General features: G+C 66.1%; 7 protein-coding genes across 14 annotated transcripts in view; 1 reads left to right on the top strand and 6 right to left on the bottom strand.

The window, feature by feature from the left end:
* The window catches only part of EFNA2 (ephrin A2), a 21,651-nt gene extending 16,889 nt beyond the window's left edge, over positions 1–4,762 (bottom strand). The window contains exon 1 of the mRNA XM_055127257.1: positions 4,570–4,762. Coding sequence (XP_054983232.1) covers positions 4,570–4,703 — 134 coding nt within the window. The 5' untranslated portion in view covers positions 4,704–4,762. The remainder of the gene's footprint in view (positions 1–4,569) is intronic.
* Positions 4,763–11,547: 6,785 nt separating this feature from the next.
* On the bottom strand, positions 11,548–13,463 carry FAM174C (family with sequence similarity 174 member C). Its single transcript, XM_004614926.2, has 3 exons — positions 13,174–13,463; positions 12,335–12,442; positions 11,548–11,786 (listed from the first exon to the last, which is right to left on the bottom strand). Coding segments are annotated over exons 1-3 (357 nt in total). The 5' UTR covers positions 13,422–13,463; the 3' UTR covers positions 11,548–11,785.
* A 295-nt stretch (positions 13,464–13,758) lies between these two features.
* Positions 13,759–18,202, bottom strand: CIRBP (cold inducible RNA binding protein). 3 transcript variants are annotated; one of them, XM_004614798.3, is made up of 9 exons: positions 18,085–18,202; positions 17,052–17,160; positions 16,856–16,962; positions 16,634–16,772; positions 16,477–16,558; positions 16,312–16,382; positions 14,752–16,007; positions 14,002–14,131; positions 13,759–13,909 (listed from the first exon to the last, which is right to left on the bottom strand). In XM_004614798.3, the coding sequence occupies exons 2-7, from the start codon at positions 17,152–17,154 to the stop codon at positions 15,991–15,993; spliced, it is 519 nt and encodes a 172-aa protein (XP_004614855.1). In that variant the 5' UTR covers positions 17,155–17,160; positions 18,085–18,202; the 3' UTR covers positions 13,759–13,909; positions 14,002–14,131; positions 14,752–15,990. The 3 variants fall into 3 exon arrangements, with proteins under 3 accessions (XP_004614855.1, XP_054982280.1, XP_054982279.1); XM_055126305.1 differs by lacking the exon at positions 14,752–16,007; XM_055126304.1 differs by lacking the exons at positions 13,759–13,909; positions 14,002–14,131; positions 14,752–16,007 and having other exon boundaries at positions 16,014–16,382.
* A 10,532-nt stretch (positions 18,203–28,734) lies between these two features.
* On the bottom strand, positions 28,735–38,305 carry MIDN (midnolin). Of its 4 annotated transcripts, none has more exons than XM_055128650.1 (9): positions 38,093–38,305; positions 36,149–36,865; positions 34,983–35,070; positions 34,837–34,899; positions 32,652–32,780; positions 32,253–32,561; positions 32,024–32,168; positions 31,641–31,907; positions 28,735–30,560 (listed from the first exon to the last, which is right to left on the bottom strand). In XM_055128650.1, exons 2-9 carry the CDS (start codon positions 36,379–36,381, stop codon positions 30,283–30,285), a joined length of 1,512 nt encoding a protein of 503 aa, XP_054984625.1. In that variant the 5' UTR covers positions 36,382–36,865; positions 38,093–38,305; the 3' UTR covers positions 28,735–30,282. The 4 variants fall into 4 exon arrangements, with proteins under 4 accessions (XP_054984625.1, XP_054984624.1, XP_054984627.1 ...); XM_055128649.1 differs by having other exon boundaries at positions 32,024–32,171; positions 38,093–38,298; XM_055128652.1 differs by lacking the exon at positions 32,652–32,780 and having other exon boundaries at positions 38,093–38,289.
* A 2,018-nt stretch (positions 38,306–40,323) lies between these two features.
* ATP5F1D (ATP synthase F1 subunit delta) lies at positions 40,324–43,284 on the bottom strand. Its single transcript, XM_004614797.2, has 5 exons — positions 43,062–43,284; positions 42,046–42,199; positions 40,929–41,017; positions 40,667–40,792; positions 40,324–40,400 (listed from the first exon to the last, which is right to left on the bottom strand). The coding sequence occupies exons 1-4, from the start codon at positions 43,197–43,199 to the stop codon at positions 40,670–40,672; spliced, it is 504 nt and encodes a 167-aa protein (XP_004614854.1). The 5' UTR covers positions 43,200–43,284; the 3' UTR covers positions 40,324–40,400; positions 40,667–40,669.
* Positions 43,285–45,845: 2,561 nt separating this feature from the next.
* On the top strand, positions 45,846–54,006 carry CBARP (CACN subunit beta associated regulatory protein). The gene is made up of 10 exons (XM_055125466.1): positions 45,846–46,188; positions 47,867–47,988; positions 48,069–48,208; positions 48,505–48,569; positions 48,896–49,040; positions 49,121–49,286; positions 49,460–49,597; positions 49,856–50,066; positions 51,271–51,454; positions 52,077–54,006. The coding sequence occupies exons 2-10, from the start codon at positions 47,890–47,892 to the stop codon at positions 53,179–53,181; spliced, it is 2,253 nt and encodes a 750-aa protein (XP_054981441.1). The 5' UTR covers positions 45,846–46,188; positions 47,867–47,889; the 3' UTR covers positions 53,182–54,006.
* A 199-nt stretch (positions 54,007–54,205) lies between these two features.
* STK11 (serine/threonine kinase 11) lies at positions 54,206–64,138 on the bottom strand. 3 transcript variants are annotated; one of them, XR_008628463.1, is made up of 10 exons: positions 63,303–64,134; positions 57,866–57,949; positions 57,666–57,755; positions 57,449–57,581; positions 57,232–57,368; positions 56,871–56,998; positions 56,725–56,782; positions 56,348–56,541; positions 54,684–54,896; positions 54,206–54,607 (listed from the first exon to the last, which is right to left on the bottom strand). XR_008628463.1 is itself a non-coding variant. In XM_004614796.2 (10 exons), exons 1-9 carry the CDS (start codon positions 63,590–63,592, stop codon positions 54,699–54,701), a joined length of 1,317 nt encoding a protein of 438 aa, XP_004614853.1. In that variant the 5' UTR covers positions 63,593–64,127; the 3' UTR covers positions 54,206–54,607; positions 54,684–54,698. The 3 variants fall into 3 exon arrangements, 2 of the variants coding, with proteins under 2 accessions (XP_004614853.1, XP_054981442.1); XM_004614796.2 differs by having other exon boundaries at positions 54,684–54,901; positions 63,303–64,127; XM_055125467.1 differs by lacking the exons at positions 54,206–54,607; positions 54,684–54,896 and adding an exon at positions 56,024–56,190 and having other exon boundaries at positions 63,303–64,138.
* Between the last annotated feature and the right edge of the window lie 411 nt (positions 64,139–64,549).

The raw sequence follows: 64,549 nt of genomic DNA, 5'->3' as shown, positions 1-64,549 counted from the left end.
CAGGGGCACTGCCTTTCACCCCCCCACTCTTTCACAGACCCCTGGGGGGAGGGCCTGCAGCATGGCCTACATCCACCTCCCAAAGAGAAACCCCTGAGCAGCACGGTGGGGCTGGGCCCCCCCGCTGGGTGCCTGAGTGAAGGGATACCCCGAAAAAATAAAGCAGCATTTTCCAAACCCCCATTCGCTCTGGCAGGAAAACAGAAGCCCTCCGGGGCCAGAGCTGCAGTCCAGCGAGGAGGGCGTCTGCCTTGCTCGTAGCCGACCAGGTTTTGATCCCTGGCACCCCACAGGGTTCCCTGAACACCGCCAGGAGTGATTTCTGAGTGCAGAGCCTGGATCAGCCCTGAGCATCGCCGGGTGTGGCCAAAAAAAAAAAAAAATTCCTTTGGGCCCAAGAGAGAGACAGTACAGCAAGAGGGCAAGAGGGCACTTGCCTTGTTCCTGACCAACCAGGGTTCAATCCCCGGCACCCCATAGGGTCCCCACGCCTGAGCACAGAACCAGGAGTCAGCCCTGAGTGTCCAGTGGTGTGGCCCCAAAAGTAAAAAAAAAAAAAAAAAAGAAAAAAAAGAAACGCTCCCTCTACCCATGACCCAGAGAGACGTCGTCTGGGGGGGGGGGGGGCGTGCGGGGTCCAACCTGGCCCCCTGCCCAGACTGCGCCTCCGCCCGCCCCCCAGACTCAGTTTCTCTGTCTGCGGATCACAATCACAGTTGCCCAGGTGGTCCGGGGTGGGGTGACCGGGGCTGCGGGCAGGAAGGGCTTCCCTGCGGGGGCACCCCAGCACACTGGATGACCCCCAGCACCGGGTCGGGAGGGAGGGCAGGAAGTGCGGGGGGGCCCCCCGCCGGAGAAGGCGGCGGGGTCTCAGCTCTGCACCCCCACTGGCCGCCATCTTGTAGAGGACCATCCCTGCCGGCAACCCGGATCCCCTCACCATCACCCACAGGCGTCACCTCTATCTTCCTCTCTGCCCCGGAGCCCCCCGCGGGCCCCACCAGCCCAGCCCCATCCACTCCGTGCACCCCCACATCTCTCAGAGGTGACCTGGGGGCTCCGGAGAGCCAAACCGCCCATTTTCACATACCCCGCACCCAAATCTCACCCTGCACCCCAGCAGCTCCCAGGTCTGCTAGTAAGCCCCCGCCAAGCCAGGTGGGGGGGTCTCTCTCCACACGAAGCTCTCCCTCGCCACAAGGTATGGCTGCTTCAAACCCTCCCCCCACCCTGGAGAAGCCGCACAGAGAGGGGAGGCTCGGGGACAGGGGTGACCTGGCACCTTCCACCCCCGCCCTGGACAGTCTCCTTGAGTCCCCGTTTCCAGCTGGTGGCTTGGGAGGGGGACGCAGCAGGGTCCGGCATCCCTGAGCCGCTGCGGGCCCAGGGGCTGCCGAGCCCAGAGCCCCCCACTCACACGGGCCCCACCGGATAAGGCTTCATTGTGGGGTGCGGGGGGCTTTGTCGAGAGCAAGATGGGGACTCATCCCCCCTTCTCGGGGACCCACCTGGTGGAGGGGACAGAGAAGGATGCGGGGGGTGGGGGGGGAACGTTCCAGTCTGTCCCCACACTGGGAAGCCGAACACAGATGCAGACACACATGCGCCCCGCCTGCCTGCACCCCCGGGCTCCACACACAGACACACACCGGCCCTGCCACACACACACACACATACACACACACACACACACACACACGCACACACACACGCACACACACACGCACACGCGTGCAAGCCTGCCGCGGTCGCCATGCGCCTCGGGCGGGTACGCCAGCGCCCCCCACCCTGCGTCCCTGCATACGGTGGGCAGGAACCCACAGCCACCCGCCAAAGGAGACCCCCAGACACGGGGATGGGGTACCAGGGGCCGTGCACCTGCAGTGCCTCCCCGCCCCCCTGGCCTGCTCGGGACCCCCCCACCCACTCACACACACACACACACACACACACACACACACACACACACACACACCCCACCCACTCACACACACACCACACACACACACACACACACCACACACACACACACCCCAGCAGGCTAGGGGCAGGCTCAGAGAGGTCGAGCGGCCAGTTGGGCTATTTCAGCAGGGGTCACCTGGACAGCTGCCCGTGGGCAGGGCAGGGGTCTGTGCGAGGGGACCCCACCCTGCTGCGGCAGAGGGGTGCAGGGCTCCCTGGCCAAGACCGGAGAGGCAGAGCCTAAGCCAGCGGGGGTCAGGATGGGGGGAGCCCGCTGCACACTTAGGGCCTGGTGTGGGGACTGGGCAGGGGAGAGGGGGTGGCCGGGCCCTCTCCAGCCCTCTGGTCATGTCCATGTCCACCCTCGGCTCCTCCACCGCCGACCCCCTTTGTGAGCACCACTCCCCGCCATGGACCCCATCCCCATCCCTCCCCCCCATCTCTGCGGCAGTCACCATGCGCCCCAGGCCTCCCTCTCCCCGCTGCCCGCTGCCCGCTGCCCGGGGACGCCCTCCGCCCCCGCCCGCCCCTCCGCCCCCCGGCCCCACGCCGTCGCCCCGGACTCAACACGAGCACAGTTTAGCCCGGTTCACCCCACAACACCCCCAGAGTGCTCTGGCCACGGAGACCCCTTGGGCACATCCGCACGGTCCCCTCCCCACTCCAAACCCCAGCTATGACGAATGTCGCCTCAATTCTGGGTGAGCTGCTGGGGCTACACGGCTCCCCAACACCCCCCCACCAGGTCCTGGGGCTGGGGGCCAGGGCACAGGGTGGTCGGTCACCCCTCAGCTGGGACAGCCCAGAAGGGGGAGGAGAAGGGGGAGGAGGAAGCGGGGAGGACAGAGAGAGGTGCTTGAGGTCAGGTCACAGCAACTGGTGGCGGCCCCAGCTAGGCTGGGGGGCAGGGTGGGGGGGCCCTCCTTCCCGGGGAGGGCCGGGCTCTTGTCCCAGCCCAGGGATGCGGGGGCAGCAGACGGCACCCCCACCATGGCCCTCGTCTGTCCCCCATCCAGGTTCCTCATGCGCTTGATGTTCTGCTAGAACAAAGGGACAGGCCATGCTGGGGACGGAGATCCAGGAGCCGAAACCAAAAAACTTGGGTTGGGAAGCGCTGTCCGCCCCAGCGCCCGGCTTGGCCGCAGGGAAGCGCCTTAATCAAAGCCACATGTGACCAGCGAGGCGGACGACGACGACGACGACGACGCGGGAACCAGCTTCTTCACGGTGGCCTGACCGTGTCCCTCAGCGGTGCAAGGTCCCTGCCCTCAGCCCCCAACCCCACAGTCAAACCCCTGAAAGGGACGTTGGGGGGGTGTCTGGGCACCGTCCCTGCCCCCCACGGCAGGACACTGGCTGCCCTTGTCCCCGAGCCTGTCTCAAAGACAGGTCTTTATGCAACTTTCCGGCCACGCGAGGCCCGAGGACAGCAGGGACAACGGGGGGACGGCGGGCTCTGGGGACGGGCTCGGCCGTTGCTGGCAAACGGTGACCCGGGGTGGAGAGAGCAGGAGCAGGGGGGTGCAGGGGGGGAGTGAGGGGGCTCGGTGCAGCCCAGAGAGTTTGGGGAAGCTATGTGACACCCCCTCCCAGAGTCTGGGCTGGCCCCGGAGTTCCGGGACTGACCCATCTCCCGTGGGGTCCCCCCACCCCCGCCGGCCCACTTTGGCCTTGGAGACCGGGGAACAGTCCAAACGCTTCTCCTGGGGTCTCCAGCGGTCAGTCTGCAGCAAACTTTTCGCACTGGACAAACGGGGGCTTCTGAGACCGCCCCCCCCCCCCCGATTGTGTCCCACGGCCGACATGGACGAAGCTGGGCTGGCCGCTGGGCGGCACCTCAGGTCACCGCAAGCCGGGGCGTGGGAACACCTGGGTCCCTGCCCCAGCTCTATACTCCCTGGTGTGACCTTGAGCCGCGGCTCAGGAGCCCCCCACACCCCCCCAGCACCACCACCTCAGTTTCCCCAGCAGCACCAAGAGGCCAGGAGAGTGCCACGGATTCCAACTGATGGGGCTTCCCCACACTAGTACCTCCTCTCCCTACATCCTTACAAAGCGGAGACCAGGGTCCCCCCAGAATGAAGGTGGACGTGGTCCACAGGGAGAAGCGGGGAACTTCCCCAAGTTCACGGGGGACCCCCCTGGCAGCCCGCAGACACCCCGTCCCCAGGGGGCCTCTGTCCCGCACCTCCGGGAGCCGCTCCGCGACGTAGTCCCGGGGGGATCCCCAGCAACTCGGAAGCGTGCACGGCTTCCCCGGAGAGGCCCGTGGACCGGGGGTGGAGGGGAAAATGAAGGGTCCCCCAAGTCCTGGGAGGGAACTCGGAGCCGCGCTGCTTCGAGGGCGCCGGCGGGGCTCTCCCCAGCTGCTAGACATCTGCCGGTGCCGGGGGGCCCGCCGGGGGCGAGCCCCGTGAGTCGGCCCGGCCCCGGGGGGCGCCCCGCGGGGCTGGCAGGGCGCGGGGGACCTCCCCGCCGGGCAGCGGGGGCGCCCCCGAACTCCGGGCGCCCGCGCGTGCCCGGGGGGGCGCTCCCCGCCCGGCGCGGGGCGCGCGGAGGCCGGGGCGCGGCGGCGCGGGGCGCGCGGGGGTCCCCGGGCGCGCTCACCTGGGGTTGCTGCGGTTCCAGTAGACGGCGTGGCGGTCGGCGTTGGCGCGGGCCCCGTCGTCGGCGCGCGCGCAGGGCGGCGGCGGCAGCAGCAGCAGCAGCAGCGGGAGCAGCGGGCGCTGCGCGGGCGCCATGGCCCCGGTCCGGCCGCCGCGCTCGCCTGGCCGCCGCCTGCCAGGCGTCTCCGCCTCCTCCGCCGCCGCCGAGCGGGCGCGGGGCGGGCGCGGGGCGGGCGCGGGGCGGGCGCGGCGGCGCTTGGAGATCCCGGGCCGCCCCCGCCTGGGCGCGCGCGACCTCGGGCGCCGAGAACTCGGGCGGCGGCGGCGGCGGCGGCGGCGGCGGCGGGGCGGGGCGCGCCCCCCAGCCCTCACCCGCGCACCCCCCGCCCCGTCCGGCGGCTCGCGGCCACTCTCAGCGCCGGGGAGGGGCCGGGGCTCCGGCCTTTGTCCCGCACGAGCTCCGGGCGGGCCGCGGGCGCCCCCTCCTGCCTTGCCCGGGCCGTGCGGGGGCCGCGCGGGGGGTCTCCTGCCTCCCTGGGTCCCCGCATCCCGGATTTAGCCCCCCGCCCCCGCCCTAAGTGGGGCCACCTGGATCCCCCGGGGTGCGGTCCCCAGCCACCGCCAGTTCTGCAGGGCGGTCCGCATCTAAGACAGCCTGGCCGAGGGTCCCCAGGACCTGTCCAGCCCGGTCACCTGCAGGCCGACTTCGGCCACCGCATCCCCCTCCTTCAAGCCTAGCTGCCCCGCAATTTTACACTCTGTGTAGCTCAGTGTTCCCCCCCACCACCGCTGCTCCTCCCTGGGGCACGACAGGGTAGATTCTCACCTGGGAACTGGGAGGTTCCCCCATCACCTGGGAACTGGGAGGTCCCCCACATGTATGGGGCAAACAGTAGGCGCCTAATTGATGCGGAGTGTGCGCAGGTCAGGACGGGGGCTCTGAGACGCTTGTGGGCAACTTCCCAGAGTGGGCCGGAGTGGGGAGCGATAGTACAACACCTCAGACTGTGCAAGGCACTTAGGGTGTCCCCACCTTTCTGTCCCCCCACCCCAAGTCACCACCCGGCTCCACCTCCCAGGGCTGACTCAGTGACCCACACCCAGTGCCCCCTGAGGGGAGGCTGGAGATGGACAAAGTGGACAAAGCAACCTCCTTTGGGGTGGAGGTTGTTGGGGACTGCCTTAAGTGGTGCTCAGGGGCTATTCCTGGCCGGGTGCGAGGGAGGGACCCCTAAGGGCACTGAACAGGGAGTCAGGGTCGGCCCCGTGAGGCCAGCGAGTGCCTTCATTGCCTGTATCCTCTCTCCGGCCCTAACCAGAGCAACCTCCATTGCAGCGGGGAGGGCTTGGTGGATGGAGGCATCTGGGGTCACATACCTCTGATCTGTGTGTGTCCCCCACCTTGATTCTGCCTGCCCCCCGCCCCCTGCCACTTTCTCTTCCTGAAATCCATCTGGGCCTGACTAATGGGAGCCTGGAGACGCTTCCCCACCTCACCTCACAGGGCGGCCGTATGACAATGGGCAGGGTGCTTGCCTCAAACACATCTGACCTGGGTTCAATCCCGGCACCCCAGAGTCCCCGGTAAGCGCCACCGGAAGTGATCCCCGAGCACAGAGCTAGGAGCACAACCTGAGCATCGCTGGGGTATGGATGCCACCCAAACAAACAAACAAAAATTCCCATCAGCTCTCCGGGGAGCTCCACCCATTCCTGGGTGCAGTGACTTCCAAGACTGGGGACCCCCCCCAAGTCTGTGGTGGTTCTAGGGGGCAGGAATCTGCAAGCCAGCAGCCCGGGAGTGGACAGGGCCTGGGATTAGGGGTTCCGGTCACACCCAGCCGGGTGTCCTGCCTTCCGAGGGGCCCTCTCCCAGGGGAGGGGGCCGTGGTGTCTGTCCTGCCCCGCCAGCAGGCCCGCTGGGGCGGGAGTATGAGCCTGGCAAGGGGCGCGGGGCGGCGGGGACGGGCAGGCGACACAGGCCCGGAGATGGGTCGGCTCATTTGCATGCAGGGGCCACCAAGGCACACTGCCACTGCCAAAGAGGATTTCGGCGGCCTCCTCTTCCTTCTGTTCTTGTCTCTCTCTCAAGGTCAGAGCCGGAGCAGGGACGGGAACAAAGGAGGCACGTCCCCCATTCAACCTCCCCGTGCCCGCCGGCCAGAGGAGCCCCCCCCAGAAAGGGGAGGGCTGGAAGCTGAGGCCTGGCTGGGAACCAGGCCGGGTGGGGTGCAGGTCTAGAGGCGGTGCAGGGGGCTGAGGGACCCCTGCGGGCCTCCCCAGGCCCTGGAGGCCAAGCCTACAGCCTACAGACCAGCAGAGGGGGGCGAGTCCCCTGGGGTCAGGGGTCATTCCCCAGTTAGTTTCCTTAGGAGCTGGTGCCAGAGATCAGGGCGTGCTGGGCACCAGGGGTGACCAGGCTCGACTGTCCATCCCCAGGCTAGCCCCAGGCTAGGAGTTTGGGCCCAGACTTGGAATGATCTGGGCTAGCCTGCGCCCAGCGAGGCTGGCACAGAACGGCTTAGCCCCTGCATCCTGGTGACCTAGCCACCCCCCTCCTCTGCCCCCCAAGAGCCTGGCAGCTTCTACCTCACCAACACACACACCTGCAGGGCGAGTGCCCAGGGCTCTTGGGACCAGCATCTAGCACCCCCCCATCTTCAAAAGCTGCGCCAAGGCCACGGAGGAAGGGAGGAAGCTAAATGTATGCGGGCAGAAATTTCTCATTACAGATGAAAGGGGACCCAGAGCTCCAGCTCCGGCGGATTTTTAGAAGCCCCGAGTCGGCCTGCAGGCATTGGAGGGCACCAGCCTGCCCGCCCCCAGTGGTCAGGGGGGGTGTCTCCTTGAGGGCAGGGATCCAGGGGCGGGGGGCAGGCGAATGTAGGGCCGTCTCCTCCATCTCCCACCCCTGGTGGCACAGGCTGGGGGGCACGTCAAGAAGAGGAAAAATGAGCTTGTGTCTCTGGTGGATGAAGCAGAATTTTCTTCCTGGGGCCCAGGGGCACTGGGACCAGGAACCTCAGCATTTTGGCTCAGGCCTGAGCCCCACCAAGGTAGAACCCAGTGGGGATTGTGTGTCTCACCACCTTCCTCCTTCCGGACCTGCCTCCTCCTCCTCCCTTCCCCCTTTCCCCCTGATCTCCCTTCCTTCTTTTCTTTTCTTTTAATTTTTGCTTTTTGGGTCACACCCAGTGATGCACAGGGGTCACTCCTGGCTCATGCACTCGGGAATTACTCCTGGCGGTGCTCAAGGGACCATATGGGATGCTGGGAATCGAACCCGGGTCAGCCACATGCAAGGCAAATGCCCTACCCGCTGTGCTATCGCTCCAGCCCCTTTTCTTCCTTCCTTCCTTCCTTCCTTCCTTCCTTCCTTCCTTTCTTTCTTTCTTTCTTTCTTTCTTTCTTTCTTTCTTTCTTTCTTTCTTTCTTTCTTTCTTTTTCTTTTTTCTTTTTGGGTCACACCCGGTGTTGCACAGGGGTTCCTCCTGGCTCATGCACTCAGGAATTACTCTTGGAGGTGCTCAGGGGACCATATGGGATGCTGAGAATCGAACCCGGGTTGGCTAAATGCCCTACCCGCTATGCTATCCCTCCAGCCCCGCCTTCCTTCTTTTCTTTACACCCCAATCTCTTCCTTTGCTCCCCTCCTTCACTAGCCCAACTCCCCTCCTTTCTCCCACCCTCCTCCCTTTTTTCTGTCCCCTCCCCCTCTCTGTTCTCCCTCCCCTCTTCCTCAGTCCTCCCCTTTCTCCTGCTTCTCCATCCTCTCCTTTCTTCTGCTCACCCTCCTCCCCGCTCTCCTCTTCCCCTCTCCCCCCCCTCCTTCCCTCTCCCACTCCCCCTTGCCAGAAGGGAAAGCCCCCATCCTTTTCCACTGTCTGGTACAGCCTGTCCAACCCCCCGCTCGCTGTTCAGGCCATTTCCCTGGGACTGGGGGTATAGACATGATGCGGTCCAGGAGCCGTCCCGGGGATGCTGAGTGCTATGGTCCATGCGGGGCAGGATTCTTTTCCCTCCTGATGCACTCAGGCAGCTGAGCAAGCGAGGGGCTGTTTCCCAGGCCACACCGAGAGCGGGGATCAGGAGCAAGCGGTCCACATTTGGTCAAGGGGTGGGGGGGCGTTGTTTCTAGGCCACACCCAAAGGTGCTCAGGGTTTACACCTGGTTCTGCGCTCAGGGATGACTCCGGGCAGGGTAGGGGGACTACGGGATGCTGGGGATCCAACCTGGGTGGTTGCATGCAAGGCCAGCACCTTCCACACGGTACTATCTCTCAGCCCCCCCACACTGATAGGGCATGGGGATGGGATGTTGGGGATGAGCCTTAAGGTGGAGGTGGGTTCAGGAGAGGGAAAGCCACACTACTGGGGGCTGGGGCCCGTCCCCCAGCAGACTCCGCCCTATCCCCAATACCTCACCTCCGCCACCACTCAGCTTCTTTAATGAGCCCCAAGGTCCCTGCTTTACAGCCCTGTAGCACTGTCATTCCGATTTGCTCGAGCGGGCACCAGTAACGTCTCCATTGTGAGACTTGTTACTGTTTTGGGCATATCGAATACGCCACGGGGAGCTTGCCAGACTGCCGTGTGGGCGGGATATTCTCGGTAACTTGCCAGGCTCTCCGAGAGGGATGGAGGAATCGAACCCGGGTCGGCCGCGTGCAAGGCAAACGCCCTACCCTCTGTGCTATCGCTCCGGCTCCCGCTTTACAGCAGGAACACTAATTTTTTTGGCCACACTTGGCAATGCTCAGGGGTAACTCCTGGTTTTGCATTCAGGAATCACTTCTGGAGGTGCTCAGGGAACCCTATGGATGGAACCTGGGTCAGCCGCATGCAAGACAAGTGCCCTGTACTATAGCTTTGGCCCCGGGAACACTCTTACAGGGGTGCACTAACTACTGGAGATTCCAACCAGCCACCAGGACCCTAGACTGGAGAAGGGGTGGGCGGGGACTGTGGGTGGGCGGGGCTTGAAGCTAGGCGGGGCATCGTGTGGGCGTGGCTGTATATAGTCTTAGATGGGCGGGCTGTTAGGTGGAGGGACGTGGCCTACAGGTGGGCGGGACCTTTGTGGGCGTGGACTGAAGGTAGGCGGTGCTTGTAGGGGCGGTGTCTTGAGTGGGCGGAGCTCCGCGGAAACCTGCTGGGACTGCCGCGGTGACACGGTGCCCCGCACACACGTTTGTCCCGTGGGCATCCCGTTTGGCGCGGCGGCCCCGGCGGGTGCTTTCGTGTGCGGGGCCGTGCGCGTGGAGGGGGGGCTGGAAGGTGCAGGAAGCGCCCTCCTCCCGAGCGGCTCGGGCGGCCCCCACACCTTCCTTTCATCTGGCGCGGACAGACCCCTCTTCGGGCTCTCAGCCCTGAGGACTTCCTGCTAATCGTGCATTAACCTTGGCGGGGCCGCCCATTACTCGGCTCTAATGCAGGGGGGCCGCTTCGCGGGGGCGGCCGGGCTGGGGGGCAGCCGCGCGTCCCTGGCTCCGGATGGCGAGAGCCGGTCTCTCCTGACCTCATTAGAGTAATTAATGTGCCTTTTGAAGCCGGAGAAAGCGCTCAGAGCTGTGGGAAAGGGGCGCGGATCACAGGCGGGGGGGGGGGGGGGCAGGAACGGTGCCTGCGCGCCTGTTAAAAGCGGGTCCCAGTGGGTCAGCGCGGGAGAGACAGACAGAAACGAGGGTGGGGGGGTGAGACCGAGCAAGAGGGGAGGCGGCTGGGAGGCAGTGCAAACAGGGAGCCTCAGAAAGATGCAGAGACCTGGTGTGTGCGGTGGGGGTGAACAGGAGAGTCAGAGGAAGCGATCAGGGGTGTGGGGGGAGAGGGATCCTCTGGGAAGAGAGCGTCCCATGGGAAGAATTGGGTGTGTCATGAGACACAGAGGGCTCTCTGGGGGAGGCAGCTGGGCACTGGAGAGGGAAGGGCAGTGAAAGTATGGGGTATGTGGGTGTACAACAGGGTGCACATTTGCCTTTCACGTGTCTGACCCAGATTGGATCCGGGACCCCATATGATCGCCTGAGCCTGCCAAGAGTGATCCCTGAACAAGGAGCCAGGAGTAAGTACTGAGCACCGCAGGGTGTCACCCCAAGACCAGCTTTTGGGAGACACCCAAAGAAGTAGTCAGGGAAGGAGCCCAGGGCGTACCAGTTAGAGCAGGGGTGACCAGCTGTAAGACCTCTGATCTGCAGGTGGATGGGCCCTTGGATCTCAGGGGCAGAAGGGTGTTAATGGGCATAATGCAGCTCCCATTTAGACAGGTGGGGCTCCCAGTGGCATCTGCTTACCCTAGGTACCCTAGGGTGGCTGGTGGGGAGGCAAGCCACACCCACCCGCAGGGCAGAGGGCGGTGGCGCGCGGCTGCCACCTGGTGGCGGTCCCCCCTCATGACAGGCTGAGGCGTCTGTGACCAGGAGGCAGTGGGGCAGTCTGTCTTCATCACCCCCAGTGTGGGGTGTGCACGTATGATCTGGGCCCTGCCTGGTGACTATGTCTAATAAGGGAAGTCAAGTCGGTACCTGCAAACTCTTGGGTCGGGGAGGCAGTGCCCACGATGTGGGGGGGGGGGGAGTTCATCCATTATTCCAGTTCCGGCCTCCCTATAGTCTTGGGCGCTTCTGGAAACAACCCCCAACTCACGGGTGGGGTGAGCTGGGGACCCACAGGCTAATGCCCTGGGGGCTTCCAGGCTGAAAGCGGCATAGGATTTGTGGACAGACATTTCCAGGAGCCGGTAAGAGTTCATTTTCCCTTGCTCTGAGGCCACAAGTGGCAGGTAGGGGCGAGCTTCCCGCTCTTCTCCATCTACTGTGTAAGACCCCTCCCCTGACCCCCTCAGCTTTGCAGAGGCCAACGCAGTCCTGCTCTGCTCAGTGTACAGGTGCACAAGGACACGTCCACACAGCAGCACTCACACACACAAATCCACCGCATCACGCCCTGCGCAAGATTCAGAGTCCAGCAGGAGGTGGGGCCAGGTCAGAGCCCTGGCTGTCTTTATTGCCCCAAGCCCCAGAGAGTAAGTCCTAGACACGCCGCTCAGTTCCAACAAGGTGACCAGGGGGTCCCTCTGGCTCCCCCTGCAATATCAGGGGGACAGTGCTCTCCTATGAGGGCCGCTCCTCCCCCAGGGCCCCCAGGGAGTTCTATGGCTGGCCAGGGCATGTCTCCTCCTCCTCCGTACTGCTGCAAAAGCTGCTTCCCGGATCTCAGCTTCTGGAAGGTGAAGGCGGCAGTTTGAGTGTGGTGGACCTTCCACCCCGACCCCTCCATTGGGCAGAGGGGGAGAGCTCCCAGCCAGAGATGAGGAAGACGCCACCACCATCACCAGATCACAGCAATGATGCCTTCCATGCTTGGGCTATGGGACCTGTGCCCTGGGCATCAGCCTCCTTCCCTCACCCCACGCCCATGAACCAGCTTCAGGGTTCCGTGTGGGGTGGGTCTTGTGACCCTGGAACTTCAGTCCTTTATTTTTCCTTTTTTTTTTTTTTAGCTTTTTGGGTCACACCGGACAATGCACAGGGGTCAGTCCTGGCTCTACACTCAGGAATTACTCCTGGCGGTGCTCGGGGGACTATATGGGATGCTGGGAATCGAACCTGGGTCGGCTGCGTGCAAGGCAAACGCCCTCCCCGCTGTGCTATGGCTCCAGCCCCCGGAGCTGCAGTCTTTACCCAGCTCAAGGAATGGGGAGATTCAGACGGGGGCTGGGGTGTCCTGCCACGCCCACGTTGCCACCCCCTTCTCCCCACCCCTGCTACCATCTCAAATTGTGGGTCTCAAAGAGTGTCTCCTCGTCGCTGTCCAGCGAGGCCCCGTCCGTGGTCTCCTCAAGGAGGCCGTACCGCCGCCGCTGCGGCTTCTTCAGCCTGGAAGCAATCAGACCAGTTGGGGGGCTCCGCGCTGCCCTCTCTCCCGCCGAGGGGCTCCCTGGGGCCTCTGTGGACATCTGAGTCCTACATGAACCCCCTTGTCCTCCTGCCTTACTGCGGCCACTGGGGTGGTTAGCTACCCTAGGACCTGTACCAGAGGTGGGGTGGGCCAGGAACCCATGCTGTTGATAAAAGAGGGGTGTCAGGGCCATGGCACCCCGACGCAAGTCTCCCCCAAAGGCGCCCTTCCTAACCAGACACTGCACCCTGGTACCAACAAGCCAACCTGGCACCATCAGGGCCCTGGGTGGGTCACTGGGGATGAGGTACGTCTGGCGGTGAGTTCCCCACACCAAAGGCAGCTCCTCCGAGACCTGGGGAGCCAGACCAGGGCGGCGGCTGGGCCGTCCAGGGGAGCGGGCCAGGTCCAGCGAGTGCCGCAGCAGCGTGCAGGCAGAACCGGGCTGGAGCAGACCGGAGTTCGGTGGCCTTCGGGGTGAATGACCGTCGGGCCTCAGGGCCGGCGAGCGGGCGACTGGGACAGAGACCCGCTGGGGGAGCGCAGGGTGATGCTGGTCCCGACACAGCAGTACCCGGCGCGGAATCCGCGCTTCACATTCGGCCCCCCGCCAAGCCCCGCCCAGAAATCCCGCCCGCACCCAATCACCGGGACCGAGCGCGCAGCGATCCAGAGCCGCGCGCTGATTGGCCGGCGCGCGCCGACGCACCTGAAGGCCCGGATAAGGAAGTAGAGAGCGGCCAGGACGGTGAAGCCCGTGAGCACGTACAAGGAGCGGCGCAGTGCCGGCCCGTACGAGTCCGGCGCCCGCAGCGATGTGCTGTTGTGCGGCGTGCCCGGCGCGCTCCCGTTTGTCGCGGCGGGCGGCGGCGACGTGGGCGCGTGCTCCTCGGCCTCGCTTAGCAGCGCGCACAAAAGCAGTAGCGGGAGCGGCGTCGGTAGCGCGCGCAGCCCCATAGCGCGGCGGAAGAGGTGGCGGGTCCCGCCCCCGCGCCTGCCACTCACTGCCGGGGCGGGGCCGCCGGGCCAGGGGCGGGGCCGGTGCACCCAGAGGCTGCTCTGCGCACGCGCGCGCACCCAGCCTCGCCCCAGCGAGCACGGTTCCCAGGGAGGCCACGCCCACCTGCCCCAGGCCCACTGGAGTTCCCCAGGAGGCAAATAAAGTCACTGCTAGGGGCTTGGCCAGGGCCCCCGAGGTGCTCTCCGACAGCTGAGAGGGCTCTGGACAACTCCGAAGCTCTTTCCTGTGCCCCGTGCCCCCAATCTCTGCAACCCCTTGAAAACCAGACTCAGATTTCTGGGTAGACACACCAGTCCTTTATTCAAATCCCACTTGCACATCTGATCATGGATGTGGGCGAGGACCAGCCAGCCACCAGCTGCCATCCAGCGCCCGGTTCGGTTCCTGGCAACGCCTCGTTAGGTCAGGCCTCAGGATGAAGCACCTGCCGGAGACATGAGGAGGGTTAAGGTGGCACTGAGAGAGGGGATCCCTCCGATGAGTCAGGGGGCTGTTGGGTCCCCAGTTAGCACTCACAGGTCCTGCTGCAAGGAAGCGGCCACGCCTCAGGCTCTAGCCCAGAGCTGTCCGCCCTCTGGGGACGGTGACCCCAGGTCAGTGCCATGCTCTGTGAACACCTTCCCAGTAGGGACTCCTTCCTTTCAACCTGCCAAAGCAAATAAGTATTACCAGGACGACCCGGGTGTGCCTTGGAACTGCCCCGCCCGGCCTCCCCCAAACCATCCACAGCTCCTAGGAGGGCTTCAAGCTAGTGATCGGGCCTTCCTGGCAGAGAGGCCTGCCAGAGTGGTTAGTCCGCCGGGCCAGGCCCCATCCGGCTGTGAGCAGAGCCATCGGCCAACACGGGCTGGAGCTGCTTAAAGCCGGGTGGGAGGCGCTGGGAAAAACCATGGCAGCAACAGACATCAGAGCAAGCTACAGGTCAGAGTTAAGACTTGAGGTCTGTGAGACTGTCAGCGGGTGAACAAAAATCTCCCCAAGGCTGGGCGACCGGGTTTCCAGTCCTGCTGATGGATCGAACCTTACTTGAGAAGAGCAACCAGGCACCTGGCCACAGGTGGGGAGGCACGGCCGGCCAGGGCTGGACACTTTTGAGTTCTAGCTTGACAGATTAAAAAAAGGGAAGGAAAAAAAACAAAAAAACAAAACAGGAAAAAATGGAAAAGCAGACACCAGTCACAGGGCCATTCCACTCCCCGGGCACATTACTTTACTTTCAAATGATCTCTCGAGAGAAGGGATGCGGACACGAGCAAAGGTTGTTACCTCAATTACAGGGCTAGCTCCGCATACGAGCTAGCCAGGGGGCAGCTTGCGTCTCAGAGGGCTGTTGGGCGTACAACACTTCTGTCCTCCAAGGGCTGCGGCTTCCAAAGGCTAGCAGAGAACCTCAGAACTCATCAAGCAACAAGCAGAGCTAGCTACCGAGCCGGCGCGTGCACATGGGCCAGCCCCTATGCTACAGTTGGTTGGGTCCACGGCAGGGGCCTGCTTGCCTGCTGTCCCTGAGAAGCTGCCCGCCCCATAGAGTCCTACGGTTGCTGCCACCAGAGGCTTCTGGGGGCTGCCCTATACTCAATGGCCCGCTCCCATCACCCACCGCCTCACGAGCCACCCAGGGCCGGGGCTGTCCAAGGGCCCGCCCAAGGCATCTGACTCCGCCTTCCTGGCCAGCCAGGCAGGGGTCTGGGCGGGCTGGACCTACTCCTCACTGCCCTTCGCTGCCCGCTGCCAGCCTGCAAGCAGGTGTGTTGAGCAATGAAAGGGAACTGTCAGAGCGAGTTCATTTCAGATGGTCTTTTAATCGGCTTCGTGAAGCCAAAGAAAACTGCATACAAGAATTCCTTAACCACTTCAAATACAACATCAATGGGACGGCGGATGTCTTCCAGTAAAAAAGAACGATATAAATAAACATGTTCCGGAACCTCGTGGGGATGCCTGCATGGGCGCAGTGGGCCCTGTGCAGCCCCCACGGCCCTACCACGCGCCACTCACACGGCCCTCGGGCCGGCGGGCCAAAGCACAGTGGGCTGGCCTCCGACACGGCGGCCCCAGAGTCCTGCTCCTTTCACAAGCGGGGCGGGCCCCTGGTTTTACGGGCCACCCCCTCAAAGAACAAAAAACAAGCAACACAACCCAAACCAAAAACTAAAACCCTCAACAACCCCCAGTGATGGTTCACAAAAGGGAAAAAAAAAATAAAAATAAAATGAACCAAAAAACCAAAGGCTCACGGCCAAAACAAAAAAGCCAGAAGTGCTCTCCAAGCATTTTTTCCCAAGCCCTAGAACAGATGGCACTTCTGGCAAACGGGAAGGTCTGGCCTAGCAGCCCCCGTGGGGTCAGCAGCAGTCAGGCTGTGTTGGACAAGATCGGAACTGAGGCGGACTACAAAAGTGGGGTACAAGGAGGTGTGTTCACTACACAGTAACGATTCAGCGGAGCTCCCAAACTCTGTAAACACACAGCCATTGGAAGGACGATCTTGAGCAGGAAGGATTTTTACTCGTTGTGTGTAGCTGGGAACAAGAAGCAGGTACAGTGTAAAGGCACTGAAGCACGCGCACGCCCAGCATTCCACTCCCGGCTGCAGACCTGGAGGGGCCCTGCGGCGTGGGGAACCAACCCCCCGGGGCCGCAGGCCGGCGCACATGCACCTATGCTGCCCTCACTCCCTGCCTTTAAGTTCCTAGTGGAAACACACGGCTGTAGGTGAGACCCCAGGACCATCCCGTGCCTCGGAGCAGGCACGGTGACAAAGGTGTGAGCGCTCGGCCACGGTGACCGCTCCCACAGCAGCGCAGCGCGCGGAGCGGGTCTTACCGTAACTGTCGTAGCTGTCTCTGTACGAGCCGCCCGAGCTCCGGTCCCCGTAGCCACCACCCTGACTCCGGCTGCCAGGAAAACACGAGAGGCGCTGGAGGGCAGAGCGGGGCCAAGGCGGTGGCCGCCCCCCCCTCCAGCCCGTGGCCCCCGCCCCACCCTCACCTGCTGTAATAGTCTCTGGAGCCACCGTAGCCTCCACTCCTGGACTCGAACCGGCTGCCTCCGTAGCCTCTGTCCCCTCCTCCTGCACACAGGAGAGCTGGGATCAGCAGGGCTCCCACCAGCAGCGACCCCACCGCGTCACTCCATGGTCACTCACCTCTAGTGAAGCCACGGCCGCGGCCCCGACCCCCCCGGAAGAAGCCACGACCCCCAGCAGAGCCGCCCCGGTATCCGCGGGATCGGTTGTCGGAGGATTTCCCAGCCTGGTCCACTCGGATCTGCCGGCCGTCCACAGACTGCAGGGGATAGTCGGAGTGAGGGGCGGCCCGGCGTCCCCCACCCCGTCCCCCGCCTCCAGCAGCAGCCCCCACCTGCTCACCTTCCCGTTCATGGCCATCATGGCGTCCTTGGCATCATCAATGTTCTCGAAGGTGACGAACCCAAAGCCCCGTGAGCGCTGGGTCTCCCTGTCCTTCACGACCACCACTGCAGGGGGAGCGCGGTACCCGTCAGCGCCCCCACCTCCCGCCTGGCAGGCAGCGCCCGCGCCCCCGCCCGCCCAGCACCCGCCTCACCTTCCGAGATCTGTCCATACTTGGAGAACACCTGCTCAAGGGACTGCTCGTTGGTGTCGAAGCTCAGCCCCCCGACGAACAGCTTGCCTTCATCTGATGCCATGGCAGCCTGCAGGCCCCAGAGTCTCCGTCACGGGGCTGGCCCGCCGCGCCCCACCCCGCGGGCACCGGCGGGCACGACCCCGAAACCAAATTCGGGGTGGGAGGGGCGGGGGCTACAGCCAAAAAACGCCAGCAAGCCCTCAAATTCCTCTCGCTGGGCGGGCGGGCCCCAGGCTCTTGGCATAGTGCAGACACGCCCACCATCTGCTACCCAAGCGGACCACGCCCTGGCCGGCTGCGGAGCTCCAGCAGAGGGACGCCCTCGGGAGGGGGCATCCGAGGGGGCGGGGTGGGAGGCACCCGGCGTCAGGGCCGCGGGCCCTCACTTGCAATCAGGGAGGTTGAGACTCAACTGAACCGGGAAGGCGCGGGGTAGTGCTTGGTGGACGGGGGAGGAGGAGCAGCGGGGCTTTTGCACGGGCAAGGCCTCCGCGAGGACGATGGGAAGCCCGGAGGGTCGCAAACTAAGTGGGACCGCACACCCCGCACACTCTGGGGCGCACGGCGGGGCTGGAGGGGGGCGGTGTTCCCTCACCCCCGCCCCCACGGCGTGCAACTGAACCGGGCGGCCCCGCCCCCGCGCGCATGCGCCCCGCGCGCGCCCTGCGCCACCGCATCCGGGCATCAGGCGCTCCCGCCATTTCGCGGGGCGCAGCCGGGCGCTCGCGGCCGCCATTTTGCAGTGGAGACACCCGCGCGCGGCGGGGTCTGGCCTGCGAGGGGTCGTCGGGAAGAACGCCCTCCGGCCGCTGCTCGGTCCGGTCTCCAGCGGGCCCGCGCCGCCGACGGGGCGGAACTCCACCCCGAGCCCGCCCCGGCGCCGCCCCCGCCCAAGGGGCGTGCCGCCGCCGCCCCGCTACGGCCCCGACCGGCCGACCACAGGCCGCCCGCCGCCCCGGGCTCGTGGAGCCGGTGCCGCCGGGGCCCTCACCACTGAGTCGGGCAGGTCCCTGACGCAGGCGGGTGGACAGCGAAGCACAACGACCCGAGCCTCCTAACGCGCGAGTGAGAGGGGGTGGGGCCGGCGTCCGCCCTTATGTAGGCCGCCGCTCGGCTCCTCCCCCTGTGCCCGCCTACCGTGCGGCGCGGACCAATCCAAAGCTCTGGAGGCTGCAGCCGCGCCTCATATTCATGAGATGGGGGCTGGACCTGCCTTGGTCACGCCCCCCGCCGCGCCCCGCCAGCACCGGGTGTGTTGATTGGTCGCAACCAGCACCGACCGCAGTTCCCCTCGCTCCTGTAGGCGGGGCCGGCCCAAGGGGCGGGATTGACCCACATCCGCGTGCCCGCCTCCCGGCCTGCGGCGGAGAACAAAGGGGTTTCCACTGTTTCCTGGGGCGGGAGCATCGTGGTGCCTAGGCGTTTGCTGTACTCTAATAATCGCCCAAATAGCTCCCATTAGGTTCCGCATATCCACCCCAGCCTTAAATTTCAGACACCCCAACTTCAGCTGAATTCCCGTATGACATTTCTTTTTTTTACCCCCACCCCAAACACCCCAATGCCAGCAGCTACAAAAGCAATCAAGTTTCAACATTGGGGACAACCTGATGTATGCGCGCTCCAGTATTCTGCATATCCTATTTCTTTGTCCCTATTGAGAGTACCCCAACTTCGTCCAATCAAATGCTCCTACAAAACCCAAGGCACATTTACGCCTGCATCCCACCCACTCAAACACTCCAGTTCTCTCAGTTCCAAGCTTTTGAGCCATAGATTGCAGTGGATATTCATCTGGGCTCCCCCATTCCACCAGTGGGGTCAGTTCACATGTTTCCAGTATGCCCCAGCCACAACACGTAGCTTCATCTTCAGCTGTCAGCCCTCTCCAAAGCATCTGATTAGAAGGAGCCCAGTCAAGGCCCATGGGGGACCTTGTAGCTAAGCCACTTGCACCCCCTCTCTCCTGTTTATTTTCAGTGATCACCTTGGGGGGCTGGAAGATAACTCAAAGGGAACCTGAGCTCCATTCCCCAGCAATGCCTGGGGAGAAGCCCCCTTGGGCATGGCCCCAAAATAAAAAAAACAAAATAATCACTGCACTTGTGGCTCTCAAGAGTTGAGCACATGCTTTGTGGGTAGGAGCCCCAGCATCTTTGGGAGTAAACCCTTTCCCCACAGCGGTATTTCTCTTATTCATTATTTTCGTTTTGTATTGGGAGTCCAGCCCGCTCAGCAGTGCTGGTGGGGTTTGGCACCTCATGGGATGTCAGGGATTTAACCCAGACTGGCCAGGTACAAGTCACGCCCCAACATGATGTACTATCTCCTCTTCATTTGTTTTGGGGTTTTGGACTACACCTGGTGATTTATTCCTGGCTCTGCACTCAGGAATTATTCCCGTCAGTGCTTAGGGGCCCTATAGGGTACCAGGGATTGAATGGGGTGGGTTGCATGCAAAGTAAAAGAACTCAAGCCACTTTACTATCACTCTGTCCCTACCTTCTCTTTCATTTATTTATTCTGGGGGGCTTTTTGTTTTATTTTTGGGTCACTCCTGACTGGACTCAGGGTTTTTTTTTTTTGGGGGGGGTCACACCCAGCAATGCACAGGGGTCACTCCTGGCTCTGCACTCAGGAATCACCCCTGGCGGTGCTCAGGGGACCATATGGGATGCTAGGATTTGAACCCGGGTCGTCCGCATGCAAGGCAAACACCCTACCCGCTGTGCTATCACTCCAGCCCCTGGACTCAGGGTTTACTCCTGTTTCTGCACTCAGGCATCACACCTGGTGTGGCTCAGGAGAGAATACAGATTTGGGGGTGTGCCAAAGATTAAACCCAGCCTAGGTCAGCCATGTGCAATGCAAACCCCTACCCACTGTAGTACTATCCTTGCAGATCACCCCCCCCACCCACATCTCCTCGTTTAAAGTCACCCCAGGTTCATTCCAATTCTGGATATCCCATGATAGACCTTCCAGAAATCGAACCTGGCAGAGAACCTCCCTCCCCAAAACTCCTGGGGTGCACCAGCCTGTGTTTCTGCTGGCATATCTGGTCCTGGGTCCCAATCTGATGGGCTGTGGGAGCAGCCCCCCCTGCCTTGCTGTCCTACTTGGGCAAGCTGCCAGCCTCACACTGGCTTCCACGGGACTGTGTGGGGTTGACATAGTGGGGTGGGTGGTGTGCTCAGAATATCAACATCTTCTGAGGCAAGGTCACAAGGAACCCCTCCTTGCTTTTTTTAAAAAAAATTTTTTTTGGGGGGGGACACATGGCAGTGCTCAGGGCTTCCTCCTGGCTCTGCACTCAAGAATCACTCCTGGCAGTGCTCAACAGAGACCCTATGGAACGCTGGAGATCGGACCCCAGGTCAGCCAAGTGCAAGGCAAATGCCCTCCCTGTTGTCAGCCTCTGGACCCCCTCCTGGTCTGGCTCAAGACTCCCCCCCCTCCCCGCAGCAGCTCATGACTCATTGCCGTGCCACCCACTCTGAACCTTCCCCCCATACCACAGCCCCCCCCACACTACTCCCCATCAGCCGCAGCGGCGTCAGCCACTTATGCAGGGTGGTTATTAAAAGGAGCAGAGACACCCAAGCATACTCCGCTCCCCTCCTGCCAGCGGGCCAATGGGGGGACTTGGAGCCAGGGGCGCCCAGTCCAGGAGTCCTTCTGGCAAACTTTTGTTTTTATTTTGGTTTTGGGGGCCACACGGCAATGCTCAGGACTGACTCCTGGCTCTGCACTTAGGGATCACTACTGGTGGTGCTAGGGGGACGCTATGGGGTACCAAGGGTTGAATGGGGGGTGGCCGTGTATAAGGCAAATGCCCTCTCCTCTATACTAGGACTCCGACCCCAGGGCTCTAAGGGCACCCAGATTTTCATGGAATTCTTTTTTTTTTTTTTTTTTTTACTTTTTGGGTCACACCCGACGATGCACAGGGGTTACTCCTGGCTCATGCACTCAGAAATTACTCCTGGTGGTGCTCTGGGGGACCATAAGGGATGCTGGGAATCGAACCCGGGTTGACTGCGTGCAAGGCAAACGCCCAACCCGCTGTGCTATCACCAGAGCCCCTTTTCATGGAATTCTTGGCCAAGACAATTGAGCCGCCCCAGGAGAATGGAAAAGGAGAGCCCAAGTGGGCCGGGAAATTCCCTGCCTCTGCCCATTTTCTCTGGCTAACATTGTCTGCCTTTGTCCAGTTACCCTCGGCAGACCGTGGGTCCAGAGTTCCTATCGTGGTGGGCACCAGTACCTCACGGTAGGTGCCAGGCAGTACCTGCCAAGAGCCCTCCGTCGGTTACCTGTCCCCAACTTGGGTTTTCGGTATGTCCTGCGTGTGCATCTGTGCCCCAGTATGCAACCATGACTGTGATTCCACGTGAGGGGCTCAAATATCCGGGTACACGACGTGGCCACCTAGTTCCGTGGGAGCCGGGACCCGCCACCCTCCCCCGAGTGCGAACACTAGAGGGCGCTGCGGCCCCGCCGTCACCAACCCGGGCGCCAGGTCCCGCCCGTTGCCCGCACCCCGGGTCCCGCGTGGGAAGGGGCTCCCAGGCCTCTCCCCCGCGCCGTGACCCGACCGCTGAGGGGGGGCGTGGCAGTGAAGGCGGGGGGCTCAAAATAGCCCGTGAGCGCAGGCGAGCTGCTATTCGTGGCCGGGGCGCGCAGGGCTCGCCGCCTGCCTGGCGGGCACCGGGATTAGTCCGGAGGTGGCACATTCACGAACCCCCCCCCCCCGCTACTCCCAGTCTCCCACCCCAGACGGCGGCTACGAAGCGGGCGCGCGTCTCCCGCACCTCGAACCCACCGCAGCTGCACCCCCGGCTCTGCACCCGCCCGGCGTCGCTATAGGGATAGAGGCGGGGCCCCTGGATCCCGCACCGCCCCCTCCACCCTCCCCGCGGGGCCGGGCCGGCCGGACGCCGGGTCCTCCCCCGACCCGGGCTAATGACCGGGCGGGTGGTGGTAATGAGCGTCTGGGCCTGGGACGGGCGTGGCCGGGATGAAAGGAGCAGGGAGGGGGGCTAGGGGGCGTGGGGGGGCGGGAGGGACCCCGGGGCCGCGTAATTATTCGCCCCCTCCCAGTCGTGCTGGCGGGGGCCCGGAAGGTGCACCTGGCGGCCGCCCGACGGGGCGGTATGGAAGTGGGACCACCAGCCAGGCCAAGCTCGCCAGCCTGGCCCAGATCCGCGGGGCGCAGAGCCAGGGTGGGGGCAGCCGAGACGGCATCTGTGTGTGTACGCGCGTTGCCAGGTGTGGTGCACATGTGTGCCCGTGGGCAGGGCACTCGTGGGTACAGAGCCGGAGCAACAAGGCCTCCCGGGGACGCCTGGCTTGTCCGGACACGAAGGTGGGGCCTCGTGCGTGCGTGTGCGCGCGCAGGGAACCCACACGGCGCTGTGCGCGCAGAGGGGTGGGCGCTGACATCCACGCACGCGCCCCGCAGTGGAACGTTTGCAGGGCGGCTCGGCGCGGAGCAGAGCTGGGATGTCGATGTGGGGGCAGCTGGGGACAGGGCTGGGCGTGCAGAACTCGGGTGGGCCCAAGCTCCCTCCTGGCGCAATTGTCCCCATGCTGCCGACATGAGTCATGCCTCAGGGGTGGGCACACAAACTGTGTCAAGGGTGGCCGAGGGGGCCTCCGAAAGGCGACAGGGGACCAGGAGCAGGAGGGTGTGTGTGTGTGTGGGGGGGGGGTTAAATGCAAATACCCCTCTGTACAAACTACAGCGGTTCTTGAGTGTCCTTGGAGGTCACCCTGTAGCTGTCCCCTTTGGGGACATTTAGCTGATGGCAAGGGGGAGCCAGCCCCGCCTCCACATGGCTCCCTCAGGCTCCAGAGAAGGGGTCCCCACTGTGGTGGAGGACTGGGGGGGAGGGGGGTTGAGCCCCAGGCAAGTTCTCTGACTCATGGCCCAGAAATGTGGCGGCTGCTACTCTCCAGCTCCTGCCAGGCACCAACGGGGTTTTGTGGGTGACCACAACCTGCCCCCTGAAACATTGCAGGCACATGCCAAACAAGGCCCGCGGCACAGGGGTCCCCAGTCATGTGGGGGGGGGGGTGTCTGCAGCCCACCTTCACTGGTCAGGGATATGCCTGCTGCTTGGGAAACCCACCGTAATATGATGTACAGGTTCAGCCTGAGAGGGAAACTGAGGCAACGGCGGGTATACCGAGATGGGAAGGGCATACATTGGAGCCTGGGACATGTTTAACGCACCCCTCCCCCAACTTGGGAACCCCCCAGTTTTGCCCAGGTGGAGGTGGGGACCAGCTCTGGACCACACCCCCTATTTATGAGAGGGGGGGAACTGTCCCTCCCACCCCTATTGGCTCTGCATTACCAAACAGAAGGTTCCTGGAGGCGGGGGCACAAGGATGCAGGAGTTTGGAGTTTGGGGTCTTGCTACTTAGCACAGATGGGGGGCCCTCCCCCTGCACTGCTGGGGGGCCATGCCTGGCGCAGGCAGTAGCCCCCGACTGCAGTGACCCGGACCAGGTGCACGCCCCCGTACGTCTCCCGCTCCCCCTCTGCACCCCAACAGTTGGCCACACATGCCCACAAGAGTCCAGCCCAGACGGCCTCCGGGGAGCCCAGCTGTGCAGGTAGGCGGCGCGCCCGAGCTGGTCCGGGCCGCCACCTCCGAGCGGTGGGCGGGGCCTCGGCCCCCCTGAGGTCACAGACGAGGCAGCCGGGAGCCCCGGTTCTTTGTTCCTCTTTTATTTTCCTGGCTGTGGCGAGGCCCTAGGAGAATTGTGTCCTGCTGACCCCCACCTCACCCCCCGGCCCCAGCCTCGGGGCGGGCGAGCACATGCAAATCTCCGTCTGCCCCAGTGATGGCTGGAGCCGCGCGGAGAGCCGCCGCGGCGCTGCCCGCGGTGGGCACCGTAGGGTTTTGCGCATTTGGGGTGGGGGTGTGTGACTTGCCATCTCGCGGCTTTCCTGTGTTTTTTTTTTTTCCTTTTTTGGGGGGGGGGTCCACACCCCGCAGCGGGTGCTCAGGCGCTAATCCTGGCTCTGCTCTCAGGGATCCCTCCTGTAGAGCTCAGGGGGTCCTACGGGGGGTGCCCAGGATTGAACCCGGGTCGGCCGCGTGCAAGGCCAGCGTCCTCCCCGCGGTCCTATAGTTCCCCTCCACCCCCCGCCACCGCAGCTTTCTCACGGGGAGGTGTCTGCTGGGTGAGAACGGGGTGCCCTTCCCCGGGAAGGTTCTACCGTGGGCTGAGGCGCCGGGAGGGCCGAAGCGTGGGCTGGGTGTCACAGACTGGGGTCGCTGTGCGCTCAGGGTGCTGGGAGGAGCCGGCTGGAGGGTCCGGCGGCCAAGGGGGGCCCCCCCGGGGGCGTCAGGGCGCTGTGGATACTCCCGCGGGTGTGTGGGCAGGGTCTGGGGCGTGGACGAGGCGGTTGTAGCCAGCTGTACAGGCCCCCGGGGCGCCCGCCTCCCCCGGCTGGGACCGGCCCCGCCCACATTCCAGAGAGGTTAGGGGGTGCCCTCCAGTTCCCCCGCCTGCAGGCCGACCTCTGACCTCAGCTTGAGCCCACTGCCTCCCGCCGGGGCACCCAACTCCGCAGCAGCTGGCCCCAGGGAAAGACTGGGAGGCGGGGGTGGAGGCAGGAATGTGTGCGTGAAGGGGGAGGGGGGCCCCCCAAGAAGGGGCGGAAGTGTGGGGGGAGACCCTGCCGGGGAGGCAGGCGCAGCCCCATGGGACCAAGAAGGCCGAAAATAGGGAGAAGCAGCCAGACCGAAGCGGGGAGCGCGAGCCCCAGGACCGGACCCAGAAACAGAACCCGGAGCTAGACTGAGGGCGGAGGGGCGGCGCCGGGGCGGAAGGAGGCGCCGAACTGCGGGCAGCAGCCGACGACCCTCCCCGCCCTCGCCCTGGGTGTGGGGGCTGCTCACCTGTTCCGGGGGCCACCTGGGGCCTCCCGTCCTCTGCCCTCCCGGGGCTGGGCCGCGTGGGTGGGGCTGGAGTCCAGACTCCAGGGTCGGGCCCCGGGCCAAGGCTGGGTGACTCCCATCTCCCATTGGCCAAGCTGGGAGGGGGCCGGGTGGGGGCGGGGGTGCCCTGGGCAGCAGCCCTGCGCGCGGCGGGGGTGCAGGAGCGGCTCCACTCCCAGGTCCCCAGATGGCGCCTCCCGGCTGTCCTCTGTACGCCACCCCCTGACCACGCAGGGCCTCTGGAGCCAGCCCCAATTACCCATTTGGCCAAACCCCCGCACACCGCCCCCCCCCCCGCCCGAAACACACACACTGCAAGGCTGTAACCCCAGTGACCTGCCACCGCCCACAGCCGCCTCATCTGCCCGGCGCTCTGCCCACCTGAGGCCACACCTGGGCTCAGACCTCCAACCTCCAGGAAGCCAGGTTTGGGGCGCCACTGAGCAGAGGCACCCCTCCCCCCCGCTGCTCTCGCAGACCTCTGCCCTCTGGGTGGCAGCCCCCAAGCCGCAGGAGGGTGGGGCGCCCGTGTCCCGACGCGGGGCGCGCAGCCCGCCAGGTGCGGCTCAAAGGAGCCTCTCTTAAGGTTTTGTTCCACACCCTTCCCGCTTCCTGCAGCCCCCCCCCCTTCCCAGCTCCCTGGCTGTGAATCAGACCAACCTACTGGCAGTGCCTGCTTCGTGCCTCTCCCCACCCCCCACCCTCCGGGCCTTTCCCCCAACCTGCGCCCCTAAGCCACAAAATTCCAGACCCCCCAAGCCCTTGGGGTGCTTGCCTAGGCCTCTTCCTCTTCTTTTCCCTCTCCCAGCTTGACGTCTAACGCCCCCCCCCGCAAAAAATAAGCCTTACAAGTGTTGCACCTGCAGCTCGCCCCATACCCCCTGTACCGTTGCCCCCACTTGGCAAACTATTCTTTTGGCAAAGCCTCAAGCCAAGGGCCTTCTTCCCGGTCAGCCCCCTGCACCCCCTTCCTAGCTCGGGGAGGGGGTAGCAGGCAGAGCCTGGACGTGGCAAGAGGGGTGCACGTGAGAACACCCCGACTTGGGGGGGTCCACGTGCAGCGCCCCCGGGTACGCCCCCTCTTCCGTCCGGGAGCAGCCGCCGCCTTCAGACCCTTGGCGCGTCTCCCGCCCCCAAGTTTGCGGACGTGCGGCCAGAAGGAGGGGGCTGCCCGCCTCCGCGCCGCGCTTGCGCACCTCGTCGGGCCACCGCTACAGTCCCACCTCCCGAGAGGCAGCACTGGTGTGTGGCTAAGAGCGACGGGTATCGTCACCAATAAGACTTCCCCCGGTGGGCGGGGCCGGGCCTCCCGACGCGCGGACGGGGGCGGGCGGGGCGCCCTCCCCGCGGTGACGTCAGGCCCGATTTGCGGCGCGTTGCCCCGGAAACCGCGTTTCCATCCTTGCGGGTTTCCGGAGGCCGCCCCCTCCCATTCAACTTTTTCTCAATGGGGGGAGGGGGGCGGTGCGGGACAGACCCCGCCCCCTGCGATGCTCGCGGAACCCCAACTGGCTTTCAAGCCTCAGTTTACCTCTCGGAGCTTCTTCCTGGCCTGGACGGCCACGGCTCAGACCCGGCAGGTCCTGGAGACAGGGACTGGGGGTCAAGGCCAGTGGCCTCCGCATTCTACTGGGTGGTGTCCTCTGGGCAGTTTCTGACCCTTTGACACCCCCTGCTCCGCGACCCCCCGCCCCGCCCCATTTGCTTGCTGGGCAGCGCCCCAGGCATGAGCTTTGGTGCCTCAGGGCCACTGCCGCGCCCCCCACCCCCACCCCTCGCCTGCAGCCTGCACCAGGCCCGGGTGATTCAGCAGGTACCTCCGTGACTCCATCCTTCCGCGTCCCCCACCCAGCCCCGCGGCGCTTGTCCGGGTCACGCAGCAGCGCTGCTGGGCCGGGGTTCGACCCACACCTCCCGCCCCGCGGTCATCTCTGCTCTGTGGACAGTGAGGTCTGGAGGGTTCAGCCTGTCCTGGGCCGCCCACATTCCTGCCTTGGGTGAACGATGATTTGGGGGTGACTGGATCAAGGAGATGACTATAGGACACACCGAAGTTCCCTACCCCTCTGGCATTCCTGAGAGCTGGCTCTGGGGGTCAGGGGGTGACTTGGGCCACCTGGTAGCGGGGAACAGTAATAAACACCTTCCAGTCCTGGGTTGGGGGTTACGGAGATGTTTCTGGGGGCCTCAATTTTTTCATCCATGTAGTGGGAGGATCAGCCCTAAATCCCAGGCATGGGTACCGATTAAGTCAGGAAATAAGTGCAGTGACAGATGTCAGATTATCCTCCTGCCCAGCCCCAAAGGACATGAAGGTGGGAGTGGAGGGCCGGCCCCTGGCCCAGGGGAACCCAGGCTTAAAGGGAGGGGTGGGTGAGGGGGACACCTCTGCCCAGACATCCTGGTGAGGGAAAAGCTGAGGGTAGCACTCAGCATGCCGGAGGCCCAGGTTTGCATCACCTGCACCTCAGGGTACCCGGAGCACAGAGCTGGGAGTAGCCCCTGAGCACTGTTGGGTGTGGCCCCAAAACCAACAACAAAGGACTGCAGAGGCTGACCCTTATCAATGGAGGCCAGGGCGCCTTGGAATGCACTGGTGCAGACATCCGGAGGGCTGGGGGAGGGGCCCCCCCGGGGTAGAACCAGGTGTAGAGTGTGTAGAACTAGGGTGAGTTCCCCATTGGGCACTGGGTGGGTTCCCAGCCCCCACCCGGGGACCCGGAATTGAGCGCACAGGTCCCACCCAGGATGTGCAACAGGGAGGGTCCACCCAGTCTTTAGTACTTCCTGCTGGGCCCTGGGTATCAGGAAGTGTCTGGGACCTTCCACCCACAGGGGAGCTTCTGGTCCACCGCGCCCCAAGCTGCTGAGACCGTAAGAAAAGCTCTCAGTAGCAACTTAGGTACTGCTCTAGGTACCTCGTCGGGAGAAGGGAGGTTTCACAGACAATTTTTTTTTCTCTTTAGTTTGGGGGCCACATCCAAGTCCTGCTCAAGTTTTTACTCCCCGTGGTGCAGCGGGGGGGACACTGTGGGATGCCTGGGATCGAACCTGGGCCAGCCACTTGGAGGCCCACAGCCCACGGAACCCTGCTGAACTAGCCTCCCTCAGCCACTTCCTGGAACCCCAGCAAAGCCTTTACAAGGTTGGACTTTGGGAGACGCCCTTGCTCCCTCGCTCCCAGGAGGCACATTTCTTTCACTCCTGTTTCAGTTTCTGTTTATTACTTGAAATCAAGGTGTGGTGCTTTTTTTTTTCCCTTCCCCCCCTTTTCCAAATTTATGCTTTTTCGTACGGGAAACTAAGTCAGGTGTGGGAAAGGCCACAGAACGCCCTCCCCCCACCAGGGTCCTTTTAAGGATGGAGGAGGGTGGAGGTGTTGATGGGGAGGGGGTGGGCTGGTATCCTGCCTTGCCCCTCCACCCTCAGACCTGTGTGTGCACAGAGGCTATTTTAAAAAAAACTCTTTCCCCCCCTTAAAAAAACAAAACAAAAATAAACAAAAACCAGAACACACATTTAAATAGGTATTCAAGACAGTTCTTCAAAAACAAACCGGCTTTTCTCTCCTTTTTGTTTGTTTTTTCTATTTTTTTGGAAAACAAAAATAAAACCAAAAAAATTCCTTGATGCCTAACCCTCTGACCCCCCTGCCCACCCCCCCACAAAAAAATGTACAGCGCTACAGTTAACACATGATGTTCACATCTGAAACCATTAACACATAATGGGGGGGGGAAGGAGGGGTGCACCTACGGGGGCCATAGAAGGAGGAAGGGAGGGGGGTGGGGGGGCAGGCAGGCGAACAAATTGCAGGACAAAGACGGGGTGAGGGTGTCAGGACAAGACTGACAGGTGGGGAGGGAAGGACCCCAACATCTCCATTATAAGTAAAAAAAAAAAAAGTGAATTGAAAAACACTAACCCTATGGAAAGGCCCCTTGTTGGGGGGGGGTGTCTAGTTTTAGCCCCCATGGGACTGGGGGGGCATGGGCTAGGGTGGGGAGGGTCCAAATTAGACCAGCAGCGATTTCCCCCCCCCCGGGGGGTTAATGCTACACAGCTTACCCTGTGCCAGGGGATTCACAGCTCAGCACCCCCCTCCCCAAAGTGAGGGCCAGAGGAGACCCCCCCCTCCCGGCCAACTAGAGTCCATTCCCAGATCTCTCTGGCTGGGATGGAATGAACAGCTGAGGTGTGTGTGTGTGGGGGGGTCCTTGCCTGCCCTCGTCCGCTCCCCCACAGCCATGCCTCTCCTGGTTTTTCAAGGATTCCCAAGCAACTATTGGCTCAGTCAGAAATGAATAGTCTATAAATACCCCAAGCTCAGAAAAAAAAAAAAAAAAAGAAAGAAAGAAAAAGAAAGAAAGAAAGAAAGAAAGAAAGAAAGAAAGAAAGAAAGAAAGAAAGAAAGAAAGAAAGAAAGAAAGAAAGAAAGAAAGAAAGAAAGAAGGGGGGTTGGGAGGGAGGTGGTGGAGATCACACAGTGCGTGGTGGTGACCCAAGCCTGGTGGTGGCAGTGACAGGGACTGTCCCCTCTCCTTAACCCCCAGCCAAACCCCGAGGTGGGTCCTGATGGCCTCTCCCCGGAATCGCCTTGGTTATTATTCCAGGAGTTGGGGGAAAAAAAAAAAGACCAAAAAACCCCACTGGGGGTGGGAGAAGAAAAGAACAAAAAAGGGAGTGGGTGGGGGGCATCAGGACAGATGTGGAGAGGCCAGCCCAGCGGGGGGGGCCCAGTGGGGGGAGGGGGCGCGCCCTCTCTCCATGGTCCCCCTCATCTGTAAAGTGCATAATGAGGATTTTCACTTTTTTTTTTTGACTTAGAGGGGAAGAGGGCGGGAAGTGGGGGCGGGGCAGAGGGGATGTGGGGGGTGTGCCTGTGTCTCCAGCTCTCCTCCATCTGGAAAGTCTGCTACATATTGGGAGCTGGGGAAGTTGGGGGGAACCGCGGCGACGGGCGGGCACGAGGGGATGGACAGACAGCGAGGCGGGGGGGGGGGGGGAGGTGCGGGGGACACGACACGGAAACCGGCCACCGGGCACGCGGAGGGCGGGAAGAAACGGGCGTAACTGAGCTGAGGCTGGAGGCAGGAACCCAAGTCCATCCAGAGAGTCCAGAAAATCATGGTGAGAATTGAAATTTAAAAAACAAAACAAAACAAAAACAAAAAAAAAGAGACTCAACCCACACCCCGAGGACCCGGCTGGGCAGGGGCCAGGGCGCGTCCCTAGGCCACCACGAATCCGGACTTGATGTCGGGGTTGACTTCTGGCTTCCAAACGGAGTCCTCAAAGTCGAGGCCCAGGCCAGCCGCCTCGCTGGGGCTGGCGCCGGCCCCGCTGCTGCTGCTGTCGCTGCGACCCGTCTTGCGGCTGGGGGGCCAGTGGTAGGGGCCGCGGGCGTCCCGGCGCGCCTTCCTGCGCAGGCGCTTCTGCTGCAGCAGCAGCTGCAGCCGCTCCACTTTGCAGCGCGTGGCTCGGTTTTCCGTCTGCCGTAGCCGGTCCCCTGCAAAGGAGGCGGTGGCCGTGACTCCCAGGGAACTCCCCCACCCCCTGCCCGACCGGGAGAGCCAGAGGGTGACCCCCAGCCTGGGCTAGAGACGGAGTTGGATAGGACCCCCATGGGATCGAAGGTAGAATGCCTGAAAGGAAGACTGGGTGGTCCAGCGGCTTGGAGCTGCATCCCCATCCGTTTGCTCTCTTTTTTGATTTTGGGGTTACTCCTGAGCTCAGAAAATCACTCATGGGGGCTGGAGCGATAGCACAGTGGATAGGGCGTTTTTTCCACTCGGCCGACCCGGGTTCGATTCCCAGCATCCCATAGGGTCCCCTGAGCACCGCCAGGAGTAATTCCTGAGTGCATGAGCCAGGAGTAACCCCTGTGCATTGCTGGGTGTGACCCAAAACAGAAAAAAAAAAAAAGGAAATCATTCATGGCCGGGCTCAGGAGACCCTATCTATGCTGGGGATCAAACTTGGGTCAACTGGGTCCAAGCCCCCCCGCCCTTTCCTTTCTTTATTTCTCTTTTTGGGTTGATGGGGAAGAGGATTTGGGTCCCACCCAGTGATGCACTGGGGCGACTCCCAGGGCACCAACCGGTCTTTGCCTGAGCCAGGAGTCCGCGGGGAGCCTGAGTTGCATATTCCTGTCTTGCTTTTCCCTCTGAACTGGGGCACGTTGGGGGGGGGGTCCCTCTCTGAGGGTCTGTATGCCTCCCGATTCATGGGGGTAACTAGGCTACCGAGGAGGGGAGAGCTGCCCCCCCCCTTCTCGCCCCAGCTTGGGCCTGACTGAGCGGTTTTCAGTGAATTCCCAGCACCATCTGCAGGTGGCAGCAGGGGGGGGCGGCGGGAGGAAGTGAGGACGGACGCCCCTCCCCGGGAGGCACAAGGACACTTTGTGCCCCCAACACACATGCTCCCTTCTTTCCTGGCACTTGCAGAGCAGGGCGTATGGCAGCTGGCAGCCCCCCCACCTCCCCGGGGGCTCCGCCCCCCTCTCCCCAGGGGTCAGTCCCTGCCAGGAGTAAGCCCAGGAGTCAGCCAGCATGCGCGCTAACACAGGACGCCCCTCCTCCCCACTCACCCGGGGGCTTGCACATGCGGACTTGGCTCAGTGAGGCTGGGGCTGCGGCGGCGGTTGCCAGCTTCTCGCAGGAGGTAGTTTTGGGGGTGAGGTCCGGGGCGGGCGAGGCGGGCGCGCACTGCGCGTGGCAGCGCAGCTGGGTCAGGGACGGGGGCATGCCCTGGTAGTGCCGCGTGGCGCTCAGCAGGTCATTGAGAATCTGCAGGATGGTACCGATGTCCCGCCGGGGCCGCCCGCTGCTGTCCTGGCAGTTGGGGTGCAGTGTGCCTGGCGGGGGGAGGGGGCGTCATGAACGCATGGCAACCACCACCCCGCCCCCCACCACTGCGGCGGCCCCAAGAGAGGGAACGTGGGGTGCTGCTGGGTGGGGCCCCTCCAGTTACCGGAGAATGTTCCTGAGAAGACCCCCGGTGCGTGGTTGACGAAGCTCTCGATCACCGCGCCGGGTTTGCGGGAGCGGGGGCCGGCGCTGCTCCCGGGGCTGGCGGCCGGGCTGGCACCAGGGCTGGCAGGAGACGCACACTCCATCTGCTGGTTTGGAGGGGGGGGCGCTGTGAGCTGGGCAGTGCCCCGGAGGACCCCCTCCCATCCTCACACCCTCCCCAGACTCACCTCGGTGCAGGTGGCTGGGGCTGAGTGGGACCGAAAGGTACCAGCTGTGACAGGCGAGGGGGAAGCAGAGGCGGGGCTGGTGGGCACCGGGGGGACACGGGCAGCGCTGGACATGGGCCGGCAGGGGGAGGACACGGGGGTGGCCGTCACGCTGGGGTCCCCGCGGGCGGCGGCGGCGGCGGCGGCCAGGACGTGGCGGTGCTGCATGGGGGCGTGCTGGGCCGCCAGCTGGAGCTGGACGAACATCATGTGGTCCCCCACGCGCAGGGCCAGGGTCAGCGGCGAGCGGCCAGACAGGAAATCACTGACCTGCGGAGAGGAGCCGGGTCAGCCCCCGGGGGGTCCTGGACCCCTTGTGCCCCCAGCCCGGCCCGGCCCAGCCCCCCCACGCTGTGTGACCTGGGGCCTCTCGCCGCCCCTCTCTGGGCTCTGGGCTCCCTGTTGGCGCCATGGATGCTTAAATAAAAGGAATCGGTATTTCCGGAAGCTGCCTCTGCCAGCCCGGGCCGGCCCGGGCATCGCTGGGGGCTGTGGGGGGGACAGAGGCGGATCAGATGGGAGTGGGGGTGAGGCATGGGCCCTGGCTCTCCCTGGCCAATGTGCTGTATGGGGAGTGGGGAAACTGAGGCCACAGGGGGCGGGGTCTAGTCACACTTAACCTTTACCTCACACCTTTTCCCCCCAGCTGCCTTGGGGCGCCTCCCCCCCAGGTCATCTGTGACTACAAAGAAGGGGTCCCTCCAGGGAAGCCACCCGGGGCCTGGTCAGGGCCTGGAATTCCTGCAGAAATTCTTCATCCTAACCTTTGCTTTCTCAAGATAAATATTTATCTGTCCTGGGCGGGGAAGAGGCAGTTAGGGGGGGTGGGGGGATCAGAACGGGCCTGCACTCCCCTACCCCCCAAGTGGCCTCAACAGCCCTCCGAGCTGGCCACTCTCCCCTCTGGCTCACCCGAGCCCTGGTCCGAGGGGAGGCGTGTGTGGGGGTGCCTCTGACCCCCATCTGCCCCGGGGCCTCTCCTCTGGGGCCTGGCCAGCCCTGCACACTCCCCAGAGGCCGGGATGGGGGGGGCGGAGGTTTCTGAGAAGTGACACAGGCCCAGATGACTCAGACCTCCTCCCGGCTCTCCGCTGGGAGTGGCTGGTAGAACCTTCTCTGTTTTGGGGGGCCGAGGGGAAGGAAGATGGGAGGGGGTGCACGCAAAGGAGGTAGGCAGGGCTTAGCCCCTTCCCCCAGCCCTGTCTGCCCGCCCCACGAACCTTTCGGCAACGCCCCTGAAGAAAGGAGCCGGCCACGGCTTCCCAGAGCAGCTGCGGTGCCCCCCACCCCCACCCTGCCAACTTCCTGCCTGGGGAGAGAACCGGGCGGGCATGACTGGGTGCCAGGCGGGGAAGCAGTCCCGGGAGCCCAGTCACCCCCCCGGGGCCCCCCCCACCTCCCGCCTCCTGACGCAGGCACCCCGGGGCGGATGTGAACCAAAACCGCCCCTGGGGGGGCCCTGACAACCGCAGCACCCCCCCCCACTTCCAAGAGAACCGGAGAGCTGGGTTCTCAGGGGCCCCAGGAAGTCATGTGCAGACACCCCCCCCAGGGCACGCCCCCCCCAGCCTGATGGCAGACCACCCAGTGCTGGGAGGCCCCCCCCTCAGCCAGGGCAGGACGCTACTTGCCGGGGAGGGGGCGAGGGCCAGGGCCGGAGGAGGGAGCAAAGCCGCTTAACAGGTTTCGGGGCTCAGCTGGGGAGGCCTGGGTGGTGGGGCAGGCCCCCCCTCACCCCACCAAGACAGACTTCTCAGGCCTCTGGCACCCTCCTGGGGACAGACCCACAGGGAGATGTGGGAGGGGGGTGCCAAAAGGGGGGGTGGGATGACAACAAGGGCAGAAAAATAAAACTGCAAGAAATTCGGGGAACCGGGTGTGGGCCGCCCCGCGTGGCCTCCTTTCCTCCCTCCCTCGCCTCACGGCGGGTTACTAAATATTTTCCTAACATCCTGTCTGGGCCCCGCCAGCCCTGGGGCTGGGCGCCCCCGCCCCCTCCCCCTTCAGGGGCAGAGAACAAAGGCCAGAAGGAGAAGGAGCACTCCCCACCCCTCACAATGGGGTCACGGGGGAAGACGGAAGGAGTTTTTGCCCAGGTTGGCCCCTCCCTCCAACAACCCCCCCACCCCGATAAAATTTAAAGGTAGGTTTGGGGAACCCACAATGGCTAAGGGGGGACAGAGGGGGGAAGGCAGTGGCTACTGGGGATGCCCCCCACCCCTCCCCCGCAGGAATGGGGTCCAAGGTCACCCGGTAGGCAGACAGGCAGGCAGGCAGGCTGGAGAAAGCGGGGTTCCCCCCACCCTGCCGGCCCCCGTGGGAGAGCAGCCGGTGAAGGTCAGGTGGTGTGTGCAGGGCGGGGGGAGGGGGGGAGGCGGACGAGGAAGCTGGTAGCAGAGCCAAGCTGGCACGGAGGCGGGGTGTGTGTCCCCTCCTCTCCCCACGGGCCTCCTGGGAACACAAACACCCCCCCACCCCACCCCGACTCCCCGACTCCCCAACACTGCAGAGACCAGAGCCCAGGGCAGGGCCGGGGGCAGCTTACCTGGGTCTCCGTGAGGCTCTCCAAAGCCTGCATGACTGACTGTTCGGGCCTGGAGGCCTGAGACTGTAAAGACACGGAGAGACCCTGAGTGTGGGTGCAGCGGGCATGGGGGGGGGCCTGGGGAGCGCTGGCCCTCAGCCATTTACCATGAGGCCCGCCTCCACGGTGGGCACCAGCGTCAGCTTGCTCCCATCCCCCACGCCGAACTCCTGCAGCGTCCCCGAACTGAGCCGGCTGGGGGAGGAAGGAAGAGGTGAGGCGCCCGGCGAGGCAGGGACGCGGAAGCGGAGGCCGCCCGCGGGGGGACACACAAGGACTTCCCACCCCCACCCCTTCCTGGCCCTTCCCGATCTGGGCTGCACGCCTCTCCCCCCCACCCCCCCCCGGAGCTGGCGCTGGGGTGGTTCCCAGGCTGGCACCGGGGGAGCCGCATCCTGGCTTGTTCTCACCCCCTTTGCCTCCCCAACCACCCCCCCAAACTCTGCACTCCAGCGAGCACTCGCGTTCGGACGCCTCGGAGCGTTTTTCAGCACAGGCGGGGTGTGGGGGTGTTTGCGCCCCCCCCCCCCGCCGTGGCCTTTTGGGTCACCCTCCCCGCCGTCAGTGCCCGGCCAGCCCCTGCCCGGGGCTCACCAGCCCCGGTCCCGGGCTGGTTTTTGTGGCCGCCCCAGGGCTCAGACTTTAGGGGTTTTGCCCGTCTGGGCACCCTCCTCCTCCCTCCCCTTCTAGGCCCAGGCCCCGCCGCCGCTCAGACAAAGAGACCCTCCCCCTCCCGCCCCTCCCCCACCAGGGCCCCTCCGCTGGGGATGGACATAGCGTGTCCCCGGAGGCCCGCGGGGGGAGGGCTTCCCGGCCTGGAGGCGATTTAAATACCAAGGGGGAGGGGGAGGCCGCGGGGACCGCTCCGTGGCGAGAACAAAGGGGGGCAGAGAGACGCAAGTGTGTGGGGTGGGGGGGAGACAGCCAGACGCCGGGGGGCCGCCAGGCAGATGCGGAAGCCGGCGGAGACGCGGGCGGAGGCGGTGGCCGCGCCACCCCGGGAACCCTACATCCCCTCCTCCGGGCACCCGATGGAGCCCGGCCCGCGGGGCGCCCCGGCTGCCGCCGCCTTTGTGCTCCGACCCCGGGCGGGGGAGGGGGCCGAGGCAGGCAAGGCCGAGCAGAGGGCGCCCGAGAGCGCGCGGCGCGCCCCCGCCCCCCCGTCTGGCCGCCCCACTCCTTCCCCGTGCGGCGCGCTCTTTGTTCCCGCCCGGGGGCCCGGGCCCGAGGGGGCGGCCGGGCTCCGGGGGCCGGGGGCGGCGCGAGTACCTACGTGTCTTTGTGGAGCAGGGCCAGGCGCTCCTTGGGCACTTTGAGGCGCTGGGACAGCCGTTTGCGCAGCCCCTCCACCGTTTCGTCGGGGGGCACCGACAGCTCGTAGCGGGTGCCCGTGGTGCTGTGGATGGCCAGGTTGATGGGCGCCCCCTCGACCGCCCGGCCTAACTCGCAGGCGCCGCCGGGGGCCCCACGCCGGCAGCTCCGGGCGCCGCCGGGCTGCGGCTCCATCCCCGGCCCGCGCTGGGGTGCTGGGGTCCGCGGGGCGCCGCCAATCCTCACCGCGCCTCCGGGCAGAGGCGGGGGTTCCCGAAATGCGGTCCTCCGGAGGTGGGGGGCGACGACCCTGGGCGCGGCTAGGTGCGGGGTGGTGGTGGGGTGCGGGCTGCGCGCGTCCCTCCTCAGAGAAGGTCCCAAAAGTGGAAGGTGAAATCAGGAATCAAAAATCCGAGTGGAGCTCCGGGGTCGCTTCGGCTCGTCGGGGGGGTGGGGGGCCCTTCCAGGAGTGGGGGCGGCACTGGCGGCGCCTTTAAAGGGCGGCGGGCGGCGACCGCGGCGAGGCGCAGGGGAGGGTCCCAAAGGAGGGGCGCCGCTCGACCGTCCGTCCGTGCTCGGTGCCGTCTGCCGCTCGGGCCGCGCTTCCGGGCGCGTCCCCTCCCTTAGCAACAGCCACAGCCGCCGCCGCCGCCGCCGCCGCCGCCGCTGCTCAGAGGATCTGGGGGTGAAAGTAACAAGAAAAAAAAGTTATAATGTATCAACGTTCCAAGGGGCGGGGCTTCCGCCCCCTCCCATTCACTACTTACTCCGCCGGCTCCGCGCCGACCAATGGGCGCGCGCCCCTAGCCCCGTCGGCCAGGGTCACTGGCCAATGAGAGCCGTCGCGGCACCGCCCCACGTGGCAGAGCGGTCCCGCCCTTCGCCCCGCCCCTGAAGCCCTGCAGCCAAAGAGAGCCCGCGGGGGGCGGGTCTGGCGCCGCTCGGGTCCGCCCTCGCGCCCCGCCCGCGCCGGCGGCCATTCATAAGGCCAGCCGCCCGCCCGCAACAAAGGCCTGGGACCCCAGGGGCGCGGGACCCACGGCTGGGACGTTTCATAAGCTCCAAGGGGACCGTCCCCGAGCCCAGAGGGACCAGAAGCCACGGGGCTTCTCCCCCGAGCCGGTGCGGCCGCTAAGAGCGGGAGGACACCGCGCGCCTCGTGGCGGGGGTCCGAATCTTGTGGCCCTAGGGGACACCAGCTTCAGTGGGCGACCCTCGAAGCCCCCCACTAACCACGCCTCGACTCCCCGTGCCCGAGGGCACCCCTGCAGGGGGAATGGCGCCGAAGGCGGGGTCGGCACGCGGTGACGTGGCCAGTGGCGGGAGGGCCCCTCCCGAGCCGGTGCCACCTCGCGTCCCACCCCCGTCCCGCGGGCCCGGCCCGTTTCCCGAGTCGCGCCCGCCCGAGCCGTGACGTGACGCGGCGTCCCCGGCTGCGCCCGCGCCGCTCGGGGCTGCGGTGAGTCAGCAGCGCCGGCGCGCCCTCTGCCGGCCCCGCCCGGGAACGCGGCCCCGAGGCCCGGGGAGGGGGCGTCGCGGCGGTCCTGGGCGCTTAAGTGGCGCAGGGGAAGCTCTGTCGGACAGCCCCGCGCGGGACATCGGCCTCCAGACCCGGAGCCTGGGGAGGCACAGCCCGAGACACTGAGGCCGGTACGGCCACGGGCTCAAGGTCAATCGCGAGGAGGGGGAGTGCCCGGGGGGCGGGGCGGGGGCTGCGGTCCAGCCAGGGCGGTGCTGGCGGCGCCAGGCCCCTCCCATCCCATGTCCTGGGGGGCTCCCCGGTTCCCGAGACACCCTGACCCCAAGTCTGTCACAAGAAGGAACAAAGGGCAGTGGGGCAGCCTGGAGAGTCAAGAGTGGGGACTCCCCCCCTCCCTGGATTGGCGAGGTCCCGCCCCCCACTCACCGGGAGCGTCCAGTACGAGGTCAGCCCGAGTCCAGAGTGTACCCACGTAAGGGCAAAGCGCGGTGGCGGGGCTGGTCTGGGGCCGAGCGGGCGGCCCCCGAGCCTTTATCCGCGCCGCCTTCCCTCGGGGTGGAGTTTGGGCGGGCGGGTGCCGGGCGGGCGCTGACGCAGGCCGGCCCCCGCCCCTGCCTGCCGGCCAGGACCCAGAAGCAACACGGAGCCTGGGCTACCCCAAGGCCGCGCCCCGCCAATGTTGGGGGGCGGGCACTCTCTTGAATGCCGCAGAAACCCGGGTCAGGGTCGACAGCTCCGCGGGCAGTGGCTGGGATGCACGCCTGGGAGCTCTGGGATTTCGGGGTGCAAACTCAGCCCCGTGCCCCACCCCCTCTCCTGCTGCCCCATCTGTCCCAGGCCGGAGGACGCCCCCGTCGGAGCCGGGTGGGGGGAGGGCGGGAATGGGGGCCTGAGTCAGCGACTGTGGTCCAGAAAAACAGGGCCGAGTCACCTGCCGGACGAGGGGGTGCCCTCGCCAGCTGCCTGGGCGGCCTTAACGGTGACCTCAGCGGGTGTCGGGTAACCATCCACCAGGGTCAGGCTGGAAACCTCAGGAGGGTTTACAACTCAGTTTCCCTGGAAGGAGGGAGGGAGGGTGTGCTTGGAGGAAAAAGCCAGCAGCCTCCCGGCCGGGGTGGCAGGGAGACTAGGAAGTGGGGCCCCCTCCCCAATGTCAACACCCCATTTATGTACTTCGGTAGCTGGCACCCAGCCTGGGGTGGGGAGAGGTGGATTACGGCCATGTTTTCCATGTAAGAATAAGCCACAAAGCCAGTGACGAGTGGGCCAGGACACATCCTGGATTCCCCCCACCCCTGGAAAACTATAGCCCAGTCTGCAGAACTGGGACCCCAGGGAACAAGTCCTCACCCCAGCCCCTTATCTGGCGGGCCTCCCTTTATCCACCTCCACCCACACCCTCGCCCCGGGCCGCCCCTCCCACAGCTGGGCTCCTTCCCTGCTCCTGTCCGCTCCCACCCAAGGCACCCAGGGCCCCACCTGCAGCCGTTGGGCGGGCAGGAGCCTTTCAAACAGCAACAGAGCATGAAGGGTGGAGGGCAGGTGGGCTACAAGGCAGTGGTGTGTGTGGGGGGGAGGGCGCTCTGCAGATCAAGTTAATGACAACAGGACAGCACTAAGGGTCAGGGCTAGTGCAGTGGGGAGGGAGGGCGCCTGCCTGAAGGAATGTGGCTGATGGGGGTTCAGCCCCCCCCCCCCCGCCTCGGCCCCCACCCCGTGGGAGCCCGGAGCCCACAGCCTGCTGGTGTGGTCCCAGGACAAAATAAGGTGCTGAGACATCCCTGTCTAACTCGGGCTCCCCTGGGTGTAGATGGGTCCTTGGCTGGGGGGTCCAGGGACCCAACCTGCAAATGGCTGGTCCACCTCTGGCCCCCACAGGAGGGAGGCCTCTCAGGGCCTGGGAGCACAGGCAGGGGGTCCCTGGTATTGGGCCGGATCGGCTGCTGTTCTTGAGGTGACTGATGGCACCCGGTCTCTGGGCCATGGTGTACTTGTGACCGCAGCTGCCAGCCCTAGGGGGGGAGGGGGGGCTGGTTCTGGAATAGCTCAGGGTGTCTGCCAGATCCCTGGAGGGCCACCTCAACCCCAACTGGGACCTCCTGGGGACACTCAGTGGCATGGGACGGTGACACAGGCGGAACACCCCCCCCCCCCTTGCTGACTGTGTACCTCACACATGCCCGGGGGTGGCCTCCCTGTCACCTCCCGGCTGTGGTGGCACACAAGGCCTGTTCACTCACCCAGTAGGAATCCCCAGGCCGGCCCAGAGCTGGGGCGGAGTCAGGGGAGCTGGAGGGGCCTGTGTCTGGGGTGGGTGCAGGGTGCTCTGGGCCACCCCCGCTGGGCAAACCCCACCCCACCTGGGTTGGCCCAGGGCCTGGTGCCAAAGAAATGCCCACACCACGGGAGTGGGCGCCTGGCCAGCCGGGGCCACCCACGAGAGGGGAGGGAGCCCAGGGCGGGGCGTCCGTGGGAGCCAGGGCGGCTAGAGGGGGGGCAGGGGCAGTCCCAGGCGGGGCCACACCCTGCATCCCCGCCCAGCCGCCAGCCTGCAGCTGCAGCTGCGGCCAAAGGTCCCAAGCACCTCTGGCCGTCCCCACCCTGGTGGGGTGAATCCCCCAAGAGCCCCCCAAACGAGACAGCAAGCAAACACAAGGGGGCTTTTAGGTCTTTAATGAGGGGTGCGGGCCGGGGTCCCTCGAAGGTGGGCCAGGCGATCTCTCTGCAGCTTGTTCTGCACGGGCACACAGGCAGCCGGTCAGGGTGTGAGGCCGTGGGGGTGAGAGTGCCCTTGGGAATGACAAGTGTGCCCCCCACCCTAGGGCCAGAGGCCTCTGAGCGTGGGGGGGGGCCTTGTGGAGACCAGCTTCCGGGTTTGCCACGTGGCCCAGCGGGAGCGAGCCCTGTGCTGCCCCCTGGCGGCCGGCTCGGGAAGGACCCTCCCCTTAACTGGCTCCACCCACCACCCCGTTCAGGGGACCCAGGGCAGGGCGCACGCACCCCCTACTCCAGCGCCTTCACCAGCGCCTCGTTGGCCTCGATGCGAATCTGAACCTCGGCCCTGGCGGCCTCGTCCGCGGCCCCGGACAGCTCGGCATGCGCCTTCTCCAGGTTAGCCTTGGCGGTCTGCAGGGGTGTGGAGGCAGAAGGGAGATGGCTGAGGCACAGCAGGGCCCTCGGAGTCCCGTGCCTTGACTCGGTGGGGTGGGGGGAGGAGAGCCGCCTGCTGCATGCCTCAGTTTCCCCAGCGGGAGACACTCACCCCCAGGTCCAGCATGTCCAGTGTCACGGCCTCCTCGGCCAGCAGCTGCACAGAGGAGTCAGCGTTGACGGTCACGGTGCCGCTGCTCACTGCAGGGGTGGAGGAGCGGGCTAGTGAGGACCCCCGTGCCAGGTGTCTCCTGGCGGACAATGCTGGTGAGCTCACCTCCTACCCCCACGAAACTCCAGGTTCACCAGGTGTCTGCCTGACCCCACTGGGGCGACTCCCAGGATCTGATCCAGTATCTCAGATCCCGCTCTGAGTTCCGGGATCACTCCTGGCAAAACCTGGGGGACTCCACGGCATTCTGGGGCTCGAAACTGGGTCCAATGCTTGCCAAGCAAGCGCCCTCCCCGCTGCCCTACCTTTCCGACCCCATTTGATTTCCTTTTTTTTTTTCTTTTTCTTTTTCTTGCTTTTTGGGTCACACCCGGCAATGCACAGGGGTTACTCCGGGCTCAGGCACTCAGGCATTACCCCTGGCGGTGCTCAGGGGACCCTATGGGATGCTGGGAATCGAACCTGGGTTGGCTGCGTGCAAGGCAAACGCCCTACCTGCTGTGCTATCGATCCAGCCCCTTAATTTCCTCTTTTTGGTTTTTGGGTCACACCCAATGGTGCTCAGGGTTTATTCCTGGCACTGTGCTCAGGGATCACTTCTGGGGGACTCAGGAGACTGGACCTGCCACGTGCCTGGCAAGCGGCCTCCCCACCGCCCGACCCCTCAGGTCCGTCAGAATCTTTTTTTGTTTGTTTCTGGGTCACACCCGGCCGTGCTCAGGGCTTCTTGGCTCTGTACTCAGGGACCCTTTAGGCTGCCAAGGATATAAGTGCCCGCCCCGTTGTACAAACTCGCCTGTCCCATCTCTGGTCCACTGGAATCACGAGCACCCATGCACCCCGAAGATGGGCCTGGGACAGAAGGGTGGTCCTGCCATCCTGGGGCGCAGTGTCCCTTCTCCCTGCATGGAGTCCCCACCCCTTACCCTCTGCACTCCCACCAGGCCAACCTAACCGACTGGGGCCCATTCAGGGGGCTCTCGACTCCCCAACATCCTGAGGTCTCCACGGAGACGCAGGCGCAGTCCCTGCCCACCCCCATGTCCAGCGGTCTCACCAAAGTACTTAGTGGCGGTCCCGTCCTCCGCGTGGACCACGACCAGCCCGGGCCGCAGGACCTGCAGCGTGGGGACATGGGATGCCAGGATGCCGAAGGCTCCCGTCTGCGTGGGCACGTCCACCTGCCGGACATTGGCGCCATTGAAGTACACCTGGGAAGGAACACATGGAACGTGGGTCCCCAGGCTGGGGCATGACGGCTCAAGGGGCACCAAGGAACCAGCCAGACCGAGGCACACATGGGTCCCGAATCACCCCGACCCCCTAAGGGCCTCCAAAGTTTCACCTGCACGAGACCCAGACTCTCCGAGCGGAGGCAGGGAGGCAATGGGGGGGGGGGTTGGGCAGCTGAAGGGATTTATCTCGGAGAGGTTCCCAGAGGCAGGGTCAAGGGTAGGTCTGCGTGTGGACAAGGGGATTCTGGGAGGGCTGGAAGGGAGAACGCGGAGCAAACGGAGAGCGGAGAGGGCTTTGCAATTTAAGGACCTGAGCGCTGGAAAACGGGGTCCGGACAGTTGGAATTCTAGGCCACGAGGCAAGACCACCCCGGGGGGAAAATCAGACCAATGGGTCAGGGCCTGGGATCACGGGCGTTTTTACGGAGGGCCACGGAATGGGTCCAGAACTCTGGGCGTGGGGTAGGGTCGGTGATCTGGGGGTCACGCGAGTTCGTATTCTGGACCACTCGGAGGAGGAATGCAAGATGCAAGATGTGAATGGGAGTCCGGAGAGAAAGGGCGTCAGGCGGGGGGCGGGGGGTAAGGGGGGCAGTCCCGTGGCTCAGAAAGTGGACGCCTGGGGGAGGGGCAGAAGAGCCAAAGTTCATAATGGGAATGGGGGGGCTTCGATACCGAGACGCTTAGGGGAGGGTCCCAGGAGCAAGGAAGTGGGGAGTCGGAGGCCTCCGATCCCGAACACTAGGGGTCGGGGTGCAGATCCGGAATGCGGGCCGGTGACCTCGGGGCCCAAGGGGCAGGGGCGATGGGCATGGGCCGGCCGGGCCCGCGTCCGAACCTGCGTAGGGGAGGCGAAGGTGAAGGACATCTGTCCCGGAGCCGCGGCGGGGGCCGGGGCGGCGGCGGCCTCGGCGTAGGCACGGGCCTGGCGCACGAGGCGGCCGAGGCCGGGGCGGCGGAGCGCGGCGGGCAGCATGGAGGTGGCGGCAGCGGCGGCGGCAGCAGCAGGCGGACTCAGGACCCACAGCCTGGAGGGCGAGGAGGACGGCGCGCGGGGAAGTCTGGGAGGAACAGTCCTGAGTAGGGCGCACGCGCGAACTACAATTCCCACAGTGCCTCGCGCCCGACGGTTGTTTTTCCACCCACCCTCCATCTCCGTCTCACGCGGCACGCTGGGAGTTGTAGTTTCCTGGAGCCTCCCAGCCGGATGGTCAGTAAGCGGGTTCTGCGTGGGCAGACTTTGAAACATGCGGGCCAGGGAGGGAGAATATCCTTAAGGTGAATTCGTGATTTAGTGAGACGGGGGAGGAGTAGCTCTTGGGATGCTAAGCGCTGGAAACACATCAGGGAAAGATCTAGATTCCTTGGCAGTATTTCCAAGAGTAGGTGATGCTGCCCCATGGGGAGCTCTGAAAAATTGGTGGGGGTGGGGGCTGGGGTTAGCAGCCCTGGGGCAATTAAGGGGGCCTATCAGCTTAAGGTAGATTTCCAGCGTTGGAGCGATAATACAGCGGGGAGGGCGTTTGCTTTGCAACTGACGGACCCAGGTTCCAACCCAGCATGCATCCCATATGGTCCCCCAAGCAGCACCAGGAGATTCCTGAGTGCAGAGCCAGGAGTAAGCTTTGAGCATTGCCAAGTGTTGCCCAAAAATCACATAAACACACACACACAAGATTTCCAGAAGTCGATGTTATTTTCCCTGAATAAACTTGGAAACCTCTAGATTCGGAGGGAATGCAGTTCTTTATCAGCAATTCCATAAGGCGTCAACTCATACAGTGTGTGGAGGGGACAGATACGTAAAACAAAGAAAGGTGGATACAGGCACCTTAACCCAAGCCTGGACGGACACCCAGGCCTCGGCTCGCCCGTGCTCGGCTGGCCGGCAGGGGGCGCCCGCCGCCCAGAGATGCTCTCTCGCCGCCCCGCCCGGCAGCCGCCTCCGCACGCTGCTGACGCAGGCACGCGTGCGCGGGAGGCACGGGGCTCCGTTGACGTCACCGCGGCCCGCGCAGCCTCGTTCAGGGCACTGGCGTCACCGCCCCGCCTCCGCGCCCCTGCAGGTCGGCGTCCGGCCCTCCTCCACCTTCCCCGCTCCCCATGCTTGGGATCCGGTTGCTCGTTGGAGCCCTCCCTGGCGCGGGGCCGTGCGCACACCTGAGCAGGGTGGCTTTCCTTGGCTGCAAGGGGCATGCTCAAGATGCTGTTGTTCCCAACACGCCACGCGCAGAGGGGAATGCGTGCGCCCCACAGCCTTGGCAGTGCTGGCCAGGAGGGAGACCCGGTATTGAGACCCATCACCGGGCAGTTTGCAGGCCACTTGCAACCTGCCGGAAGTGGGATGCGTCAGTCCCAAAGTTCCCAATGCCTTAGGCATCCTGGCCTGGGAACTGTGCCGAGATGGAAAGAGACTGTCGTTCCCAGGGCTGCGTCCCGTGCGCAGCTCTCGCCTCTCTGGAGCCAGAGATTGCTCAAAACCAGCTGCTTCCCACTGCAGGGCAGCTCCAGAACTCCCCAGTGGTGACTGATGTCCCCAAACCTGGGATTGGTTTGGCTGCAAGTCTCTGTGTCCAGCGCCAAGACCTGGTTCCTCAGCTCTGGCCTGCACGGCATCCGCCTCCCCCTGGACCCCACCATGCATGGATGCTTTCAAATCTCAAAGGCCAGCCTCTCATTTCTCTGCAAAAATCAGGAGGTGGTTTCTTCTGCCCCCGGATCCCTTCCCCTCCGGATTCTTTTTGCCCATAGCCTTCCCATGAGCCAGCATTCCTGGAATAAGTTCCTTTTGCCTTCCCTGGGCGGTGCAGACCCCCTGTGCCTGGGGCAGGGTGGGAATGGAGACCTCACAGGAGCAGAAAAAGGCTGCCGATCCTGGATAGACTCCAAACCGGTGCAGCTGGAGGGCTGTCTAGGGGCTGAAGGCTAGCAAATTAAGCTTCTGCATGCAAGAAGGCACAAGTTGGACCTCAGTACCACACGGTCCTGCAAGCACCTCCTGGGGCCAACAGAGAACGGCCTGTCAGAGCAAATGGTACAAAACCCTCCTCCTCCTCCTCCTCCTCTTCCTTCCCCCTGAGGCCGGACAGGACTTCGGTTTTGACAGGAGAAAGGGGTGCCTGTCGTGACGGTATTCCTACCTTGGGGAGTTCTGAGCACAGTGAGGAGTCTAGGCTAGAACTGGAGGGGGTTGGGGGATGGGGGGAACAGCTTTGAGGGTTCATCAGGCATACCTGGGCTTTGTGCTCCCCTAGGGACCTCAAACGTGAGGCAAGCATCTGTGGCAAGGGGGGCAAATTTCCTCCTAACCCACAGGCTGGGCGAGCCAGGGTGCGGCTTGCGCACCCCCGGGAGCCGCCGTGCAATAATCAATTTAAGGTAGATTAAGCTAGCACCGAGGCAGCCCCAGATCAGAGGAAGCACAGGCAGGGCGCGGCCCCCTGCACGACCCGCCGTGCAATAAAGGTGGGGATGTCGTGCACCCAGGCACCCCCAGATCGGAGGAAGCGGAGGCGGAAGAGTCGTGCGTGCCAGGACCTCCCCCTCGCGTCCCTGGGGACACGGGCACAAGAGTCGTGCCGCCGGGCCGGGGGCGGAGATTCCGCCGTGCCGGGGAGGGGCGGGTCCGCTTGGGGAGGGGGCGCCCCGGAGCGCAGGCTCCGCCCCCCGCCCCCACCGGAAGGGAAGGGGAGGCGGTGACCAGCAGGGAGCGAGCCAGACGCGGCGGCGAGCACGGCGGGGGCGGCTGGCCGGCCGGGCACCGGGAGACACCGGGCGGCACCGAGCGGGTCCACCGCCAACGCGGTCACGTGCGCGGCCCCGCCTCTCGCGCGCGCCTCCCCCGCTCGCCGCGCGCCCCATTCATAAATTCTTCGCCTGCTCCGCGGCCACCGGGCGCCCGAGCCAGCGGGAGCGCCGCACCGCAACCCGCCCGCCGCCCATGGGCCGCGCGCCCCGGCGCTGAGGTAGGCGCGGCGGGCCCGGGGCTGCACCGGGGCGGGCGGGGGACAGATCGCGGCCGGCTCGGGTGCGGGGGGAGGGCGCCCTGACCCGGGGACCAACCGGCCCTGCCCCCGCGAGGCCGGAGGGAGGGAGCTGAGCGGGCCCGGGCGCGTGTGCTGGGAGGCCGGCCTTGCGGGGGGCCTCTGCCTCCCACGCCAGCACCCCAGGAGAGGGACCCACGCCCCTGCCTTTCCCCCCCCGAACTCAGTTTCCCCGCGAGATCCAGCCCAGCCCGTGGCGTCGGCCGCCTCTGGGCTGCGCCCGCGGTGGGAATGTGCCTGGAATCGGGTTCCCGGTGCCTCCTGGCTCGCCCGCCCCCGGGGCCGGGACGCGGAGGTGGGCGCGGCGAGCGCTCGCGGGAGCCGAACCTCCGCGGCCCGCTGCTGGGAAACCCCCGCCGGCGGCTCTCCATCCCCACCTACCCTGCCGCCGAGTCCGCGGCCTCCTGCCATCTTTCCCGGTCGCCTGTCATCGCCCCTGCGCTTCTGTCCCCTCCCCCTCCCGCCTGAACTCGTTTCCCGACCTACATATCCGCGCCCCCTCCTCCACCACCACCCCCCAAGACATCGGGTGGCGGAGGCGCGCCACAGCCTGCCCGCTGCGCTCAGGGACACCTGAGCTTCCCCTGGACCCTCCTCTGGGCCTGTTTAATCCCCGCTGCCCCAAGGGTTCAAGCCCTGACAGCTTGAAGGGGGTGACCTCCCCACCTCCTCCACGCCATGCCCACCCCCGGGACAGCTGCTGGTCATCCAGACCCCAGATTCCTCCTAGATCCCCGCGGGTCCCTGCAGTCCTTCTCGGGAGCAGGCGGCCCCGAGGGGAGGACGGGCAGGTGAAATTTGCAGACCGCCCCTTCTCGAGGGCTGAGCCCCTCCCCAGCCTCAGTTTCCCTCCGGTCCCCGCTGAAGGCGTCCTGGAGGCGGGCCAGACCGGTGGCTGGGCAGCGGCGGGGAGGCGCCGCCGCAGCCATGTCGCCGCCCGGCGGCTCAGCCCGCCCCCGCGGGAGGCCTCACTCCCCCGCGCTCCTCCCTCCGTGCTCCCTGGCAACCCGCCCCCCCTCGGCCCGCTCGCTCCGTCGCCATGGGAACCGGATTCTTCAGGCTCTGCACAGATGCGTCTTCTTTGTCCTTTCCACTCCCACTGGCGCACGGCAGCCCGGGGGGGACCGTCCCCTCCCCGAGTCGTGACCTGGGATCAACTCCCCTCAGCACCCCGCTCCCTCCTGGGTCGGGAAGATGCGCAGCCTTCTCCTGGCCCCCCATGCAACACCCCCCGCCGGGTCCTTGCCAGCCGCGCACCGGCCGCTGCAGCTGCGCGTTCCGTATTCCCTGCCTGATGGGGCTGGGCAAGGTCCCTGGGGTTTCCGGAGCCAGCTGCCTGCCTTGGTTTCCCCATTCCTGCCGCGGGTGCGCTTCTCCCCTGGGCCGGGTGCGCACAACGCCCCGCCCCGCCCCACTGCACCTTAGAGATGGGCGGGGAATGGGGGTCCGCGCAGGGAGGAGGCTGCTGCACTGCTGCCCGCCCCCCCCCCACATCCCTAAGCCCCCAGTGTGAGTCACTGCCCAGCAGGGGCTCCTGCTTGGGGAGAGGGGCCGCCGGAAGGAGCCGCCCCAGCTCAACAAGCGGCCCCGACTCGCCCAGGTCCCTTCTCCCGGCTTTGAAAAATGCAGCCTACTGCCACCATGGCCACGGACGCCGCAGCCACCGGTGCCACCACAGTTGCCCTGCCGACAGCGTGGGCCAACACCACGGGCCTCCCCACCGTGAGTCCGGGCCGGGGGCGGGGCTGGGGCGGGGCCGGCTGGGGCCCCGCCCACACTGAGCCCGCCCCTTCCGGCCGCAGGCGACTCCGGACCCCATCCTGGACAACTACGCGCTGCTGGTGGTGGTGATGTCGCTGTTCGTGGGGGGCACGCTCGTGGTGCTGTCGGGGGTGCTGCTTCTGTGTAAGCGCTGCTGGGATGTGCACCGGCGCTTCAACAGGTGCGCCCACCAGCCGGGACCTGGCATGGGGCAGGGCAGGTGCCCAGGGAACAGGTGCACGCATGCGCGTGTGTGCCCCAAGATGCAGGTGCATCTCTGTGGGGGTGTAGGGTGTGTGTGTCTGTGTCTGTGTGTGTGTGCGTGTGTGCGCGCGCGTGCGTGCATGGCAGCCAGGGTCCACTGCAGGATAGGGTTTGGGGAGGGGGATTGCAGGGGCCTCCTGGGAGCTGGGGGGAAGGGGCAGGATGTGGCCATCTGGTACCCTTTGCCCATCTGGTTCTCTTGTCCTTGCGCAGAGCCTCCGATGAGGTGGAGAAGGCCACAGGCACCTACCTGGACAATGGCACCCACCTGGCTCCAGGTGAGGCTCCCCGCTGGGCCCTGCCCACCGTGCGCCCGCCCGCCCACCGCCCCCCTCTGCCCCTCGGGCCGCCTGACCCTGTGTCTGTCTGTCTCCCCCACCAGACTGGGCGCTGCTCGATTCCGACTCATCTCTGTTTCCTTAAAGCCCACGCGTAGGTGTCCAGGCGCGTGCTGAGAGTGAGTGAGTGTGTGTGCGGATGAGCCAGTGCCCTCTCCCCCGGCGGGCGCCCGGGCCCCCCTCGATCCTCCCCCCGCCCCCCAGCGGCCCGCCCGCCCGCCTGACCCGAGCCCACCCGGGGCTCACCTCTGACCCTCCCCTCGCAGACACCGAATGCCAGGGGGATGACCCCGAAAGCCAGGACGCCGAAACTGAGCGCTTCCTGTCCAGCAGTATCGTGGGGCGCCGCGTGTCCTTCAACGAGGCTGCCCTGTTTGAGCAGAGCCGCAAAGGGCAGGACAAGGGCCGACGGTAGGGGGCGCCCCCCGGACCCCGCGCGGTGCCCGCCGGCCTCCTCAGCCGGGCTGACCGCCACCCACCCGCATCTGCAGGTACACGCTGACGGAGGGGGATTTCCACCACCTGAAGAACGCCCGCCTCACCCACCTGCACTTACCACCTCTCAAGATTGTCACCATCCACGAGTGTGACCAGGGCGAGGCCACGGCCACACCCCATCCCACTGCCCCCCCCAAGGCCAGCCTGGCCATCTTCCAGGTGAGCGTGTGGGGGCTGGCATCCGGGACCCCCCCAAGCCCCCACCCTGCAGGCAGAGGTGCCCTCCTCTGGGGCCCACCCGGACGGAGGGGATGGGTTGGGGCGCAGGACAGCGGGAGCGGGGCCTTTGACCCGTCACTGCTTCCTCCCCCCATCCTGGCTCTGTCCCACAGCCCCCGGGGAAGGCCCTCACTGGCCGCTCCGTGGGCCCCAGCTCCGCCCTGCCAGGTGACCCGTACAACACAGCCACAGATGCTGCCGACTTCCAGATCAGCGACTCAGCATCCAGCGAGTCGGGGGAAGGCACCTCGGTGAGGCCCCCTCCCCTGCATGTCCCCTCCCTGCCCCCCCCCACCAGATCAATCTGCAGAGAAAAAGGGGGTCCTGGGGTGCATGGCGTGTACATACACACACACACACACCTTTGTTCAGGGTGGGGGAGAACAGAGCCCCCGCGTCTCCATCCTGTCCCCCCAACCCTGCAAGGGACACTGGCGGGGGACGTTACCCGGACAGGGGGCCCCTCCCTGGAGTTTCTATAGACCTGATCACCTCCTCTCCCCTCACAGTTGGACGTAGGGGCCAGAAGCAGCAAGCCTGGCGGGCTGGGGGCCGCGGCCGGGCCGGCCGAGGGGAGCCCCAGCTCAGGGGCGGGCCCCGTCCTGCAGTTTTTTCACCGCCTCCGCCGTCACGCCAGCCTGGACGGGGCCAGCCCCTACTTCAAGGTCAAAAAGTGGAAACTGGAGCCCAGCCAACGGGCGTCCAGCCTGGACACAAGAGGTGAGTCGGCCGCTGAGCCCCGGGCCCTGAAGGGGGTCATTGTGACCACAGGTGCCTCCATGCAGCCCCCCTGGCCCCTCGCTGTGAGGTGTTGGGTGGGGGGGACGTGGCAGGTCAGGTTGGGTGTGGCCCCCCGTGTGTCCGCAACTGTTTGGATACCGGGGAGGTAGCTCAGCAAGCCCGTCTGTACCTGTGTGCCCCTGCACCCCCTCCCCAGTAAAAGAAAAAAAAATACTAAACCTCAACTAAAAAATAACGGAGCTGGGGCTGGAGTGATAGCACAGCGGGTAGGGCGTTTGCCTTGCATGCGGCCAACTCGGGTTCGAATCCCAGCATCCCATATGGTCCCCTGAGCACCGCCAGGGGTAATTCCTGAGTGCATGAGCCAGGAATGACCCCTGTGCATTGCCGGGTGTGACCCAAAAAGCAAAAATAAATAAATAAATAAATAAAAATAACGGAGCTGTTCACCCACTGCCGGAACCCACTGCCTGGTGGGTAGGGCGTTTGCCTTGCACGTGGCCGACCCGGGTTCGATCCCCGGCATTCCTGAGTCTACGAGGAATAATTCCCAAGTGCCGTGCTCTGAGCACTGCTAGGTGTGGCCCCAAAACAGGAAAAAAAAAAACTGTTTACAGGAGCGGAGCCCCCGGCTCTCACTTTTTTGGGGGATTGGGTGTGTGTGTGGGGTGGGTCCTGGCAGAGGGACTGGACTCAGTCGAGCAGGGTGGGAGGACCCGGCCTGCCTCTCTGGAGATGCCAGGGTGATTACAGGCTGGTGTGGGGGTGTGGGTGCAGCGGCGCCCAGAACCTGTTTGTCCGGTGATTGGGCTACAGCCGGAGGCTTCTCTACCCGCTTCTCCCAGGGCCCCTCATGGGAGGGTCCTGGCCGCTGGCCAGCCGGGGCCCACAGGCGAGCAGGGCGGGGCCATTCCCGGCACTCCCCACAGGACAGGGCTGTGCCCTGGGCCCCTCACTAGCTTGTCCGCTGTCTCCCACGCCTTCCGGCTTCTGCCTGTGCACCTGGCCATGTCCACTGCTGGTCCTTGCAATGGCCACACCCAGCTCACTCGGACCCGGACCAGGCCTTGGGATGTGTGTGTGTGTGTGTGTGTGTGTGTGTAGGGGGGAGGGGGCGGGGAGGTTTTCTGTACCTCAGTTTCCCCACCTGTACCGGCCGATGGACCCACTTCCCTTCGTGCAGGCTCCCCCAAACGGCACCATTTCCAGCGGCAGCGCGCGGCCAGCGAGAGCATGGAGCAGGAGGGCGATGCCCCCAGGGCCGATTTCATCCAGTACATCGCCAGCACGGGCGACGCCGTGGCCTTCCAGTCCCCCCACCGCCCCTTCCTGGCCAGCCCCACCAGCCAGACCCCCGCTCTCGGCAGGTATTTTTCAGTAGATAGAGGTGCTAGGGGTGGATCCGCGGGCACCAGCCCTGCCCAACCCCCCTAGGTGGCCCAGGGAGCGCTCTGGACACGCAGTCGTGGCTCTCCGGCTCCCACTGGGCCTCCTGGAGCTGCCTCCAGCTCAGACGGTGGAGGGAAGCCAGGAGACTTGGGTAAGGGCAGGGCCCGGGCCGGGATGGGAACCAGGCTTGCAGGCACCTGGGCATTCAAAGCCTGAAGGTTCAGCCCTGTCGCTCTGAGGGCCCTGCTGGTGCTCCTAAGGGCCCCCTATTACCTACAGTACCCTTCCCGGCCCTGCAGACCACCCTAAGTCTGGGGTCCCATTTTGGGGTGAGCTGGGCAGTTCTCTTCATTGCGGGGATGGATGAAACCGCTCAGCCCTGCCGCCCCCGCCTAGGAAAAGGGGGTTTGCAGCTTTAGGACAGGGGAGCTTGGCTAGGAGGGTTTGAGCAACAGGAATCTCGCGTGGGGTGCCTGCCACCGCTGCAGGTTCCCGCCAGTGATTGACAGGGCTGGGGGCCCAGCAGGGGGGTTTTACACCCAGCACGCAGGCACAGGCACGCGCGTGCTCGAGGCCTTCTGACCAAAGCCTGACTTACAGGCTAGAGGCGGTGGGCGCCGCGGGAGGAGCGAGCCCCGAGTCTCCCCCAGAAGGCGGTGCTGCTGGCGGCGGCGTGGCCGGCGCGGGGCTGGAGCAGCAGGACTCGGACAGCGAGCGCGACGCCGGGCCCGACGCGGCGCAGAGCAGCTACCACGACCTGTGGAGCCTGCGCGCATCACTCGAGCTGCACGCGGCCACCGCCTCGGACCAGAGCAGCAGCGGCAACGACCGCGACTCGGTGCGCAGCGGCGACAGTTCGGGCTCGGGGGGCCCCGCGCCCGCCTTCCCGCCACCGGCCTCGCCGCCGCCCACCCCGCGCACCACGACGACGACGACGGGGGCAGCGGGGGACAGCGAGCCCGGCGGGGCGCGCAAACTGCTGCAGATGGACAGCGGCTACGCCAGCATCGAGGGCCGCGGCGCCGGCGACGACGGGCTGCTCAGCGCACCCGAGAAGCTCTTCGCCTTTGCCGGCGCCGACCGCGTGGGCACCAGCCTGGACAGCGCGCCCGCCGAGGCGCCCGCGGCCCGGCCCCGCAGCCCGCGCGCCTGGCCCCGCCGCCCGCGCCGGGACTACAGCATCGACGAGAAGACGGACGCGCTCTTCCACGAGTTCCTGCGCCACGACCCGCACTTTGACGACGCCCCGCAGGCGCGCCACCGCACCCGGCCGCACGTGCACCCGCACACGCGCAAGCAGTGGCAGCGTGGCCGCCAGCACAGCGACCCCGGCGCGCGCGGCGCTGCCGCCCCCGGCGCGCTCCCGCCCCCGCCCGGCGGCGCCCCGCGCCCCGCACGCGCGCCCCTGCGCCGCGGCGACAGCGTCGACTGCCCCCCCGACGGCCGTGGGGACGACGACCCGGCGGGGCCCGCCGCCCCGGCCATCCCGGTCATCGAGGAGGAGCCGGGCGGGGGTGGGGGCGGGGGCGGCGGGGGCGGCTGTCCAGGCTCGGGCCTGTGTGCCGGGCCCCCGGGCGCACTGCTGGACAAGCTGGCGGCTCACTTCGACGAGGGACTCTTCCCGCCGCGCCTCGCTCCACCCGTCGCTGCGGTTCCGGCTCTGGCGGCCGCGGCGCCCACGTCCCCAGACCACAGCCCGGCCTAAGCCCCGAGCCCCACGCCCGCGTCCGGTCAGTCGCTCCGGCCGCGCGCACGCGCGGGAGGTGCCCGCGGCTGGACAGGGCGGCGGGGAGGAGCGTCACGGGCGTGCGCACAGGCCCCGCAGACCGCAGCCCGAGGCTCCGGGACCCCGGCCCCACGGGATGGCGCTGGAGGCGTGGGAGTGAGGGGGCACAGCCTCCCCTCCGGGCTCCAACGCCCCATATCCGCCGCGACCCTCGGCCCCAGACGGTGGCCCCCGGCACTCCCCATCTGGGGCGCAGGGCAGCAGATGGCGCTCCAGAGCCGCTGCCCATGGGGCGCCCGCCGCCGCGCCCCCGTCCCAGGCACAGGAGGCCGCAAGTGCCCGGGTGTCCGTTGGGCTCCCGGGCGAACACGCCGGCCCGGGTACTGCGCGACCGGTAGGACACCGCCGAAGCCAAGCCCCCCAAAGCCGTTTACCTCACCTCGGCGTGTGCTCGCGGCAGTCCGCGCCCCTCCGAGCAATAACCGCCGCCGCTGAAGCTGCTGTCCCCGTCCCCAGCCCCTGGACGGCTCCTCCCTGTGTCCGTGTCCCTGCGTGCCCGCCCTCCGCATGTGAGCGGGCGGCCCGCCCCACTGCTGCTGCACGTCTCGTCTGAAGAGCCGCCAGGACCCCCGTCAGTGTTCGCGACTCACAAAACCCGCAGGCCAAGGGTTTGAGTTTCCCGAGCTTTATTTATTGCCAAAAGTTGGGGCTGCCCTCCACGCCCCCCAGCCAACTCCCAGCTGTCTGTGCCACCCCGAGATGGGGCTGTGTTCTCCTTCCCGTCCCCCATAAATATTTACTGCACCTGCTCTTGTTTTCTCTGGGAACCCGGGCGCGCGGGCAGGGAGGTGGGCTTGGGGGGGTCGTGGGGATGAGGGCTGGCGTCTGCCCGCCACCCCCTGAGGTCAAATGTGCACCAAGGTCCGCCTTGGGTTCAGCTCTGGCGGCCCGGACGCCCCAGCTCCTGCCACCCGCACTCCCAGACATCCCTCAGGACCACAGCTCAAATCCACCTGTTTTATTTTTTTCTTAAAAAAAGAAATAAAAGAACCAACCAAACGAAATGAGACAGCCGCCCGGCTCCCTCGGGGGCTGGGCATGCATCCTGCTGGCAGGTTCCCCGCACCAGCCCCACGGCGTCCCGGGGGAGCGGCGTCCAGGCCGGCGCGAACCAGTGTTGGAACGTAAAGTGCATGGCGGGGGTTCCTGGCCCCACACAGGGCGCATCCTCCTCCACTCTGGGCCCGGCTGGGCATCTGTGGCCAAGTCCACGGGCGGACGAGTGCCCGGCCGGGCACGCGGGGCCAGACCCCCAGTGTCTGCTGACCCTGGCCAGCAGTGGCCGAGGCGCTACCCTGGCCTTGGGCGGGAAGCCGGGGGCGGGGCTGTGGCTCCTGGAGCTCGCCTGCAGGGGAGGATGAGATGGGTCAATGGGAGGCCCACCCTGGTGCTGCCGTGGCCGTGAGGGGTCCCGGACCCACCTGTGGGCGGTGCGCTCACTGCTGCTTGCAGGCAGACAGGCGGCGCAGGCGGCTGCTGGCCGAGCAGGCCTTGCGCGCGGGGGTGGAGTTGGCGCTGGCCCTGCGCTCAGCCCGGGGGCGGCCGCTCAGCTGTGCCGACTCCGTGCCGTTCATACACACGGCCTTGGGCAGGCCCCAGCTCTGTCCGTTCTGACCGGAGCCCTCCTCCGGGACCTGCCCTAGGAGGGAAAGGACAAGGGGGGCTGGTCGGGGCCCAGGCCGCGCCCCAGCCTGGCCCCACGGTGGCCTGCAGGAGCCCCATCCCGGGGGCGGGCGGCCGAGGGGCCCTCTGCCCAGCACGCAGGCTGCGGGCGGGGAGGGGACACCAGCCCTCCCTGGGTGCTAGTGTTTGGGGTGGAGGGGAGCTGTGCTGCAGGAAGGGCCGCCTGAGGCTGAGCGCCACCCCCCCGCCCCAGTCTGGACAAGGGGCAGGGAGAGCCCGCCCATGCCCCCCGCCCCGTGCTAAGGGCCCGGCCACTCCCCCCTGTGTGGCTCCGGAGGCTGCTGGGGTCGCGTCACTGCCGGGAGCAGGTTCCAAGTCTGACCACACCGCGCACACGGGGACTCCGAGCTGCTTGGATCATGGGGGCGGGGAGGGGGGTCTGGAGCTGCCTCGCCCTCCCACCGCCCTCACAGCACAAGGGCCAGGCAGAGCCCATGCCGGATGGGGTTCAGGGGCCCACAAGCTGCTGGCGAGAAACCGGCTGTTTTGATGCTGGGCTGACCCGGGTCCCACCTGGGACGTCTGCTCACAGATGGAGGTCCCTACCCTGACACGAGGGATGGGATAGCCATGGTCTGGAGGGCTAGGGATGGGGATGAGATGGCCAGGGTTTGGGCGTACGGGAACAGCGTGGCCCGGGCCTGGGAAATGGAGATGGGGTGTGTGGGGGGGCAAGGGACAAGATGGCCAAGGTCTGTGGGGACGGGGTGGGATGGCCAGGTCTGGGGTGTCCCGTGTGTAAGGGGTCAGGGAATGACAGCAGTAGCTGAGGTCGGGAGACTGGAGGTAGCTGCCACAAGAGCCTTATGATGCCCCCTAGCGCCCGAGGCAGGAATTTCATCCAGACACTCGTCCAGGCACCTGTGTGCACACGCCCCCCCCCCCCCCCCCCCCCGCAGCCCTCAGCTGCTCTCCCTGCCCACAGGCCCCAGGTGTCACCTAGCCCCAGGATGCCTCCCGCACTGCAGACACACCCCACGAGGGGGGGGGGGGCGGTGGCGAGCAGGGTCCGACAAGCAGCACTGTGCAGACACGGCAGCTTTATAACAGGGCGCCCCCAGGCAGCCCCCTCCCTGGCCCCAGCCCTGCTGCCCTAAGGCCTGGCGCCCCCCTCGGCCTCCCCCTGCAGCCCTGCGGCCAGCTTGTCTGTGCCCCCGGCCTCAGCATCCTGTCCACAAAGGGCCGAGCACTGGCCTAGATGCAACCGGCAGTCTCTAAGACCCGCCTCGGCCACCTCCTCGCCACCTGGGGAAGCAAGGCCGCGCGTCAGGGCCAGGGCAGCGCGTGGGGCCGCCGGACCCCCTGGCCTGCATGGGGCTCCCCGTCCCGAGGCTCCCCCGCTCCGCGGCTCCCTGCCTGGCTCCCCCTGCTCCGTGGCTCCCCCTGCTCCGTGGCTCCCCACCTGGCACCGTGAAGTCCTGAGTGTAGACAATGTCGTCATCGATGTCAAAGAGGTCCTCGTCGGCGTCGTCGGCGCAACCGTGCAGGTCCTCCAGGTAGGGCACCACCGTCATCCCGCGCCAGCGGTCCCGGCAGTCCGCGCTCGGCGGGATGGGCACCGGCGCCTCGGCCGGCGGGTGCTTCTTGCGGAACCAGCTGCAGGGCAGGAGGCAACGCTGCAGGCCCCCTTGGGGTGGGACACGCACCCAGTGGCCCGCACAAAGGGGCGGGCCAGAGAGAGCCTTGGGGTCCCAGCGCCTGTGCCCCGCCTGCAGGTCTGGCCGCCCTCTGCCCCCTCCTCTAGGAGCCGGCCCCCCTCCCGCACTGCACCCCCCTCACCTGTGCTGCCGGATCTGCTGCAGCGAGAACCTCCGGGACGGCTCGTACTCCAGCATCCCTGGGGAGGGCTCAGTTGAGGCCGGGCAGAAGGGGGCGATGGGGGTCCCCAGCCTGCCAGCCCCCCACAAGAGCCCTTCGACACTCACCCCTGAGAAGGTCAGAGAGCGGCGGCCCGCAGTCCCCCGGGATGCTGTAGTCACCCTTGCCAATGTTCTCAAACAGTTTGTAGATATTGTCCCCCTCGAAGGGGTACAGGCCCGTTGTGATGTTGTAGCTGTGGACAGGCCGCGGGAGACGCCGTGAACGAGACCGCCGTGGGCCCCGGGCCTCACACCCCACGGGCGCTGCAGGGGTGCAGGGGGACCCTCCGAGGCCAGCTTCACCCCTCTCCTGTGTCCGGAGGAGGCCCTGCTGAACCCCAACAAGCCCCTGAGGGACCAAGTGGCCAGTGTGGGGCCTGGTGGGGGGCATCGGGGAGGCAGGGCCCCAGGGAGCAGTGACACTCACAGCGTCACCCCTGCCGACCAGATGTCCACCTTGAAACCCGAAAAGGTGTCCAGGCCATTGGCGATCTCGGGGGGCTGGAAGGCGGGAGAGCCCTGGCTCGTCCGGCACGTGTCATCCTCGGCGAAGGGGTGTAGGGCCTGGGGGGAGAGGGCGGGGCTCAGGGCCCAGGGGGGTGCTGTGCTCCCCGCCACCGCCCCAGGCCGGGCGCCCCACCCACCTCGGCCACGCCCAGGTCGGAGATCTTGAGGGTCCCGGCCGTGGTGAGCAGCAGGTTGCCGGGCTTGATGTCCTTGTGCACGATGCCCTGGCTGTGCAGGTACTCCAGGCCGTCCACCAGCTGGCAGAAGTAGCTGCGGGCGCGGGGCACAGCAAACCCCTGCTCAGCGCGGGCCGGCGGGGGCAGGGGCGGGTGTGGGGGGGCGGGGGGCACTCACCCGTGGGCCTGGCACACCGGGAACCGGCGCTCGGGCACGCTGTCCAGCATCTCCTGCATGCCACACACGCAGTACTCCATCACCATATACGTGCCGGGCTAAGGAAAGCTCCGCCCGCGGGGACGCGCACCCGGGCCCTGCGCCCCTGCTCCCCCCTGCCCCGACCGCACCCCCCGGCCTCGGCCCTGCGCCCAGGATATATCTTCTGCTTCTCCTCGTTGTAGAGCACGTCCACCAGCTGGATGACGTTCTGGTGCCGCAAGCGCCGCAGCAGCTGGATCTCCCTGTGGGGACACGCGGGTCACCCGGCAGGGCCAGGGGGCCACAGCCGCCCTCCCTGCCCCGGGGGTACTGCTGCCCATCCCCTCTTGGGCTCTTTTTTTTTTTTTGCTTTTTGGGTCACACCTGGCGATGCACAGGGGTCACTCCTGGCTCTGCACTCAGGAATTACCCCTGGCGGTGCTCAGGGGACCCTAAAGGGATGCTGGGATTTGAACCCAGGTCGGCCGCGTGCAAGGCAAATGCCCTACCCGCTGTGCTATCACTCCAGCCCCTCCCTCTTGGGCTCTTTTAAAAAAAACTTAAAAAGGTCGCACCAGCACCCCGCCAGGAGAAGGGCCCCGAGCAGATGTGCCCCAGATGGGGGTGTCAGATGGTGTGCCTGGCCGCTGGTCAGAGGGCACAGTGCTGCTGGCCAACTGGGCCACGGCCCCCAGAGCCCTCCAGACCCAAGCACACAGCCCCCACCCCCACCCGCTGCCCCAGCTCCCCGCCAGCAGGTCCGAGAAACAGGAGGGAAGGTCTTGCAGGCGGCCACTCGGGTCCTTGGCACCACCAGGCACGACCCTGGCCCCAGAAAAGAGCCACCAGGAACACAGCACCCCGAAGCCCCGCGAGGGGATGGCGCACAGCCCCCCAGCAGGCAGCCTGGAGAGAACCCACCCCAGACCGTCCAGGTGTCCGGCAAGGCTGCTTCCTCTCGGAAGCATTCCCCGACACCCCCGGCCCGGGCACTCACACCCAGGACAGAGCCTGGGGCCCCCCTCCCGGGGACCTCAGATCCCGAGTAGATCCTGCCGCTGGCCCCACCCCCCAACACAGCTTGGCTCATCTGCCCCCCAGGCCTGAGCACCCTGTAATCTCTGGGGCCCAAGGGCCCAGGGAGATGCGTGCTGCCCAGAAGTGGGGACACCCTGGCTGGCACCCCGTCTGCCAGACTCCTCCTGTGCAGCTCCCTGATCAGTGGGGGGAAGCAGACCCATGGGACCCCCGAGGGCAGGCCCTGCGGGAAAAGCGGGGAGGGCCCAGGGTCCCCCTGACCCGGGCAGGAGCTCCCCATCTCCGGACACCCTCCACTCCAGCTGCCGGCCACACGCAGCTCGTTCTCCTGGGGGTTCACCCCGGGGGCAGGGGTGGGACAGCCCCAGGTCCGAGCTGCTCCTAGAGACCAGCGAGAGGTGGCACAGGGACCCCTGCCCTGGAGGGCCCCACGCCCCCCCCCGCCGCGGGCTTGCACACAAATGACTCAGGAGGAAGTAGCAGGAGACAGGCACCGGGGCACCTCCTGCCAGCAGGGAACACGGGGTTCACGGCCGGGATACTCTGCCCTCAGGTGGCCCAGAGTGGGGCGGCCCCCAGGGCCCCCAGGGAGCGGCCACTCCTCTCTGGCCCAGAAAGAGAAGGGCAGCTGCCGAAAAAGCCAGGCGGGTGGGGGGAGGGGGGCGCAGGAAGTGAGGGAGAGGGGAGAGGAAGCTGCGTTTCCGGGGGCACCCCCAGCCCAGCTGTCAGTGGCAGCAAGTTTGCTGAGTAACCTGAGGGCCACTGAGGAGCCCTGTGGAGGGGCCTGGGCCCCCCCCACGCCCAGCCTGGGCCCCCCTGGGAGAAGGGCAGGCAACAGGGTGGCCCGGAGGGACCGGGGCAAGAGTTGAGCCGAGCCTGCAGGTGCGGAGTGAGGGTCCCTCCAGGACCACAGCAACACCCCTGGCCCCAGAGCGAGACACCCCAAGGGCCGGGAGCAGAGATGAGGCTTTCCTGTCTCTGTATTCGGGCCGCAGACCCCGGTGCTCGGGGCTCGGCACTAGGGGGTCACTCCGGGCAGGGGACCATACAGGAGGGCAGGAATCAAACCCAGGGCAGCCACGCGACAGGGCAGGGGCGATCGCCCAGCTCGAGGCCAATCCTGGTCCCGACCAGCACCACCAAGGACGAGCACAGAGCCAGGGGTCACCCCCCACAAGGAGACACCTGCATATCCCCAGAGACAGGTGAACAGACACACCTGCCCACCTCCAGGGATGCTGCCCAGGCATGAAGACAACAGGCAGCTGCAACACTCAGCCCCTGCAGGTGGCCCCGAAACACCCCCCCACGGGGCTGAGGCACTCACAAGGGGCAGGGCAAGAGGGGGCCTGGGCCTGGCACACGGATGCCCCAGTTCCGATGCCTAGGAACAGCCCCAGCTCTGCAGGGCCCGGGGGTCCGAGCGCTGCTTGGGGGATCCGCCCAGGGAGAGAAACAGACCCCAGAGGTTGCCCGGGGTGGACCCAGGATACAGGCTAAGGCTCAGAACCGCCTGGAACCACTGTAGGCAGATGGGTGCCGCAGGGGAAGGAGGACCCTGGGTGGGGGGCCCCGGGGGAGGGAGGACCCTGGGTGGGGGGCTGCAGGGGAAGGAAGACCCCAGGCGGAGGGCCACAGGGGAGGGAGGACCCCAGGCGAGGGCCGCAGGGGAGGGTGGACCCTGGGCGAGGGGCCGCAGGGGAGGGAGGACCCTGGGTAGGGGGCTGCAGGGGAGGGAGGACTCTGGGTGGGGGGCTGCAGGGGCCGAGGATCCTGGGGGATTTGAAACCTGAGTTGCGGGTTACACAACCAGAATTACACATTAACTCGCCACTTTTCTGTTGCACAAACTTCTCAAGCCACAGCTGGGCCAGGCCACGCTCCAGGCCTCGGGGTGTGCCAGGCCCTTTGACCCCCCCCCCCCCCCGAGCAGAACACAGCATGTGGGGGCCTGGACAGGGCCCTGAGGACTGCCTGGGCATCGACTGAGTCCAGGCCCGGGGTATGTCTCGCACACGCCACCTCCCGCCGGACACTGGCCACACACACCTGCAGACACCACCAGCCCAGTCCCTCACCTCGCACCCCCTCAAGAAGATGCCCCACGCCTCAGTCACCCATGAGACACTCAGACTCACGACAGACAGAGGAGATACAGGGTCCGGGGACACACAAGGGGTTTGGAGACACACATGGGTTACATAAGACACGCACGGAGTACGGGGACACGTGGGGTACAGGAACACACACGCGGTGGGTTTCGCACACCACGTATAACGGGACACACACAGGGTAATGGGGCACACATGAGATACGAGGACACACACAGGGCACGGGAACACACACAGGGTACAGGGACACACATGGGGTACAGGGACACACACAGGATGAGGGAACACATCGAATACAAGAACACACATTGGGTACAGAGACACACACAGGGTTCGGGAACACACATGGGGTTCGGAGACACACACGGGGTACGGGGACACACACGGGGTACGGGGACACACATGGGGTACGGGGACACACACAGGGTACAGGGACACACACGGGGGACGGGACATACACAGGGGACGGGGACACACAGGGTTCGGGAACACACATGGGGTTCGGGGACACACATGGGGGACGGGGACACACACGGGGTACGGGAACACACACGGGGGACGGGGACACACACGGGGGACGGGGACACACAGGGTTCAGGAACACACATGGGGTTCGGGGACACACATGGGGGACGGGGACACACACGGGATACGGGAACACACACGGGGGACGGGGACACACACGGGGGACGGGGACACACAGGGTTCGGGAACACACATGGGGTTCGGAGACACACACGGGGGACGGGGACACACAAGGGGTACGGGGACACACACGGGGGACGGGGACACACATGGGGTATGGGGACACACAGGGTTTGGGGACACACACGGGGTACGGGGACACACACGGGGTATGGGGACACACACGGGGGACGGGGATCAGGCACACCCCACTGTGTGATCTGATCTCGGGGCCCGAGGCCTGACCAACCGACTACCCTCCAGCTGCCCCCAGCACCCCAAGTGGCCCACCTGGGGCTCGGGCCTCCCCCCAGCAGAAGCCTCTGGGCTCAGGGCCACCTGGCCCCAGGCAGGACACATGCCCGCCAGGCCCAGCAAGGGGACGGCGCGGGGCTGGCCAGCTCCAGGCCGCAGGCCAGGCACCAGAGGCCCAGAAGGCAGGCAGCCGGCCCCGGAGACTTCCGGCCCCCCTGACAAAGCCCCCAGCCCACCAGCGCTGGCACGGCTGTCAGGGAGACGTGTCCAGGTACTTCCCTGTCCTGGTCCCGGGGCCACGGCGAGGAACCCGCCCCGCGCCATCCCCCAGGGGCCCAGAGCACGCCCAGTCCTGGCAGGACCAGAGCTGCCCGTCCCGGCCGAGGTACTGGGCCGTCAAGACCACCGAGTCCCCCTCAGGGTGCCCACCAGGCCCCTCCCTGGCCTCGGTTTCCCCCAGCTCCCTGCCGCCTGCCTCTCCCCCGCCGGCCACGGTGCTGAGCTGGGCGCCCAGGGCCACACCTGGGCCGGGCCGGGCCGGCCACCACCCTGTCAGTGTGGGCCCGGCCCCCCAGGCCCGAAAGGACGGCGGGCAGGGAGGGCTGGGGAGAGCAGGGGGCACGCGGCCCGCCCGCGCCCCATCCCGGCCCTGGACGAGAAGCAATGACCGACTCGGTGGGGGCGGCTGGCCAGACCACGGGGGTCCCCTGCCCTGTCTCCCCCACACAGCCCCAAGTCCTCAGCTCGGACAGGGGCAGCGGGGAGCCCCCCCAGGCCTGCCTCTCCCCGCCGGCACGGGAGGTGGGTGAAAGCAGACACCGGGGCAGGGCGGCACGTCCCAGGCCGGCTGTGGGCACCGCGCCACAGCCGAGCGTCCAAGGTCACGGTCAGCGCGGCCGTCTGGCCCGTTAGATAAACCCCTCCTGGGTAGCAGGCGGCCCGGAGAGGCGCCTGGGCGGGGAGGGCCCCTGGGGGAGACAGCGCAGCGATAAGGGATAAGGGGTGTCAACTCCCAGAACCGGCCCGGCCCGGAGGCCGCCTTCCCGGGGACCCCCGAGAGCCTCCCCGCCGTCCAGGAGGGCAGCACCCAGCACAGCGCGGGTGGCCGGGCCGGGAAAGGGGGGGGATGACGCCGGGACAACACACGTGCGTGGGACAGAGCCGGGGCCCGCCTGAACTCGGGGCCACACGCACCCCACATGCCCCCAACCGGGCCCCCGCGGCGCCCAGGACTCGTGTCTGGCATTCCCCAGCCCCACGAGCACCAAACCGACCCCACGTGCTGCCCGGCCTGGCGCTGGGGACCCCCGAGGAGTTTGTACCAGCTGCCACACCCCAAGGACCCCTCCAGGTGCCCCCCTGCCCTGCAGATCAGGAAACAGCTGGAGGGGGGGGAGTGTCAGGCATCACCGGGGCGGCACAGCTGTCCCTTGGCAAAAGTTCCGGCTGTGATGACCCTCTCCTGGAGGCTGAAGGGTGGGGGGGGTCGGGAGGGCTGTCCCGGGAAGGGTGCCCCAACGCCACTCACTTCTTCACGTTGGCCTCCCCGTTGGGGATGCGCCTCAGCTTCTTCTTCTTGAGGATCTTCACGGCGCGCCGGCACAGGGTCTCCGAGTCCAGCACCTCCTTCACCTTGCCGTAGGAGCCCTCGCCCAGCAGGTCGCCCATGAGGTACTTGCCGATGAGCTTGGCGCGCTTGCGGCGGGGCTGGTAGATGACCTCGGTGGAGTCGATGCGGTGGATGAAGGTGTCCATGCCCACGGACATGAGCTCGTCCTCGGGGAACAGGCCCAGCGGCTGCGGCTCGGCCACCTCCATCCTTCTGCTGCGCCCCTTCTGCTGCGCACAGTCCCGGGATTCCCGGGGTGGGGGGGGGCTGGGGAGTAAGGGACACGGGAGGGAGGCGGGGTCGGCTCTGAGGGCGCCCCTTCCCCGCAAAAGTCAAACAAAGTCAACAAAAGTTCACACGCCACCCCCACCCTGCCCTCCCACCCCCCCCGAGAAAAAAAAGTGAAAAGGGAAAAAAAAAAAAGAAAAAGCCAAAGTCAGGGCCCCCCCTCGGTGGCCGGGGGCCGACGACGGTCCAGGAGGGGCAAGCCCGGCGGCGCGCTCCGGAGAGGCGTGCCCGGGAGGGCGGCGCCGACGCGGCGGCTCGCTCGGGGGGCCGGGCCCGGCTGGGCTGGCGTCGGGGGGTCGCGTCCGGCGGCGGCGGGGTGGGCGGCGGGCCCTAGGTCATCCTCCGGGGACGCGCGGCCGTCGGAGCGCCACGGACACGGCCGCAGCGGCCATCCCCAGCGGGCCGGGCGCGCGGGGCGGCCGAGCCCGGGACCCCCGGCTGCAGGCGGGCGCGGGGCGCCGACGGTCCGCGCGGGGGGCCCCGCGGGGGCCGCGCCGACGCCGCCCCGCACCGGCCGGGGACCCCCGAGCGGCCGCCCCGCGCCCCCAACGGCAGACGCGCTCCCGCGCCCGGCCGCCGAGCGCGGGGCCGCGGGGCGCGACAAGTGCCGCCGCGACGGGGCTCCGGGCGGGCGGCCGAGGCGGCGCCGGCCGGCCCGGGGGGGCCCGAGGCCGGCGCGCGTGGAGCAGGCGGGACGGCGCGGGGGGCGCAGCCCATGCAAAGCCGCCGCCGAGCCGCCGCCGCCGCCGCCGCCTCACGGGCAGGCGCCCCGGGCCGCCTCCCGCTTCCGCGCCCCGCACGCCGCCGCCATCTTGTTTACCGCCCGACGCCGTCGCACGCGCCGCCGCACGCCCCGCCGCGGCCACGCCCCCACGCGC

The sequence above is a fragment of the Sorex araneus genome, chromosome 2, assembly GCF_027595985.1.
Source record: "Sorex araneus isolate mSorAra2 chromosome 2, mSorAra2.pri, whole genome shotgun sequence".
NCBI lineage: Eukaryota > Metazoa > Chordata > Mammalia > Eulipotyphla > Soricidae > Sorex > Sorex araneus.
The sequence above is the reverse complement of the archived record's forward strand: the minus strand, read 5'-3'. Positions and strand labels throughout refer to the sequence as shown.

Excerpts from the sequence above, each read along its gene's own strand:
- STK11 (XM_004614796.2), bottom strand. The coding sequence starts at position 63,592 with ATGGAGGTGGCCGAGCCGCAGCCGCTGGGCCTGTTCCCCGAGGACGAG. Across the intron at positions 56,542-56,724 it reads CAGCAGATCCGGCAGCACAG|CTGGTTCCGCAAGAAGCACC; the intron begins GTGAGGGGGGTG and ends CCTGCCCTGCAG. Across the intron at positions 54,902-56,347 it reads TCAGGACTTCACGGTGCCAG|GGCAGGTCCCGGAGGAGGGC; the intron begins GTGGGGAGCCAC and ends TTTCCCTCCTAG.
- CBARP (XM_055125466.1), top strand. The coding sequence starts at position 47,890 with ATGCAGCCTACTGCCACCATGGCCACGGACGCCGCAGCCACCGGTGCC. Across the intron at positions 49,287-49,459 it reads CCAGCCTGGCCATCTTCCAG|CCCCCGGGGAAGGCCCTCAC; the intron begins GTGAGCGTGTGG and ends TCTGTCCCACAG. Across the intron at positions 51,455-52,076 it reads CAGACCCCCGCTCTCGGCAG|GCTAGAGGCGGTGGGCGCCG; the intron begins GTATTTTTCAGT and ends CCTGACTTACAG.
- MIDN (XM_055128649.1), bottom strand. The coding sequence starts at position 36,381 with ATGGAGCCGCAGCCCGGCGGCGCCCGGAGCTGCCGGCGTGGGGCCCCC. Across the intron at positions 32,562-32,651 it reads GGGGCGGCGAGAGGCCCCAG|GTCAGTGATTTCCTGTCTGG; the intron begins GTCACACAGCGT and ends TCCTCTCCGCAG. Across the intron at positions 30,561-31,640 it reads CCGCATGTGCAAGCCCCCGG|GGGACCGGCTACGGCAGACG; the intron begins GTGAGTGGGGAG and ends CCTCCTTTGCAG.
- CIRBP (XM_055126304.1), bottom strand. The coding sequence starts at position 17,154 with ATGGCATCAGATGAAGGCAAGCTGTTCGTCGGGGGGCTGAGCTTCGAC. Across the intron at positions 16,963-17,051 it reads GTATGGACAGATCTCGGAAG|TGGTGGTCGTGAAGGACAGG; the intron begins GTGAGGCGGGTG and ends CTCCCCCTGCAG. Across the intron at positions 16,773-16,855 it reads TGATGGCCATGAACGGGAAG|TCTGTGGACGGCCGGCAGAT; the intron begins GTGAGCAGGTGG and ends TATCCCCTGCAG.
- ATP5F1D (XM_004614797.2), bottom strand. The coding sequence starts at position 43,199 with ATGCTGCCCGCCGCGCTCCGCCGCCCCGGCCTCGGCCGCCTCGTGCGC. Across the intron at positions 41,018-42,045 it reads GACCGCCACTAAGTACTTTG|TGAGCAGCGGCACCGTGACC; the intron begins GTGAGACCGCTG and ends CCACCCCTGCAG. Across the intron at positions 40,793-40,928 it reads TGGACATGCTGGACCTGGGG|ACCGCCAAGGCTAACCTGGA; the intron begins GTGAGTGTCTCC and ends ACACCCCTGCAG.
- FAM174C (XM_004614926.2), bottom strand. The coding sequence starts at position 13,421 with ATGGGGCTGCGCGCGCTACCGACGCCGCTCCCGCTACTGCTTTTGTGC. Across the intron at positions 12,443-13,173 it reads TTCCTTATCCGGGCCTTCAG|GCTGAAGAAGCCGCAGCGGC; the intron begins GTGCGTCGGCGC and ends GATTGCTTCCAG.